Raw genomic sequence first — 72,089 nt, forward strand, 5'->3', positions numbered from 1 at the left:
CCAAATATATATTATATAATTTATATAAAATATCAAAAGGACACCAAATATGTCTTATATACTATACATAAAATATCAAAAAGTACAGTAAATATATTTCATATATTGTACATATAATATTAACAAAAAGTACACCAAATACATTTTGTATACTCTACATAATATATCAAAATGTACAGTAAATATATATGACATACTGTACATAAAATATCTAAAAGTACACCAAATATGTGTTATATATACTGTAAATAAACTATCAAAAACTACAGTAATTATATTTAATATACTGTACATAAAATATCAAAAATTACACCAAATGTATAGTATATACTGTAAATAAAATATCAAAAAGGACAGTAAATATATATGACACACCCTATGTAAAATATCAAAAACTACACCAAATATGTATTATATAATTTACATAAAATATCAAAAGGCCACCAAATATATCTTATATACTATACATAAAATATCAAAAAGTACAGTAAATATATTTCAAATATTGTACATATAATATTAACAAAAAGTACACCAAATACATTTTATGTACTCTACATAAAATATCAAAAAGTACAGTAAATATATATTACATACTGTACATAAAATATCAAAAAGTACACCATATATGTGTTATATGTACTGTAAATGAACTATCAAAAACTACAGTAATTATATTTAATATACTGTACATAAAATATCAAAAAGTACAGTAAATATGTTTCATATATTGTACATATAATATTAACTAAAAGTACACCAAATACATTTTATATACTGTACATAAAATATCAAAAAGTACAGTAAATATATATGACATACTGTACATAAAATATCAAAAAGTACACCAAATATGTGTTATAAATACTCTAAATAAACTATCAAAAACTACAGTAATTATATCTAATATACTGTACATAAAATATCAAAAATTACACAAAATGTACATTATATACTGTAAATAAAATATCAAAAAGGAAAGTAAATATATACTAAACACCCTATGTAAAATATCAAAAACTACACCAAATATATATTATATAATTTATATAAAATATCAAAAGGACACCAAATATGTCTTATATACTATACATAAAATATCAAAAAGTACAGTAAATATGTTTCATATATTGTACATATAATATTAACTAAAAGTACACCAAATACATTTTATATACTCTACATAATATATCAAAATGTACAGTAAATATATATGACATACTGTACATAAAATATCTAAAAGTACACCAAATATGTGTTATATATACTTTAAATAAACTATCAAAAACTACAGTAATTATACTTAATATACTGTACATAAAATATCAAAAATTACACCAAATGTATAGTATATACTGTAAATAAAATATCAAAAAGGACAGTAAATATATATGACACACCCTATGTAAAATATCAAAAACTACACCAAATATGTATTATATAATTTACATAAAATATCAAAAGGCCACCAAATATATCTTATATACTGTACATAAAATATCAAAAAGTACAGTAAATATATTTCATATATTGTACATAAAATATTAACAAAAAGTACACCAAATACATTTTATGTACTCTACATAAAATATCAAAAAGTACAGTAAATATATATTACATACTGTACATAAAATATCAAAAAGTACACCATATATGTGTTATATATACTGTAAATAAACTATCAAAAACTACAGTAATTATATTTAATATACTGTACATAAAATATCAAAAAGTACAGTAAATATGTTTCATATATTGTACATATAATATTAACTAAAAGTACACCAAATACATTTTATATACTGTACATAAAACATCAAAAAGTACAGTAAATATATATGACATACTGTACATAAAATATCAAAAAGTACACCAAATATGTGTTATATATACTGTAAATAAACTATCAAAAACTACAGTAATTATATTTAATATACTGTACATAAAATATCAAAAATTACACAAAATGTACATTATATACTGTAAATAAAATATCAAAAAGGACAGTAAATATATACTAAACACCCTATGTAAAATATCAAAAACTACACCAAATATATATTATATAATTTATATAAAATATCAAAAGGACACCAAATATGTCTTATATACTATACATAAAATATCAAAAAGTACAGAAAATATATTTCATATATTGTACATATAATATTAACAAAAAGTACACCAAATACATTTTATATACTCTACATAAAATATCAAAATGTACAGTAAATATATATGACATACTGTACATAAAATATCTAAAAGTACACCAAATATGTGTTATATATACTGTAAATAAACTATCAAAAACTACAGTAATTATATTTAATATACTGTACATAAAATATCAAAAATTACACCAAATGTATAGTATATACTGTAAATAAAATATCAAAAAGGACAGTAAATATATATGACACACCCTATGTAAAATATCAAAAACTACACCAAATATGTATTATATAATTTACATAAAATATCAAAAGGCCACCAAATATATCTTATATACTATACATAAAATATCAAAAAGTACAGTAAATATATTTCAAATATTGTACATATAATATTAACAAAAAGTACACAAAATACATTTTATGTACTGTACATAAAATATCAAAAAGTACAGTAAATATATATTACATACTGTACATAAAATATCAAAAAGTACACCATATATGTGTTATATGTACTGTAAATGAACTATCAAAAACTACAGTAATTATATTTAATATACTGTACATAAAATATCAAAAAGTACAGTAAATATGTTTCATATATTGTACATATAATATTAACTAAAAGTACACCAAATACATTTTATATACTGTACATAAAATATCAAAAAGTACAGTAAATATATATGACATACTGTACATAAAATATCAAAAAGTACACCAAATATGTGTTATAAATACTCTAAATAAACTATCAAAAACTACACTAATTATATCTAATATACTGTACATAAAATATCAAAAATTACACAAAATGTACATTATATACTGTAAATAAAATATCAAAAAGGACAGTAAATATATACTAAACACCCTATGTAAAATATCAAAAACTACACCAAATATATATTATATAATTTATATAAAATATCAAAAGGACACCAAATATGTCTTATATACTATACATAAAATATCAAAAAGTACAGTAAATATATTTCATATATTGTACATATAATATTAACAAAAAGTACACGAAATACATTTTATATACTCTTCATAAAATATCAAAATGTACAGTAAATATATATGACATACTGTACATAAAATATCTAAAAGTACACCAAATATGTGTTATATATACTGTAAATAAACTATCAAAAACTACAGTAATTATATTTAATATACTGTACAGAAAATACCAAAAATTACACCAAATGTATAGTATATACTGTAAATAAAATATCAAAAAGGACAGTAAATATATATGACACACCCTATGTAAAATATCAAAAACTACACCAAATATGTATTATATAATTTACATAAAATATCAAAAGGCCACCAAATATATCTTATATACTGTACATAAAATATCAAAAAGTACAGTAAATATATTTCATACATTGTACATAAAATATTAACAAAAAGTACACCAAATACATTTTATGTACTCTACATAAAATATCAAAAAGTACAGTAAATATATATTACATACTGTACATAAAATATCAAAAAGTACACCATATATGTGTTATATATACTGTAAATAAACTATCAAAAACTACAGTAATTATATTTAATATACTGTACATAAAATATCAAAAAGTACAGTAAATATGTTTCATATATTGTACATATAATATTAACTAAAAGTACACCAAATACATTTTATATACTGTACATAAAATATCAAAAAGTACAGTAAATATATATGACATACTGTACATAAAATATCAAAAAGTACACCAAATATGTGTTATATATACTGTAAATAAACTATCAAAAACTACAGTAATTATATTTAATATACTGTACATAAAATATCAAAAATTACACAAAATGTACATTATATACTGTAAATAAAATATCAAAAAGGACAGTAAATATATACTAAACACCCTATGTAAAATATCAAAAACTACACCAAATATATATTATATAATTTATATAAAATATCAAAAGGACACCAAATATGTCTTATATACTATACATAAAATATCAAAAAGTACAGTAAATATATTTCATATGTTGTACATATAATATTAACAAAAAGTACACCAAATACATTTTATATACTCTACATAAAATATCAAAATGTACAGTAAATATATATGACATACTGTACATAAAATATCTAAAAGTACACCAAATATGTGTTATATATACTGTAAATAAACTATCAAAAACCACAGTAATTATATTTAATATACTGTACATAAAATGTCAAAAATTACACCAAATGTATAGTATATACTGTAAATAAAATATCAAAAAGGACAGTAAATATATATGACACACCCTATGTAAAATATCAAAAACTACACCAAATATGTATTATATAATTTACATAAAATATCAAAAGGCCACCAAATATATCTTATATACTGTACATAAAATATCAAAAAGTACAGTAAATATATTTCATATATTTTACATATAATATTAACAAAAAGTACACCAAATACATTTTATGTGCTCTACATAAAATATCAAAAAGTACAGTAAATATATATTACATACTGTACATAAAATATCAAAAAGTACACCATATATGTGTTATATATACTGTAAATAAACTATCAAAAACTACAGTAATTATATTTAATATACTGTACATAAAATATCAAAAAGTACAGTAAATATGTTTCATATATTGTACATATAATATTAACTAAAAGTACACCAAATACATTTTATATACTGTACATAAAATATCAAAAAGTACAGTAAATATATATGACATACTGTACATAAAATATCAAAAAGTACACCAAATATGTGTTATATATACTGTAAATAAACTATCAAAAACTACAGTAATTATATCTAATATACTGTACATAAAATATCAAAAATTACACAAAATGTACATTATATACTGTAAATAAAATATCAAAAAGGACAGTAAATATATACTAAACACCCTATGTAAAATATCAAAAACTACACCAAATATATATTATATAATTTATATAAAATATCAAAAGGACACCAAATATGTCTTATATACTATACATAAAATATCAAAAAGTACAGTAAATATATTTCATATATTGTACATATAATATTAACAAAAAGTACACGAAATACATTTTATATACTCTTCATAAAATATCAAAATGTACAGTAAATATATATGACATACTGTACATAAAATATCTAAAAGTACACCAAATATGTGTTATATATACTGTAAATAAACTATCAAAAACTACAGTAATTATATTTAATATACTGTACAGAAAATACCAAAAATTACACCAAATGTATAGTATATACTGTAAATAAAATATCAAAAAGGACAGTAAATATATATGACACACCCTATGTAAAATATCAAAAACTACACCAAATATGTATTATATAATTTACATAAAATATCAAAAGGCCACCAAATATATCTTATATACTGTACATAAAATATCAAAAAGTACAGTAAATATATTTCATACATTGTACATAAAATATTAACAAAAAGTACACCAAATACATTTTATGTACTCTACATAAAATATCAAAAAGTACAGTAAATATATATTACATACTGTACATAAAATATCAAAAAGTACACCATATATGTGTTATATATACTGTAAATAAACTATCAAAAACTACAGTAATTATATTTAAAATACTGTACATAAAATATCAAAAAGTACAGTAAATATGTTTCATATATTGTACATATAATATTAACTAAAAGTACACCAAATACATTTTATATACTGTACATAAAATATCAAAAAGTACAGTAAATATATATGACATACTGTACATAAAATATCAAAAAGTACACCAAATATGTGTTATATATACTGTAAATAAACTATCAAAAACTACAGTAATTATATTTAATATACTGTACATAAAATATCAAAAATTACACAAAATGTACATTATATACTGTAAATAAAATATCAAAAAGGACAGTAAATATATACTAAACACCCTATGTAAAATATCAAAAACTACACCAAATATATATTATATAATTTATATAAAATATCAAAAGGACACCAAATATGTCTTATATACTATACATAAAATATCAAAAAGTACAGTAAATATATTTCATATGTTGTACATATAATATTAACAAAAAGTACACCAAATACATTTTATATACTCTACATAAAATATCAAAATGTACAGTAAATATATATGACATACTGTACATAAAATATCTAAAAGTACACCAAATATGTGTTATATATACTGTAAATAAACTATCAAAAACCACAGTAATTATATTTAATATACTGTACATAAAATGTCAAAAATTACACCAAATGTATAGTATATACTGTAAATAAAATATCAAAAAGGACAGTAAATATATATGACACACCCTATGTAAAATATCAAAAACTACACCAAATATGTATTATATAATTTACATAAAATATCAAAAGGCCACCAAATATATCTTATATACTGTACATAAAATATCAAAAAGTACAGTAAATATATTTCATATATTTTACATATAATATTAACAAAAAGTACACCAAATACATTTTATGTGCTCTACATAAAATATCAAAAAGTACAGTAAATATATATTACATACTGTACATAAAATATCAAAAAGTACACCATATATGTGTTATATATACTGTAAATAAACTATCAAAAACTACAGTAATTATATTTAATATACTGTACATAAAATATCAAAAAGTACAGTAAATATGTTTCATATATTGTACATATAATATTAACTAAAAGTACACCAAATACATTTTATATACTGTACATAAAATATCAAAAAGTACAGTAAATATATATGACATACTGTACATAAAATATCAAAAAGTACACCAAATATGTGTTATATATACTGTAAATAAACTATCAAAAACTACAGTAATTATATCTAATATACTGTACATAAAATATCAAAAATTACACAAAATGTACATTATATACTGTAAATAAAATATCAAAAAGGACAGTAAATATATACTAAACACCCTATGTAAAATATCAAAAACTACACCAAATATATATTATATAATTTATATAAAATATCAAAAGGACACCAAATATGTCTTATATACTATACATAAAATATCAAAAAGTACAGTAAATATATTTCATATATTGTACATATAATATTAACAAAAAGTACACCAAATACATTTTATATACTCTACATAATATATCAAAATGTACAGTAAATATATATGACATACTGTACATAAAATATCTAAAAGTACACCAAATATGTGTTATATATACTGTAAATAAACTATCAAAAACTACAGTAATTATATTTAATATACTGTACATAAAATATCAAAAATTACACCAAATGTATAGTATATACTGTAAATAAAATATCAAAAAGGACAGTAAATATATATGACACACCCTATGTAAAATATCAAAAACTACACCAAATATGTATTATATAATTTACATAAAATATCAAAAGGCCACCAAATATATCTTATATACTATACATAAAATATCAAAAAGTACAGTAAATATATTTCAAATATTGTACATATAATATTAACAAAAAGTACACCAAATACATTTTATGTACTCTACATAAAATATCAAAAAGTACAGTAAATATATATTACATACTGTACATAAAATATCAAAAAGTACACCATATATGTGTTATATGTACTGTAAATGAACTATCAAAAACTACAGTAATTATATTTAATATACTGTACATAAAATATCAAAAAGTACAGTAAATATGTTTCATATATTGTACATATAATATTAACTAAAAGTACACCAAATACATTTTATATACTGTACATAAAATATCAAAAAGTACAGTAAATATATATGACATACTGTACATAAAATATCAAAAAGTACACCAAATATGTGTTATAAATACTCTAAATAAACTATCAAAAACTACAGTAATTATATCTAATATACTGTACATAAAATATCAAAAATTACACAAAATGTACATTATATACTGTAAATAAAATATCAAAAAGGAAAGTAAATATATACTAAACACCCTATGTAAAATATCAAAAACTACACCAAATATATATTATATAATTTATATAAAATATCAAAAGGACACCAAATATGTCTTATATACTATACATAAAATATCAAAAAGTACAGTAAATATGTTTCATATATTGTACATATAATATTAACTAAAAGTACACCAAATACATTTTATATACTCTACATAATATATCAAAATGTACAGTAAATATATATGACATACTGTACATAAAATATCTAAAAGTACACCAAATATGTGTTATATATACTTTAAATAAACTATCAAAAACTACAGTAATTATACTTAATATACTGTACATAAAATATCAAAAATTACACCAAATGTATAGTATATACTGTAAATAAAATATCAAAAAGGACAGTAAATATATATGACACACCCTATGTAAAATATCAAAAACTACACCAAATATGTATTATATAATTTACATAAAATATCAAAAGGCCACCAAATATATCTTATATACTGTACATAAAATATCAAAAAGTACAGTAAATATATTTCATATATTGTACATAAAATATTAACAAAAAGTACACCAAATACATTTTATGTACTCTACATAAATTATCAAAAAGTACAGTAAATATATATTACATACTGTACATAAAATATCAAAAAGTACACCATATATGTGTTATATATACTGTAAATAAACTATCAAAAACTACAGTAATTATATTTAATATACTGTACATAAAATATCAAAAAGTACAGTAAATATGTTTCATATATTGTACATATAATATTAACTAAAAGTACACCAAATACATTTTATATACTGTACATAAAATATCAAAAAGTACAGTAAATATATATGACATACTGTACATAAAATATCAAAAAGTACACCAGATATGTGTTATATATACTGTAAATAAACTATCAAAAACTACAGTAATTATATCTAATATACTGTACATAAAATATCAAAAATTACACAAAATGTACATTATATACTGTAAATAAAATATCAAAAAGGACAGTAAATATATACTAAACACCCTATGTAAAATATCAAAAACTACACCAAATATATATTATATAATTTATATAAAATATCAAAAGGACACCAAATATGTCTTATATACTATACATAAAATATCAAAAAGTACAGTAAATATATTTCATATATTGTACATATAATATTAACAAAAAGTACACCAAATACATTTTATATACTCTACATAATATATCAAAATGTACAGTAAATATATATGACATACTGTACATAAAATATCTAAAAGTACACCAAATATGTGTTATATATACTGTAAATAAACTATCAAAAACTACAGTAATTATATTTAATATACTGTACATAAAATATCAAAAATTAAACCAAATGTACATTAAACACTGTGAATAAAATATCAAAAAGATAGTCAATATATACTACACACCCTATCTAAAATATCAAAAACTACACCAAATATATATTATATAATTTATATAAAATATCAAAAGGACACCAAATATATCTTATATACTGTACATAAAATATCAAAAAGTACAGTAAATATATTTCATATATTGTACATATAATATTAACTAAAAGTACACCCAATACATTTTATGTACTGTAAATAAAATATCAAAAAGTACAGTAAATATAGATTACATACTGTACATAAAATATCAAAAAGTACACCAAATAGGTGTTATATATACTGTAAATAAACTATCAAAAACTACAGTAATTATATTTAATATACTGTACATAAACTATCAAAAGTTACACCAAATGTATATTATATACTGTAAATAAAATATCAAAAAGACAGTAAATATATATGACACACCCTATGTAAAATATCAAAAACTACACCAAATATGTATTATATAATATACATAAAATATCAAAAGGACACCAAATATATCTTATATACTGTACATAAAATATCAAAAATTACAGTAAATATATTTCATATATTGTACATATAATGTTAACTAAAAGCACACCAAATACTTTTTATATACTGTACATAAAATATCAAAAAGTACAGTAAATATATATTACATACTGTACATAAAATATCAAAAAGTACACCAAATATGTGTTATATATACTGTAAATAAACGATCAAATACTACAGTAATTATATTTAATATACTGTACATAAAATATCAAAAATTACACCAAATGTATAGTATATACTGTAAATAAAATATCAAAAAGGACAGTAAATATATATGACACACCCTATGTAAAATATCAAAAACTACACCAAATATGTATTATATAATTTACATAAAATATCAAAAGGATACCAAATATATCTTATATACTGTACATAAAATATCAAAAATACAGTAAATATATTTCATATATTGTACATATAATATTAACTGAAAGTACACCAAATACCTTTTATATACTGTAAATAAAATATCAAAATGTACAGTAAATATATATTACATACTGTACATAAAATATCAAAAAGTACACCAAATATGTCTTATATATACTGTAAATAAACTATCAAAAACTACAGTAATTATATTTAATATACTGTACATAAAATATCAAAAATTACACGAAATGTACATTATATAGTGTAAATAAAATATCAAAAAGGACAGTAAATATATTCTACACACCCTATGTAAAATATCAAAAACTACACCAAATATATATTATATAATTTATATAAAATAACAAAAGGACACCAAATATATCTTATATACTGTACATAAAATATCAAAAAGTACAGTAAGTATATTTCATATATTGGACATATAATATTAACAAAAAGTACACCAAATACGTTTTATATACTCTACATAAAATATCAAAACTTACAGTAAATATATATTACATACTGTATATAAAATATCAAAAAGTACACCAAATATGTGTTATATAAACTGTAAATACACTATCAAAAACTACAGTAATTATATTTAATATACTGTACATAAAATATCAAAAATTACACCAAATGTACATCATGTACTGTAAATGAAATATCAGAAACGACAGTAAATATATATGACACACCCTATGTAAAATATCAAAAATTACACCAAATATATATTATATAATTTACATAAAATATCAAAAGGCCACCAAATATATCTTATATGCTGTACATAAAATATCAAAAACTACAGTAAATATGTTTCATATATGGTACATATAATATTAACTAAAAGTACACCAAATACATTTTATATACTGTACATAAAGTATCAAAAAGTACAGTAAATATATATTACATAATGTACATAAAATATCAAAAAGTACACCAAATATGTGTTATATATACTGTAAATAAACTATCAATATCTACAGTAATTATATTTAATATACTGTACATAAAATATCAAAAATTACACCAAATGTACAGTATATACTGTAAATATTATATCAAAAAGGACAGTAAATATATATGACACACCCTATGTAAAATATCAAAACTACACCAAATATATATTATATAATTTACATAAAATACCAAAGTCCACCAAATATATCTTATATACTGTACATAAAATATCAAAAAGTACAGTAAATATGTTTCATATATTGTACATATAATATTAACTAAAAGTACACCAAATTCATTTTATATACTGTACATAATATATCAAAAAGTACAGTAAATATATATTACGTACTGTATATAAAATATCAAAAAGTACACCAAATATGTGTTATATATACTGTGAATAAACTATCAAAATCTACAGTAATTATATTTAATATACTGTACATAAAATATCAAAAATTAAACCAAATGTATAGTATATACTGTAAAAAAAATATCAAAAAGGACAGTAAATATATATGACACACCCTATGTAAAATATCAAAAACTACACCGAATATGTATCATATAATTTACATAAAATATCAAAAGGACACCAAATATATCTTATATACTGTACATAAAATATCAAAAATACAGTAAATATATTTCGTATATTGTACATATAATATTAACTAAAAGTACACCAAATACATTTTATATACTGTAAATAAAATATCAAAAAGTACAGTAAATATATATTACATACTGTACATAAAATATCAAAAAGTACACCAAATATGTGTTATATATACTGTAAATAAACTATCAAAAACTACAGCAATTATATTTAATCTACTGTACATAAAATATCAAAAATTACACCAAATGTACATTATATACTGTAAATAATGTATCAAAAATGACAGTAAATATATAATACACACCCTATGTAAAATATCAAAAACTACACCAAATATATATTATATAATTTATATAAAATATCAAAAGGACACCAAATATATGTTATATACTGTATCAAAAATATCAAAAAGTACATTAAATATATTTCATATATTGTACATATACTATTAACAAAAAGTACACCAAATACATTTTATATGCTCTACATAAAATATCAAAAAGTACAGTAAATATATATTACATACTGTACATAAAATATCACAAGGTACACCAAATATGTGTTATATATACTGTAAATAAACTATCAAAAACTACAGTAATTATATTTAATATACTGTACATAAAATATCAAAAATTACACCAAATGTTCATTATATACTGTAAATAAAATATCAAAAAGGACAGTAAATATATATGACACACCCTATGTAAAATATCAAAAACTACACCAAATATATATTATATAATTTACATAAAATATCAAAAGGCCACCAAATATATCTTATATACTGTACATAAAATATCAAAAAGTACCGTAAATATGTTTCATATATTGTACATATAATATTAACTAAAAGTACACCAAATACATTTTATATACTGTACATAAAATATCAAAAAGTACAGTAAATATATATTACATACTGTACATAAAATATCAAAAAGTACACCAAATATGTGTTATATATACTGTAAATAAACTATCAAAATCTACAGTAATTATATTTAATATACTGTACATAAAATATCAAAAATTACACCAAATGTACATTATATAGTGTAAATAAAATATCAAAAAGGACAGTAAGTTTATATGACACACCCTATGTAAAATATCAAAAACTACACCAAATATATATTATATAATTTACATAAAATATCAAAAGGACACCAAATATATCTTATATACTGTACATAAAATATCAAAAATACAGTAAATATATTTCATATATTGTACATATAATATTAACAAAAAGTACACCAAATACATTTTATATACTCTACATAAAATATCAAAAGTACAGTAAATATATATTACATACTGTACATAAAATATCAAAAAGTACACCAAATATGTGTTACATATACTGTAAATAAACTATCAAAAACTACAGTAATTATATTTAATATACTGTACATAAAACATCAAAAATTTCACCAAATATACATTATATACTATAAATAAAATATCAAAAAGGACAGTAAATGTATATGACACACCCTATGTAAAATATCAAAAACTACACCAAATATATATTATATAATTTACATAAAATATCAAAAGGACACCAAATATATCTTATATACTGTACATAAAATATCAAAAAGTTCAGTAAATATATTTCATATATTGTACATATATTATTAACTAAAAGTACACCAAATACATTTCATATACTGTAAATAAAATATCAAAAATACAGTAAATATATATTACATACTGTACATAAAATATCAAAAGTACACCAAATATGTGTTATATATACTGTAAATAAACTATCAAAATCTACAGTAATTATATTTAATATACTGTACATAAAATATCAAAAATTACACCAAATGTATAGTATATACTGTAAATAAAATATCAAAAAGGAAAGTAAATATATATGACACACCCTATGTAAAATACAAAAACTACACCAAATATGTATTATATAATTTACATAAAATATCAAAAGGACACCAAATATATCTGATATACTGTACATAAAATATCAAAAATACAGTAAATATATTTCATATATTTTACATATAATATTAACAAAAAGTACACCAAATACATTTTATATACTCTACATAAAATATCAAAATGTACAGTAAATATATATTACATACTGTACATAAAATATCAAAAAGTACACCAAATATGTGTTATATATACTGTAAATAAACTATCAAAAACTGCAGTAATTGTATTTAATATACTGTACATAAAATATCAAAAATTACACCAAATGTACATTATATACTGTAAATAAAATATCAAAAAGGACAGTAAATATATATGACACACCCTATGTAAAATATCAAAAACTACACCAAATATATATTATATAATTTACAAAAAATATCAAAAGGACACCAAATATAACTTATATAGTGTACATAAAATATCGAAAAATACACTAAATATGTTTCCTATATTGTACATATAATATTAACAAAAAGTACACCAAATACATTTTATATACTCTACATAAAATATCAAAATATACAGTAAATATATATGACATACTGTACATAAAATATCTAAAAGTACACCAAATATGTGTTATATATACTGTAAATAAACTATCAAAAACTACAGTAATTATATTTAATATACTGTACATAAAATATCAAAAATTACACCAAATGTACATTATATACTGTAAATAAAATATCAAAAAGGACAGTAAATATATACGACACACCCTATGTAAAATATCAAAAACTACACCAAATATAAATTATATAATTTTCATAAAATATCAAAGGGACACCAAATATATCTTATATACTGTACATAAAATATCAAAAAGTACAGTAAATATGTTTCATATATTGTACATATAATATTAACTAAAAGTACACCAAATACGTTTTATATACTGTACATAAAATATCAAAAAGTACAGTAAATATATATTACATACTGTACATAAAATATCAAAAAGTACACCAAATATGTGTTATATATACTGTAAATAAACTATCAAAAACTACAGTAATTATATTTAATATACTGCACATAAAATATCAAAAATTACACCAAATGTACATTATAAACTGTAAATAAAATATCAAAAAGGACAGTAAATATATATGACACACCCTATGTAAAATATCAAAAACTACACCAAATATATATTATATAATTTATATAAAATATCAAAAGGCCACCAAATATATCTTATATACTGTACATAAAATATCAAAAAGTACAGTAAATATGCTTCATATATTGCACATATACTATTAACTAAAAGTACACCAAATACATTTTATATACTGTACATAAAATACCAAAAATTACAGTAAATATATATTGCATACTGTACATAAAATATCAAAAAGTACACCAAATATGTGTTATATATACTGTAAATAAACTATCAAAATCTACAGTAATTATATTTAATGTACTCTACATAAAATATCAAAAATTATACCAAATGTATAGTATATACTGTAAATAAAATATCAAAAAGACAGTAAATATATATGACACACCCTATGTAAAATATCAAAAACTACACCCAATATCTGTTATATAATTTACATAAAATATCAAAAGTACACCAAATATATCTTATATACTGTACATAAAATATCAAAAAGTACAGTAAATATGTTTCATATATTGTACATATAATATTAACTGAAAGTACACCAAATACATTTTATATACTGTACATAAAATATCAAAAAGTACAGTAAATATATATTACATACTGTACATAAAATATCAAAAAAGTACACCAAATATGTGTTATATATACTGTAAATAAACTATCAAAATCTACAGTAATTATATTTAATATACTGTACATAAAATATCAAAAATTACACCAAATGTATAGTATATACTGTAAATAAAATATCAAAAAGTACAGTAAATATATATGACACACCCTATGTAAAATATCAAAAACTACACCAAATATGTATTATATAATTTACATAAAATATCAAAAGGACACCAAATATATCTTATATACTGTACATAAAATATCAAAAATACAGTAAATATATTTCATATATTGTATTAATAATATTAACTAAAAGTACACCAAATACATTTTATATACTGTACATAAAATATCAAAAAGTACAGTAAATATATACTACATACTGTACATAAAATATCAAAATGTACACCAAATATGTGTTATATATACTGTAAATAAACTATCAAAATCTACAGTAATTATATTTAATATACTGTACATAAAATATCAAAAATTACACCAAATATATAGTATATACTGTAAATAAAATATCAAAAAGGACAGTAAATATATATGACACATCCTATGTAAAATATCAAAAACTACACCAAATATGTATTATATAATTTACATAAAATATCAAAAGGCCACCAAATATATCTTATATACTGTACATGAAATATCAAAAAGTACAGTATATATGTTTCATATATTGTACATTTAATATTAACTAAAAGTACACCAAATACATTTTATATACTGTACATAAAATATCAAAAACTACAGTAAATATATATTACATACTGTACATAAAATATCAAAAAGTACACCAAATATGTGTTATATATACTGTAAATAAGCTATCAAAATCTACAGTAATTATATTTAATATACTGTACATAAAATATCAAAAATTACACAAAATATATAGTATATACAGTAAATAAAATATCAAAAAGTACAGTAAATATATATGACACACCCTATGTAAAATATCAAAAACTACACCAAATATGTATTATATAATTTACATAAAATATCAAAAGGACACCAAATATATCTTATATACTGTACATAAAATATCAAAAATACAGTAAATATATTTCATATATTGTATTAATAATATTAACTAAAAGTACACCAAATACATTTTATATACTGTACATAAAATATCAAAAAGTACAGTAAATATATATTACATACTGTACATAAAATATCAAAATGTACACCAAATATGTGTTATATATACTGTAAATAAACTATCAAAATCTACAGTAATTATATTTAATATACTGTACATAAATTATCAAAAATTACACCAAATATATAGTATATACTGTAAATAAAATATCAAAAAGGACAGTAAATATATATGACACACCCTATGTAAAATATCAAAAACTACACCAAATATGTAGTATATAATTTACATAAAATATCAAAAGGCCACCAAATATATCTTATATACTGTACATAAAATATCAAAAAGTACAGTATATATGTTTCATATATTGTACATATAATATTAACTAAAAGTACACCAAATACATTTTATATACTGTACATAAAATATCAAAAACTACAGTAAATATATATTACATACTCTACATAAAATATCGAAAAGTACACCAAATATGTGTTATATATACTGTAAATAAGCTATCAAAATCTACAGTAATTATATTTAATATACTGTACATAAAATATCAAAAATTACATCAAATGTATAGTATATACTGTAAATAAAATATCAAAAAGGACAGTAAATATATATGACACACCCTATGTAAAATATCAAAAACTACACCAAATATGTATTATATAATTTTCATAAAATATCAAAAGGATACCAAATATATCTTATATACTGTACATAAAATATCAAAAATACAGTAAATATATTTCATATATTGTACATATAATATTAACAAAAAGTACACCAAATACATTTTATATACTGTAAATAAAATATCAAGAAGTACAGTAAATATATATTACATACTGTACATAAAATATCAAATAGTACACCAAATATGTGTTATATATACGGTAAATAAACTATCAAAAACTACAGTAATTATATTTAATATACTGTACATAAAATATCAAAAATTACAACAAATGTACCTTATATACAGTAAATAAAATAACAAAAAGGACAGTAAATATATACTACACACCCTATGTAAAATATCAAAAACTACACCAAATATATATTATATAATTTACATAAAATAGCAAAAAGCCCCAAAATATATCTTATATACTGTACATAAAATGTCAAAAAGTACAGTAAATATGTTTCCTATATTGTACATATAACATTACCTAAAAGTACACCAAATACATTTTATATACTGTTCATAAAATATCAAAAAGTACAGTAAATATATATTACATACTGTACATAAAATATCGAAAAGTACACCAAATATGTGTTATATATACTGTAAATAAACTATCAAAATCTACAGTAATTATATTTAATATACTGTACATAAAATATCAAAAATTACACCATATATATATTATATACTGTAAATAAAATATCAAAAAAGATAGTAAATATATATGACACACATTATGTAAAATAACAAAAACTACACCAAATATGTATTATATAATTTACATAAAATATCAAAAGGACACCAAATATATCTTATATACTGTACATAAAATATCAAAAATACAGTAAATATATTTCATATATTGTACATATAATATTAACAAAATGTACACCAAATACATTTTATGTACTCTACATAAAATATCAAAAAGTACAGTAAATATATATTACATACTGTACATAAAATATCAAAAAGTACACCGAATATGTGTTATATATACTGTAAATAAACTATCAAAATCTACAGTAATTATATTTAATATACTGTACATAAAATATCAAAAATTACACCAAATATATAGTATATACTGTAAATAAAATATCAAGAAGGACAGTAAATATATATGACACACCCTATGTAAAATATCAAAAACTACACCAAATATGTATTATATAATTTACATAAAATATCAAAAGGACACCAAATATATCTTATATACTGTACATAAAATATCAAAAAGTACAGTATATTTGTTTCATATATTGTACATATAATATTAACTAAAAGTACACCAAATACATTTTATATACTGTACATAAAATATCAAAAACTACAGTAAATATATATTACATACTGTACATAAAATATCGAAAAGTACACCAAATATGTGTTATATATACTGTAAATAAGCTATCAAAAACTACAGTAAGTATATTTAATATACTGTACATAAAATATCAAAAATTACAACAAATGAACATTATATATAGTAAATAAAATAACAAAAAGGACAGTAAATATATACTACACACCCTATGTAAAATATCAAAAACTACACCAAATATATATTATATAATTTACATAAAATAGCAACAAGCCCCAAAGTATATCTTATATACTGTACATAAAATGTCAAAAAGTACAGTAAATATGTTTCCTATATTGTACATATAACATTACCTAAAAGTACACCAAATACATTTTATATACTGTACATAAAATATCAAAAAGTACAGTAAATATATATTACATACTGTACATAAAATATCGAAAAGTACACCAAATATGTGTTATATATACTGTAAATAAACTATCAAAATCTACAGTAATTATATTTAATATACTGTACATAAAATATCAAAAATTACACCATATATATATTGTATACTGTAAATAAAATATCAAAAAAGACAGTAAATATATATGACACACACTATGTAAAATAACAAAAACTACACCAAATATGTATTATATAATTTACATAAAATATCAAAAGGACACCAAATATATCTTATATACTGTACATAAAATATCAAAAACACAGTAAATATATTTCATATATTGTATTAATAATATTAACTAAAAGTCCACCAAATACATTTCATATACGGTACATAAAATATCAAAAAGTACAGTAAATATATATTACATACTGTACATAAAATATCAAAAAGTACACCAAATATGTGTTATATATACTGTAAATAAACTATCAAAATCTACAGTAATTATATTTAATATACTGTACATAAAATATCAAAAATTACACCAAATATATATTATATACTGTAAATAAAATATCAAAAAGTACAGTAAATATATATGACACACCCTATGTAAAATATCAAAAACTACACCAAATATGTATTATATAATTTACATAAAATTTCAAAAGGACACCAAATATATCTTATATACTGTACATAAAATATCAAAACTACAGTAAATATATTTCATATATTGTACATATAATATTAACAAAACGTACACCAAATACATTTTATGTACTCTACATAAAATATCAAAAAGTACAGTAAATATATATTACATACTGTACATAAAATATCAAAAAGTACACCAAATATGTGTTATATATACTGTAAATAAACTATCAAAATCTACAGTAATTATATTTAATATACTGTACATAAAATATCAAAAATTACACCAAATATATAGTATATACTGTAAATAAAATATCAAGAAGGAGAGTAAATATATATGACACACCCTATGTAAAATATCAAAAACTACACCAAATATGTATTGTATAATTTACATAAAATATCAAAAGGCCACCAAATATATCTTATATACTGTACATAAAATATCAAAAAGTACAGTATATATGTTTCATATATTGTACATATAATATTAACTAAAAGTACACCAAATACATTTTATATACTGTACATAAAATATCAAAAACTACAGTAAATATATATTACATACTGTACATAAAATATCGAAAAGTACACCAAATATGTGTTATATATACTGTAAATAAGCTATCAAAATCTACAGTAATTATATTTAATATACTGTACATAAAATATCAAAAATTACACCAAATGTATAGTATATACTGTAAATAAAATATCAAAAAGGACAGTAAATATATATGACACACCCTATGTAAAATATCAAAAACTACACCAAATATGTATTATATAATTTACATAAAATATCAAAAGGACACCAAATATATCTTATATACTGTACATAAAATATCAAAAATACAGTAAATATATTTCATATATTGTATATATGATATTAACAAAAAGTACACCAAATACATTTTTTATACTGTAAATAAAATATCAAGAAGTACAGTAAATATATATTACATACTGTAAATAAAATATCAAAAAGTACACCAAATATGTGTTATATATACGGTAAATAAACTATCAAAAACTACAGTAATTATATTTAATATACTGTACATAAAATATCAAAAATTACAACAAATGTACATTATATACAGTAAATAAAATATCAAAAAGGACAGTAAATATATACTACACACCCTATGTAAAATATCAAAAACTACACCAAATATATATTATATAATTTACATAAAATAGCAAAAAGCCCCAAAATATATCTTATATACTGTACATAAAATGTCAAAAAGTACAGTAAATATCTTTCCTATATTGTACATATAACATTACCTAAAAGTACACCAAATACATTTCATATACTGTACATAAAATATCAAAAAGTACAGTAAATATATATTACATACTGTACATAAAATATCAAAAAGTACACCAAATATGTGTTATATATACTGTAAATAAACTATCAAAATCTACAGTAATTATATTTAATATACTGTACATAAAATATCAAAAATTACACCATATATATATTATATACTGTAAATAAAATATCAAAAAGGACAGTAAATATATATGACACTGTCATATTACACTATGTAAAATATCAAAAACTACACCAAATATGTATTATATAATTTACATAAAATATCAAAAGGACACCAAATATCTTATATACTGTACATAAAATATCAAAAATACAGTAAATATATTTCATATATTGTATTAATAATATTAACTAAAAGTACACCAAATACATTTTATATACTGTAAATAAAATATCAAAAAGTACAGTAAATATATATTACATACTGTACATAAAATATCAAAATGTACACCAAATATGTGTTATATATACTGTAAATAAACTATCAAAAACTACAGTAATTATATTTAATATACTGTACATAAAATATCAAATATTACACCAAATGTACATTATATACTGCAAATAAAATATCAAAAATTACAGTAAATACATATTACACACCCTATGTAAAATATCAAAAACTACACCAAAAATATATTATGTAATTTCTATAAAATATCAAAAGGACACCAAATATATCTTTTATACTGTACATAAAATATCTAAAAGTACAGTAAATATATTTCATATATTGTACATATAATATTAATAAAAAGTACACCAAATACATTTTATATACTCTAAATAAAATATCAAAAAGTGCAGTAAATATATATTACATACTGTACATAAAATATCAAAAAGTACACCAAATATGTGTTATATATACTGTAAATAAACTATCAAAAACTACAGTAATTATATTTAATATACTGTACATAAAATATCAAAAATTACACCAAATGTATAGTATATACTGTGAATAAAATATCAAAAAGGACAGTAAATATATATGACACACCCTATGTAAAATATCAAAAACTACACCAAATATGTATTATATAATTTACATAAAATATCAAAAGGACACCAAATATATCTTATATACTGTACATAAAATATCAAAAAGTACAGTAAACATTTTTCATATATTGTACATATAATATTAACAAAAAGTACACCAAATACATTTTATATACTCTACATAAAATATCAAAATATACAGTAAATATATATGACATACTGTACATAAAATATCTAAAAGTACACCAAATATGTGTTATATATACTGTAAATAAACTATCAAAAACTACAGTAATTATATTTAATATACTGTACATAAAATATCAAAAATTACACCAAATGTACATTATATACTGTAAATAAAATATCAAAAAGGACAGTAAATATATACGACACACCCTATGTAAAATATCAAAAACTACTCCAAATATAAATTATATAATTTACATAAAATATCAAAAGGACACCAAATATATCTTATATACTGTACATAAAATATCAAAAAGTACAGTAAATATGTTTCATATATTGTACATATAATATTAACTAAAAGTACACCAAATACGTTTTATATACTGTACATAAAATATCAAAAATTACAGTAAATATATATTACATACTGTACATAAAATATCAAAAAGTACACCAAATATGTGTTATATATACTGTGAATATACTATCAAAATCTACAGTAATTATATTTAATATACTGTACATAAAATATCAAAAATTTCACCAAATATATAGTATGTAGGGTAAATAAAATATCAAAAAGGACAGTAAATATATATGACACACCCTATGTAAAATATCAAAAACTACACCAAATATGTATTATATAATTTACATAAAATATCAAAAGGACACCAAATATATCTTATATACTGTACATAAAATATCAAAAATACAGTAAATATATTTCATATATTGTATTAATAATAATAACTAAAAGTACACCAAATACATTTTATATACTGTAAATAAAATATCAAAAAGTACAGTAACTATATATAACATACTGTACATAAAATATCAAAAAGTACACCAAATATGTGTTATATATACTGTAAATAAACTATCAAAAACTACAGTAATTATATTTAATATACTGTACATAAAATATCAAAAATTACACCAAATGTACATTATATACTGTAAATAAAATACCAAAAATTACAGTAAATATATACTACACACCCTATGTAAAATATCAAAAACTACACCAAAAATATATTATATAATTTATATAAAATATCAAAAGGACACCAAATATATATTACATACTGTACATAAAATATCAAAAAGTACACCAAATATGTGTTATATATACTGTAAATAAACTATCAAAATCTACAGTAATTATATTTAATATACTGTACATAAAATATCAAAAATTACACCAAATATATAGTATATACTGTAAATATAATATCAAGAAGGAGAGTAAATATATATGACACACCCTATGTAAAATATCAAAAACTACACCAAATATGTATTGTATAATTTACATAAAACATCAAAAGGCCACCAAATATATCTTATATACTGTACATAAAATATCAAAAATTACAGTATATATGTTTCATATATTGTACATATAATATTAACTAAAAGTACACCAAATACATTTTATATACTGTACATAAAATATCAAAAACTACAGTAAATATATATTACATACTGTACATAAAATATCGAAAAGTACACCAAATATGTGTTATATATACTGTAAATAAGCTATCAAAATCTACAGTAATTATATTTAATATACTGTACATAAAATATCAAAAATTACACCAAATGTATAGTATATACTGTAAATAAAATATCAAAAAGGACAGTAAATATATATGACACACCCTATGTAAAATATCAAAAACTACACCAAATACGTATTATATAATTTACATAAAATATCAAAAGGACACCAAATATATCTTATATACTGTACATAAAATATCAAAAATACAGTAAATATATTTCATATTTTGTATATATAATATTAACAAAAAGTACACCAAATACATTTTTTATACTGTAAATAAAATATCAAGAAGTACAGTAAATATATATTACATACTGTAAATAAAATATCAAAAAGTACACCAAATATGTGTTATATATACTGTAAATAAACTACCAAATCTACAGTAATTATATTTAATATACTCTACATAAAATATCAAAAATTGCACCAAATGTATATTATATACTGTAAATAAAATATCAAAAAGGAAAGTAAATATATATGACACACCCTATGTAAAATATCAAAAACTACGACAAATATATATTATATAAATTGCATAAAACATCAAAAGGCCACCAAATATATCTTATATACTGTACATAAAATATCAAAAAGTACAGTAAATATGTTTCATGTATTGTACATATAATATTAACTAAAAATACACCAAATACATTTTATATAGTGTAAATAAAATATCAAAAAGTACAGTAAATACATATTACATACTGTACATAAAATATCAAAAAGTACACCAAATAAGTGTTATATATACTGTAAATAAACTATCAAAAACTACAGTAATTATATTTAATATACTGTACATAATATATCAAAATTGGACCAAATGTATACTATATACTGTAAATAAAATATCAAAAAGACAGTAAATATATATGACACACCCTATGTAAAATATCAAAAACTACACCAAATATATATTATATAATTTACATAAAATAACAAAAGGCCACCAAATATATCTTATATACTCTACATAAAATATCAAAAAGTACAGTAAATGAATTTCATGTATTGTACATATAATGTTAACTAAAAGTACACGAAATACATTTGATAAATTGTAAATAAAATGTCACGAAGTACAGTAAATATATATTACATACTGTACATAAAATATCGAAAAGTATACCAAAAAAGTGTTATATATACTGTAAATAAACTATCAAAAACTACAGTAATTATATTTACTATACTGTACATAAAATATCATAAATTACACCAAATGTATATTATATACTGTAAATAAAATATCAAAAATGACAGTAAATATATATGACACACCCTATGTAAAATATCAAAAACTACACCAAATATATATTATGTAATTTACATAAAATATCAAAAGGCCACCAAATATATCTTATATACTGTACAGAAAATATCAAAAAGTACAGTAAATATGTTTAATATATTGTACATATAATATTAACTAAAAGTACACCAAATACATTTTATATACTGTAAATAAAATATCAAAAAGTACAGTAAATATGTATTACATACTGTACATAAAATATCAAAAACTACACCAAATATGAGTTATATATATTGTAAATAAACTACCAAATCTACAGTAATTATATTTAATGTACTCTACATTTAATATCAAAAATTACACCAAATGTATATTATATACTGTAAATAAAATATCAAAAAGGACAGTAAATATATATGACACACCCTATGTAAAATATCAAAAACTACACCAAATATATATTATGTAATTTACATAAAATATCAAAAGGCCTTCAAATATATCTTATATACTGTTCATAAAATATCAAAAAGTACAGTAAATATGTTTCATATATTGTACATATAATATTAACTAAAAGCACACCAAATACATTTTATATACTGTAAATAAAAAATGAAAAAGTACAGTAAATATATTACATACTGTACATAAAATATCAAAAAGTACACCAAATATGTGTTATATATACTGTAAATAAACTATCAAAAACTACAGTAATTATATTTAATATACTGTACATAAAATATCAAAAATTACACCAAATGTATATTATGTACTGTAATTAAAATATCAAAACGGACAGTAAATATATATGACAAACCCCATGTAAAATATCAAAAACTACACCGAATATATGTTATATAAATTACAAAAAATATCAAAAGGCCACCAAATATATCTTATATACTGTACATAAAATATCAAAAAGTACACTATATATATTTCATATATTGTACATATAATATTAACTAAAAGTACACCAAATACATTTTATATACTGTAAATAAAATATCAAAAAGTACAGTAAATATACATTACATACTGTACATAAAATATCAAAAACTACACCAAATATGTATTATATATACTGGAAATAAATTATCAAAATCTACAGTAATTATATTTAATATACTGTACATAAAATATCAAAAATTACACATAATGTATATTATATACTGTAAATAAAATATCAAAAAGGACAGTAAATATATATGACACACCTTATGTAAAATATCAAAAACTACACCAAATATATATTCTGTAATTTATATAAAATATCAAAAAGCCACCAAATATATCTTATATACTGTACATAAACTATCAAAAAGTACAGTAAATATGTTTCATATATTGTACATATAATATTAACTAAAAGTACACGAAATACATTTTATATACTGTAAATAAAATATCAAAAAGTACAGTAAATATATATAACATACTGAACATAAAATATCAAAAAGTACACCAAATAAGTGTTATATATACTGTAAATAAACTATCAAAAACTACAGTAATTATATTTAATATACTATACATAAAATATCAAAAATTACACCAAATGTATATTATCTACTGTAAATAAAATATCAAAAAGGACAGTAAATATATATGACACACCCTATGTAAAATATCAAAAACTACACGAAATATGTATTATGTAATTTACATAAAATATCAAAAGGCAACCAAATATATCTTATATACTGTACATAAAATATCAAAAAGTACAGTAAATATGTTTCATATATTGTACATATAATATTAACTAAAAGCACACCAAATACATTTTATATACTGTAAATAAAATATGAAAAAGTACAGTAAATATATTACATACTGTACATAAAATATCAAAAAGTACACCAAATATGTGTTATATATACTGTAAATAAACTATCAAAAACTACAGTAATTATATTTAATATACTGTACATAAAATATCAGAAATTACACCAAATGTATATTATGTACTGTAATTAAAATATCAAAACGGACAGTAAATATATATGACAAACCCCATGTAAAATATCAAAAACTACACCGAATATATGTTATATAAATTACAAAAAATATCAAAAGGCCACCAAATATATCTTATATACTGTACATAAAATATCAAAAAGTACACTATATATGTTTCATATATTGTACATATAATATTAACTAAAAGTACACCAAATACATTTTATATACTGTAAATAAAATATCAAAAAGTACAGTAAATATATATTACATACTGCACATAAAATATCAAAAAGTACACCAAATATGTGTTATATATACTGTAAATATACTATCAAAATCTACAGTAATTATATTTAATATACTGTACATAAAATATCAAAAATTACACCAAATATATAGTATATACTGTAAATAAAATATCAAAAAGGACAGTAAATATATATGACACACCCTATGTAAAATATCAAAAACTACACCAAATATGTATTATATAATTTACATAAAATATCAAAAGGACACCAAATATATCTTATATACTGTACATAAAATATCAAAAAGTACAGCAAATATGTTTCATATATTGTACATATAATATTAACTAAAAGTACACCAAATACATTTTATATACTGTACATAAAATATCAAAAAGTACAGTAAATATATATTACATACTGTACATAAAATAACAAAAAGTACACCAAATATGTGGTATATATACTATAAATAAACTATCAAAATCTACAGTAATTATATTTAATATACTGTACATAAAATATCAAAAATTACACCAAATGTATAGTATATACTGTAAATAAAATATCAAAAAGGACAGTAAATATATATGACACACCCTATGTAAAATATCAAAAACTACACCCAATATCTGTTATATAATTTACATAAAATATCAAAACTACACAAAATATATCTTATATACTGTACATAAAATATAAAAAGTACAGTAAATATGTTTCATATATTGTACATATAATATTAACTAAAAGTACACCAAATACATTTTATATACTGTACATAAAATATCAAAAAGTACAGTAAATATATATTACATACTGTACATAAAATATCAAAAAGTACACCAAATATGTGTTACATGTACTGTAAATAAACTATCAAAATCTACAGTAATTATGTTTAATATACTGTACATAAAATATCAAAAATTACACCAAATATATAGTATATACTGTAAATAAAATATCAAAAAGGACAGTAAATATATATGACACACCCTATGTATAATATCAAAAACTACACCAAATATGTATTATATAATTTACATAAACTATCAAAAGGCCACCAAATATATCTTATATACTGTACATAAAATATCAAAAAGTACAGTAAATATGTTTCATATATTGTACATATAATATTAACTAAAAGTACACCAAATACATTTCATATACTGTACATAAAATATCAAAAAGTACAGTAAATATATATTACATACTGTACATAAAATATAAAAAAGTACACCAAATATGTGTTATATATACTGTAAATAAACTATCAAAATCTACAGTAATTATATTTAGTATACTGTACATAAAATATCAAAAATTGCACCAAATGTATAGTATATAATGTAAATAAAATATCATAAAGGACAGTAAATATATATGACACACCCTATGTAAAATATCAAAAACTACACCAAATATATATTATATAATTTACATAAAATATCAAAAGGGAACCAAATATATCTTATATACTGTACATACAATATCAAAAATACAGTAAATATATTTCATATATTGTACATATTATATTAACTAAAAGTACACCAAATACATTTTATATACTGTAAATAAAATATCAAAAAGTACTGCAAATATGTATTACATACTGTACATAAAATATCAAAAAGTACACCAAATATGTGTTATATATACTGTAAATAAACTATCAAAAACTACAGTAATTATATTTAATATACTGTACATAAAATATCAAAAATTACACCAAATGTGTAGTATATAATGTAAATAAAATATCAAAAAGGACAGTAAATATATATGACACACCCTATGTAAAATATCAAAAACTACACCAAATATGTATTATATAATTTACATAAAATATCAAAAGGACACCAAATATATCTTATATACTGTACATAAAATATCAAAATACAGTAAATATATTTCATATATTGTACATATAATATTAACTAAAAGTACACCAAATACATTTTATATACTGTAAATAAAATATCAAAAATTACAGTAAATATATATTACATAATGTACATAAAATATCAAAAAGTACACCAAATATGTGTTACATATACTGTAAATAAACTCTCAAAAACTACAGTAATTATATTTAATATACTGTACATAAAATATCAAAAATTACAGCAAATGTACATTATATACTGTAAATAAAATATCAAAAAAGTACTGCAAATATATATTACATACTGTACATAAAATATCAAAAGGTACACCAAATATGTGTTATATATACTGTAAATAAACTATCAAAAACTACAGTAATTATATTTAATATACTGTACATAAAATATCAAAAATTACACCAAATGTATAGTATATAATGTAAATAAAATATCAAAAAGGACAGTAAATATATATGACACACCCTATGTAAAATATCAAAAACTACACCCAATATGTATTATATAATTTACATAAAATATCAAAAGGACACCAAATATATCTTATATACTGTACATAAAATATCAAAATACAGTAAATATATTTCATATATTGTACATATAATATTAACTAAAAGTACACCAAATACATTTTATATACTGTAAATAAAATATCAAAAATTACAGTAAATATATATTACATAATGTACATAAAATATCAAAAAGTACACCAAATATGTGTTACATATACCGTAAATAAACTATCAAAAACTACAGTAATTATATTTAATATACTGTACATAAAATATCAAAAATTACAGCAAATGTACATTATATACTGTAAATAAAATATCAAAAAGGATAGTAAATATATACTACACACCCTATGTAAAACATCAAAAACTACACCAAATATATATTATATAATTTATATAAAATATCAAAAGAACACCAAATATATCTTATATACTGTACATAAAATATCAAAAAGTACAGTAAATATATTTCATATATTGTACATATAATATTAACAAAAAGTACACCAAATACATTTTATATACTCTACATAAAATATCAAAAAGTACAGTACATATATATTACATACCGTACATAAAATATCAAAAAGTACACCATATATGTGTTATATATATTGTAAATAAACTATAAAAATTACAGTAATTATATTTAATATACTGTACATAAAATATCAAAAATTACACCAAATGTACATTATATACTGTAAATAAAATATCAAAAATTACAGTAAATATATATGACACACCCTATGTAAAATATCAAAAACTACAACAAATATATATTATATAATTTACATAAAATATCAAAAGGACACCAAATATATCTTATATACTGTACATAAAATATCAAAATGTACAGTAAATATATTTCATATATTGTACATATAATATTAACTAAAAGTACACCAAATACATTTTATATGCAGTAAATAAAATATCAAAAAGTACAGTAAATATATATGACATACTGTACATAAAATATCAAAAAGTACACCAAATATGTGTTACATATACTGTTAATAAACTATCAAAAACTACAGTAATTATATTTAATATACTGTACATAAAACATAAAAATTACACCAAATGTACATTATATACTGTAAATAAAATATCAAAAAGGACAGTAAATATATATGACACAACCTGTGTAAAATATCAAAAACTACACCAAATATATATTATATAATTTACATAAAATATCAAAAGGACACCAAATATATCTTATATATTGTACATAAAATATCAAAAAGTACAGTAAATATGTTTCATATATTGTACATATAATATTAACTAAAAGTACACCAAATACATTTTATATACTGTACATAAAATATCAAAATGTACAGTAAATATATATTACATACTGTACATGAAATATCAAAAAGTACTCCAAATATGTGTTATATATACTGTAAATAAACTATCAAAATCTACAGTAATTATATTTACTATACTGTACATAAAATATCAAAAATTACACCAAATGTATAGTATATACTGTTAATAAAATATCAAAAAGGACAATAAATATATATGACACACCCTATGTAAAATATCAAAAACTACACCAAATATGTATTATATAATTTACATAAAATATCAAAAGGACACCAAATATATCTTATATACTGTACATAAAATATCAAAATACAGTAAATATATTTCATATATTGTACATATAATATTAACTAAAAGTACACCAAATACATTTTATATACTGTAAATAAAATATCAAAAATTACAGTAAATATATATTACATAATGTACATAAAATATCAAAAAGTACACCAAATATGTGTTACATATACTGTAAATAAACTATCAAAAACTACAGTAATTATATTTAATATACTGTACATAAAATATCAAAAATTACAGCAAATGTACATTATATACTGTAAATAAAATATCAAAAAGGATAGTAAATATTTACTACACACCCTATGTAAAACATCAAAAACTACACCAAATATATATTATATAATTTATATAAAATATCAAAAGAACACCAAATATATCTTATATACTGTACATAAAATATCAAATAGTACAGTAAATATATTTCATATATTGTACATATAATGTTAACTAAAAGCACACCAAATACATTTTATATACTGTACATAAAATATCAAAAAGTACAGTAAATATATATTACATACTGTACATAAAATATCAAAAAGTACACCAAATAAGTGTTATATATACTGTAGATATACTATCAAATACTACAGTAACTATATTTAATATACTGTACATAAAATATCAAAAATTACACCAAATGTATATTATATACTCTAAATAAAATATCAAAAAGGACTGGAAATATATATGACACACCCTATGTAAAATATCAAAAACTACACCACATATATATTATATAATTTATATAAAATATCAAAAGGACACCAAATATATCTTATATACTGTACATAAAATATCAAAAAGTACAGTAAATGCATTTCATATATTGTACATGTAATATTAACTAAAAGTACACCAAATACATTTTATATACTGTAAATAAAATATGAAAAAGTACAGCAAATATATATGACATACTGTACATAAAATATCAAAAAGTACACCAAATATGTGTTATATATACTGTAAATAAACTATCAAAACCTACAGTATTTATATTTAATATACTGTACATAAAATAATAAAAATTACACCAAATGTATATTATATACCCTAATAATATATCAAAAAGGACAGTAAATATATATGACACACCCTATGTAAAATATCAAAAACTACACCAAATATATATTATATAATTTACATAAAATATCAAAAGGCCACCAAATATATCTTATATACTTTACATAAAATATGAAAAATACAGTAAATATATTTCATATATTGTACATATAATATTAACTAAAAGAACACCAAATACATTTTATATACTGTAAATAAAACATCAAAAAGTACTGTAAATATATATTACATACTGTACATAAAATATCAAAAAGTACACCAAAAATGTGTTATATATACTGTAAATAAACTATCAAAACCTACAGTAATTATATTTAATATACTGTACATAAAATATCAAAAATTACACCAAATGTACATTATATACTGTAAATAAAATATCAAAAAGTACACTAAATATATACTACACACACTACGTAAAATATCAAAAACTACACCAAATATATATTATATAATTTATATGAAATATCAAAAGAACATGAAATATATCTTATATACTGTACATAAAATATCAAAAAGTACAGTAAATATATTTCATATATTGTACATATAATATTAACTGAAATTACACCAAATACATTTTATATACTCTACATAAAATATCAAAAAGTACAGTAAATATATATTACATACTGTACATAAAATATCAAAAAGTACACCAAATATGTGTTATATATACTGTAAATAAACTATCAAAAACTACAGAAATTATATTTAATGTACTGTACATAAAATATCAAAAATTACACCAAATGTACATTATATACTGTAAATAAAATATCAAAAAGGACAGTAAATATATATGACACACCCTATGTAAAATACCAAAAACTACACAAAATATATATTATATAATTTACATAAAATATCTAAAGGCCACCAAATATATCTTATATACTCTACATAAAATATGAAAAAGTACAGTAAATATGTTTCATATATTGTACATATAATATTAACTAAAAGTACACCAAATACATTTTATATACTGTACATAAAATATCAGAAAGTACAGTAAATATATATTACATACTGTACATAAAATATCAAAAACTATACCAAATATTTGTTATATATACTGTAAATAAACTATCAAAATCTACAGTAATTATATTTAATATACTGTACATAAAATATCAAAAATTACACCAAATGTATAGTATATACTGTAAATAAAATATCAAAAAGACAGTAAATATATATGACACATCCTATGTAAAATATCAAAAACTACACCAAATATGTATTATATAATTTACATAAAATATCAAAAGGACACCAAATATATCTTATATACGGTACATAAAATATCAAAAGTACATTAAATATATTTCATATATTGTACATATAATATTAACTAAAAATACACCAAATACATTTTATATACTGTAAATAAAATATCAAAAAGTACAGTAAATATATATTACATACTGTACATAAAATATCAAAAATTACACCAAATATGTGTTATATATACTGTAAATAAACTACCAAAAACTACAGTAATTATATTTAATTTACTGTACATAAAATATCAAAAATTACACCAAATGTATAGTATATACTGTAAATAAAATATCAAAAAGGACAGTAAATATATATGACACACCCCATGTAAAATATCAAAAACTACACCAAATATGTATTATATAATTTACATAAAATATAAAAAGGACACCAAATATATCTTATATACTGTACATAAAATATCAAAAAGTACAGTAAATATATTTCATATATTGTATATATAATATTAACTAAGAGTACACCAAATACATTTTATACACTCTACATAAAATATCAAAAAGTACAGTAAATCTATATTACATACTGTACATAAAATATCAAAAAGTACACCATATATGTGTTATATATACTGTAAATAAAGTATCAAAATCTACAGTAATTATATTTAATATACTGTACATAAAATATCAAAAATTACACCAAATGTACATTATATAGTGTAAAAAAAATATCAAAAAGGACAGTAAATATATATGACACACCCTATGTAAAATATCAAAAACTACACCAAATATATATTATATAATTTACATAAAATATCAAAAGGACACCAAATATATCTTATATACTGTACATAAAATATCAAATGTACATTAAATGTATTTCATATATTGTACATATAATATTAACTAAAAATACACCAAATACATTTTATATACTGTAAATAAAATATCAAAAAGTACAGTAAATATATATTACATACTGTACATAAAATATCAAAAAGTACACCAAATATGTGTTATATATACTGTAAATAAACTATCAAAAACTACAGTAATTATATTTAATATACTGTACATAAAATATCAAAAATTACACCAAATGTATAGTATATACTGTAAATAAAATATCAAAAAGGACAGTAAATATATATGACACACCCTATGTAAAATATCAAAAACTACACCAAATATATATTATATAATTTACATAAAATATCAAAAGGCCACCAAATATATCTTATATACTGTACATAAAATATCAAAAATACAGTAAATATATTTCATATATTGTACTTATAATATTAACTAAAAGTACACCAAATACATTTTATATACTGTACATAAAATATCAAAAAGTACAGTAAATTTATATTACATACTGTACATGAAATATCAAAAAGTACTCCAAATATGTGTTATATATACTGTAAATAAACTGTCAAAATCTACAGTAATTATATTTACTATACTATACATAAAATATCAAAAATTACACCAAATGTATAGTATATACCGTAAATAAAATATCAAAAAGAACAGTAAATATATATGGCACACCCTATGTAAAATATCAAAAACTACACCAAATATGTATTATATAATTTACATAAAATATCAAAAGGACACCAAATATATCTTATATACTGTACATAAAATATCAAAAATACAGTAAATATATTTCATATATTGTACATATAATAGTAACTAAAAGTACACCAAATACATTTTATATACTGTAGATATAATATCAAAAAGTACAGTAATTATATATTACATACTGTAGATAAAATATCAAATAGTACACCAAATATGTGTTATATATACTGCAAATAAACTATCAAAAACTACAGTAATTATATTTAATATACTGTACATAAAATATCAAAAATTACACGAAATGTATAGTATATACTGTAAATAAAATATCAAAAAGGACAGTAAATATATACTACACACCCTATGTAAACTATCAAAAACTACACCAAATATATATTATATAATTTACATAAAATATCAAAAGGCCACCAAATATATCTTATATACTGTACATAAAATATCAAGAAGTACAGTAAATATGTTTCATATATTGTACATATAATATTAACTAAAAGTACACCAAATACATTTTATATACTGTAAATAAAATATCAAAAAGTACAGTAAATATATATTACATACTGCACATAAAATATCAAAAAGTACACCAAATATGTGTTATATATACTGTAAATATACTATCAAAATCTACAGTAATTATATTTAATATACTGTACATAAAATATCAAAAATTACACCAAATATATAGTATATACTGTAAATAAAATATCAAAAAGGACAGTAAATATATATGACACACCCTATGTAAAATATCAAAAACTACACCAAATATGTATTATATAATTTACATAAAATATCAAAAGGACACCAAATATATCTTATATACTGTACATAAAATATCAAAAATACAGTAAATATATTTCATATATTGTACTTATAATATTAACTAAAAGTACACCAAATACATTTTATATACTGTAAATAAAATATCAAAAAGTACAGTAAATATATATTACACAGTGTACATAAAATATCAAAAAGTACACCAAATATGTGTTATATATACTGTAAATAAACTATCAAAAACTACAGTAATTATATTTAATATACTGTACATATAATATCAAAAATTACACCAAATGTACATTATAAACTGTAAATAAAATATCAAAAAGGACAGTAAATATATATGACACACCCTATGTAAAATATCAAAAACTACACCAAATATATATTATATAATTTACATAAAATATCAAAAGGCCACCAAATATATCTTATATACTGTACATAAAATATCAAAAAGTACAGTAAATATGCTTCATATATTGCACATATAATATTAACTAAAAGTACACCAAATACATTTTATATACTGTACATAAAATATCAAAAATTACAGTAAATATATATTGCATACTGTACATAAAATATCAAAAAGTACACCAAATATGTGTTATATATACTGTAAATAAACTATCAAAATCTACAGTAATTTTATTTAATATACTCTACATAAAATATCAAAAATTACACCAAATGTATAGTATGTACTGTAAATAAAATATCAAAAAGACAGTAAATATATATGACACACCCTATGTAAAATATCAAAAACTACACCCAATATCTGTTATATAAGTTACATAAAATATCAAAAGTACACCAAATATATCTTATATACTGTACATAAAATATCAAAAAGTACAGTAAATATGTTTCATATATCGTACATATAATATTAACTAAAAGTACACCAAATACATTTTATATACTGTACATAAAATATCAAAAAGTACAGTAAATATATATTACATACTGTACATAAAATATCAAAAAGTACACCAAATATGTGTTATATATACTGCAAATAAACTATCAAAATCTACAGTAATTATATTTAATATACTGTACATAAAATATCAAAAATTACACCAAATGTATATTATATACTGTAAATAAAATATCAAAACGGACAGTAAATATATATGACAAACCCCATGTAAAATATCAAAAACTACACCGAATATATGTTATATAAATTACAAAAAATATCAAAAGGCCACCAAATATATCTTATATACTGTACATAAACTATCAAAAAGTACAGTAAATATGTTTCATATATTGTACATATAATATTAACTAAAAGTACACCAAATACATTTTATATACTCTACATAAAATATCAAAAAGTACAGTAAATCTATATTACATACTGTACATAAAATATCAAAAAGTACACCATATATGTGTTATATATACTGTAAATAAAGTATCAAAATCTACAGTAATTATATTTAATATACTGTACATAAAATATCAAAAATTACACCAAATGTACATTATATAGTGTAAATAAAATATCAAAAAGGACAGTAAATATATATGACACACCCTATGTAAAATATCAAAAACTACACCAAATATATATTATATAATTTACATAAAATATCAAAAGGACACCAAATATATCTTATATACTGTACATAAAATATCAAAAAGTACAGTAAATGTATTTCATATATTGTACATGTAATATTAACTAAAAGTACACCAAATACATTTTATATACTGTAAATAAAATATGAAAAAGTACAGCAAATATATATGACATACTGTACATAAAATATCAAAAAGTACACCAAATATGTGTTATACATACTGTAAATAAAGTATCAAAACCTACAGTATTTATATTTAATATACTGTACATAAAATATCAAAAATTACACCAAATGTATATTATATACCCTAATAATATATCAAAAAGGACAGTAAATATATATGACACAGCCTATGTAAAATATCAAAAACTACACCAAATATATATTATATAATTTACATAAAATATCAAAAGGCCACCAAATATATCTTATATACTTTACATAAAATATGAAAAATACAGTAAATATATTTCATATATTGTACATATAATATTAACTAAAAGAACACCAAATACATTTTATATACTGTAAATAAAACATCAAAAAGTACTGTAAATATATATTACATACTGTACATAAAATATCAAAAAGTACACCAAAAATGTGTTATATATACGGTAAATAAACTATCAAAACCTACAGTATTTATATTTAATATACTGTACATAAAATATCAAAAATTACACCAAATGTACATTATATACTGTAAATAAAATATCAAAAAGGACACTAAATATATACTACACACACTATGTAAAATATCAAAAACTACACCAAATATATATTATATAATTTATATGAAATATCAAAAGAACAGGAAATATAACTTATATACTGTACATAAAATATCAAAAAGTACAGTAAATATATTTCATATATTGTACATATAATATTAACTGAAATTACACCAAATACATTTTATATACTCTACATAAAATATCAAAAAGTACAGTAAATATATATTACATACTGTACATAAAATATCAAAAAGTACACCAAATATGTGTTATATATACTGTAAATAAACTACCAAAAACTACAGTAACTATATTTAATGTACTGTACATAAAATATCAAAAATTACACCAAATGTACATTATATACTGTAAATAAAATATCAAAAAGGACAGTAAATATATATGACACACCCTATGTAAAATATCAAAAACTACACAATATATATATTATATAATTTACATAAAATATCTAAAGGCCACCAAATATATCTTATATACTGTACATAAAATATGAAAAAGTACAGTAAATATGTTTCATATATTGTACATATAATATTAACTAAAAGTACACCAAATACATTTTATATACTGTACATAAAATATCAGAAAGTACAGTAAATATATATTACATACTGTACATAAAATATCAAAAACTATACCAAATATTTGTTATATATACTGTAAATAAACTATCAAAATCTACAGTAATTATATTTAATATACTGTACATAAAATATCAAAAATTACACCAAATGTATAGTATATACTGTAAATAAAATATCAAAAAGACAGTAAATATATATGACACATCCTATGTAAAATATCAAAAACTACACCAAATATGTATTATATAATTTACATAAAATATCAAAAGGACACCAAATATATCTTATATACGGTACATAAAATATCAAAAGTACATTAAATATATTTCATATATTGTACATATAATATTAACTAAAAATACACCAAATACATTTTATATACTGTAAATAAAATATCAAAAAGTACAGTAAATATATATTACATACTGTACATAAAATATCAAAAAGTACACCAAATATGTGTTATATATACTGTAAATAAACTATCAAAAACTACAGTAATTATATTTAATTTACTGTACATAAAATATCAAAAATTACACCAAATGTATAGTATATACTGTAAATAAAATATCAAAAAGGACAGTAAATATATATGACACACCCTATGTAAAATATCAAAAACTACACCAAATATGTATTATATAATTTACATAAAATATAAAAAGGACACCAAATATATCTTATATACTGTACATAAAATATCAAAAAGTACAGTAAATATATTTCATATATTGTATATATAATATTAACTAAGAGTACACCAAATACATTTTATATACTCTACATAAAATATCAAAAAGTACAGTAAATCTATATTACATACTGTACATAAAATATCAAAAAGTACACCATATATGTGTTATATATACTGTAAATAAAGTATCAAAATCTACAGTAATTATATTTAATATACTGTACATAAAATATCAAAAATTACACCAAATGTACATTATATACTGTAAAAAAAATATCAAAAAGGACAGTAAATATATATGACACACCCTATGTAAAATATCAAAAACTACACCAAATATATATTATATAATTTACATAAAATATCAAAAGGACACCAAATATATCTTATATACTGTACATAAAATATCAAAAAGTACAGTAAATATATTTCATATATTGTACATATAATATTAACAAAAAGTACACCAAATACATTTTATATACTCTACATAAAATATCAAAAAGTACAGTAAATATATATTACATACTGTATATAAAATATCAAAAAGTACACCAAATATGTGTTATATATACTGTAAATAAACTATCAAAAACTACAGTAATTATATTTAATATACTGTACATAAAATATCAAAAATTACACCAAATGTATAGTATATACTGTAAATAAAATATCAAAAAGGACAGTAAATATATATGACACACCCTATGTAAAATATCAAAAACTACACCAAATATATATTATATAATTTACATAAAATATCAAAAGGCCACCAAATATATCTTATATACTGTACATAAAATATCAAAAATACAGTAAATATATTTCATATATTGTACTTATAATATTAACTAAAAGTACACCAAATACATTTTATATACTGTACATAAAATATCAAAAAGTACAGTAAATATATATTACATACTGTACATGAAATATCAAAAAGTACTCCAAATATGTGTTATATATACTGTAAATAAACTATCAAAATCAACAGTAATTATATTTACTATACTATACATAAAATATCAAAAATTACACCAAATGTATAGTCTATACTGTAAATAAAATATCAAAAAGGACAGTAAATATATATGACACACCCTATGTAAAATATCAAAAACTACACCAAATATGTATTATATAATTTACATAAAATATCAAAAGGACACCAAATATATCTTATATACTGTACATAAAATATCAAAAATACAGTAAATATATTTCATATATTGTACATATAATAGTAACTAAAAGTACACCAAATACATTTTATATACTGTAGATATAATATCAAAAAGTACAGTAATTATATATTACATACTGTAGATAAAATATCAAATAGTACACCAAATATGTGTTATATATACTGCAAATAAACTATCAAAAACTACAGTAATTATATTTAATATACTGTACATAAAATATCAAAAATTACACGAAATGTATAGTATATACTGTAAATAAAATATCAAAAAGGACAGTAAATATATACTACACACCCTATGTAAACTATCAAAAACTACACCAAATATATATTATATAATTTACATAAAATATCAAAAGGCCACCAAATATATCTTATATACTGTACATAAAATATCAAAAAGTACAGTAAATATGTTTCATATATTGTACATATAATATTAACTAAAAGTACACCAAATACATTTTATATACTGTAAATAAAATATCAAAAAGTACAGTAAATATATATTACATACTGCACATAAAATATCAAAAAGTACACCAAATATGTGTTATATATACTGTAAATATACTATCAAAATCTACAGTAATTATATTTAATATACTGTACATAAAATATCAAAAATTACACCAAATATATAGTATATACTGTAAATAAAATATCAAAAAGGACAGTAAATATATATGACACACCCTATGTAAAATATCAAAAACTACACCAAATATGTATTATATAATTTACATAAAATATCAAAAGGACACCAAATATATGTTATATACTGTACATAAAATATCAAAAATACAGTAAATATATTTCATATATTGTACTTATAATATTAACTAAAAGTACACCAAATACATTTTATATACTGTAAATAAAATATCAAAAAGTACAGTAAATATATATTACACAGTGTACATAAAATATCAAAAAGTACACCAAATATGTGTTATATATACTGTAAATAAACTATCAAAAACTACAGTAATTATATTTAATATACTGTACATATAATATCAAAAATTACACCAAATATACATTATAAACTGTAAATAAAATATCAAAAAGGACAGTAAATATATATGACACACCCTATGTAAAATATCAAAAACTACACCAAATATATATTATATAATTTATATAAAATATCAAAAGGCCACCAAATATATCTTATATACTGTACATAAAATATCAAAAAGTACAGTAAATATGCTTCATATATTGCACATATAATATTAACTAAAAGTACACCAAATACATTTTATATACTGTACATAAAATATCAAAAATTACAGTAAATATATATTGCATACTGTACATAAAATATCAAAAAGTACACCAAATATGTGTTATATATACTGTAAATAAACTATCAAAATCTACAGTAATTTTATTTAATATACTCTACATAAAATATCAAAAATTACACCAAATGTATAGTATGTACTGTAAATAAAATATCAAAAAGACAGTAAATATATATGACACACCCTATGTAAAATATCAAAAACTACACCCAATATCTGTTATATAAGTTACATAAAATATCAAAAGTACACCAAATATATCTTATATACTGTACATAAAATATCAAAAAGTACAGTAAATATGTTTCATATATTGTACATATAATATTAACTAAAAGTACACCAAATACATTTTATATACTGTACATAAAATATCAAAAAGTACAGTAAATATATATTACATACTGTACATAAAATATCAAAAAGTACACCAAATATGTGTTATATATACTGTAAATAAACTATCAAAATCTACAGTAATTATATTTAATATACTGTACATAAAATATCAAAAATTACACCAAATATATAGTATATACTGTAAATAAAATATCAAAAAGGACAGTAAATATATATGACACACCCTATGTAAAATATCAAAAACTACACCAAATATGTATTATATAATTTACATAAAATATCAAAAGGCCACCAAATATATCCTATATACTGTACATAAAATATCAAAAAGTACAGTAAATATGTTTCATATATTGTACATATAATATTAACTAAAAGTACACCAAATACATTTTATATACTGTACATAAAATATCAACAATTACAGTAAATATATATTACATAATGTACATAAAATATCAAAAAGTACACCAAATATGTGTTACATATACTGTAAATAAACTATCAAAAGCTACAGTAATTATATTTAATATACTGTACATAAAATATCAAAAATTACACCAAATGTATAGTATATACTGTAAATAAAATATCAAAAAGGACAGTAAATATATATGACACACCCTATGTAAAATATCAAAAACTACACCCAATATCTGTTATATAATTTACATAAAATATCAAAAGTACACCAAATATATCTTATATACTGTACATAAAATATCAAAAAGTACAGTAAATATGTTTCATATATTGTACATATAATATTAACTAAAAGTACACCAAATACATTTTATATACTGTACATAAAATATCAAAAAGTACAGTAAATATATATTACATACTGTACATAAAATATCAAAAAGTACACCAAATATGTGTTATATATACTGTAAATAAACTATCAAAAACTACAGTAATTATATTTAATATACTGTACATAAAATATCAAAAATTACACGAAATGTACATTATATACTGTAAATAAAATATCAAAAAGGACAGTAAATATATATGACACACCCTATGTAAAATATCAAAAACTACACCAAATATGTATTATATAATTTACATAAAATATCAAAAGGACACCAAATATATCTTATATACTGTACATAAAATATCAAAATACAGTAAATATATTTCATATATTGTACATATAATATTAACTAAAAGTACACCAAATACATTTTATATACTGTAAATAAAATATCAAAAATTACAGTAAATATATATTGCATAATGTACATAAAATATCAAAAAGTACACCAAATATGTGTTACATATACTGTAAATAAACTATCAAAAACTACAGTAATTATATTTAATATACTGTACATAAAATATCAAAAATTACAGCAAATGTACATTATATACTGTAAATAAAATATCAAAAAGGATAGTAAATATATACTACACACCCTATGTAAAACATCAAAAACTACACCAAATATATATTATATAATTTATATAAAATATCAAAAGAACACCAAATATATCTTTTATACTGTACATAAAATATCAAAAATACAGTAAATATATTTCATATATTGTACATATAATATTAACAAAAAGTACACCAAATACATTTTATATACTCTACATAAAATATCAAAAAGTACAGTACATATATATTACATACCGTCCATAAAATATCAAAAAGTACACCATATATGTGTTATATATATTTTAAATAAACTATAAAAATTACAGTAATTATATTTAATATACTGTACATAAAATATCAAAAATTACACCAAATGTACATTATATACTGTAAATAAAATATCAAAAATTACAGTAAATATATATGACACACCCTATGTAAAATATCAAAAACTTCAACAAATATATATTATATAATTTACATAAAATATCAAAAGGACACCAAATATATCTTATATACTGTACATAAAATATCAAAATGTACAGTAAATATATTTCATATATTGTACATATAATATTAACTAAAAGTACACCAAATACATTTTATATGCAGTAAATAAAATATCAAAAAGTACAGTAAATATATATGACATACTGTACATAAAATATCAAAAAGTACACCAAATATGTGTTACATATACTGTTAATAAACTATCAAAAACTACAGTAATTATATTTAATATACTGTACATAAAACATAAAAATTACACCAAATGTACATTATATACTGTAAATAAAATATCAAAAAGGACAGTAAATATATATGACACAACCTATGTAAAATATCAAAAACTACACCAAATATGCATTATATAATTTACATAAAATATCAAAAGGACACCAAATATATCTTATATACTGTACATAAAATATCAAAAATACAGTAAATATATTTCATATATTGTACTTATAATATTAACTAAAAGTACACCAAATACATTTTATATACTGTAAATAAAATATCAAAAAGTACAGTAAATATATATTACACAGTGTACATAAAATATCAAAAAGTACACCAAATATGTGTTATATATACTGTAAATCAACTATCAAAAACTACAGTAATTATATTTAATATACTGTACATATAATATCAAAAATTACACCAAATGTACATTATAAACTGTAAATAAAATATCAAAAAGGACAGTAAATATATATGACACACCCTATGTAAAATATCAAAAACTACACCAAATATATATTATATAATTTATATAAAATATCAAAAGGCCACGAAATATATCTTATATACTGTACATAAAATATCAAAAAGTACAGTAAATATGCTTCATATATTGCACATATAATATTAACTAAAAGTACACCAAATACATTTTATATACTGTACATAAAATATCAAAAATTACAGTAAATATATATTGCATACTGTACATAAAATATCAAAAAGTACACCAAATATGTGTTATATATACTGTAAATAAACTATCAAAATCTACAGTAATTTTATTTAATATACTCTACATAAAATATCAAAAATTACACCAAATGTATAGTATGTACTGTAAATAAAATATCAAAAAGACAGTAAATATATATGACACACCCTATGTAAAATATCAAAAACTACACCCAATATCTGTTATATAAGTTACATAAAATATCAAAAGTACACCAAATATATCTTATATACTGTACATAAAATATCAAAAAGTACAGTAAATATGATTCATATATTGTACATATAATATTAACTAAAAGTACACCAAATACATTTTATATACTGTACATAAAATATCAAAAAGTACAGTAAATATATATTACATACTGTACATAAAATATCAAAAAGTACACCAAATATGTGTTACATATACTGTAAATAAACTATCAAAAACTACAGTAATTATATTTAATATACTGTACATAAAATATCAAAATTAGACCAAATATATATTATATACTGTAAATAAAATATCAAAAAGACAGTAAATATATATGACACACCCTATGTAAAATATCAAAAACTACACCAAATATGTATTGTATAATTTACATAAAATATCAAAAGGACACCAAATATATCTTATATACTGTACATAAAATATCAAAAATACAGTAAATATATTTCATATATTGTACATATACTAGTAAGTAAAAGTACAACAAATACATTTTATATACTGTAGATATAATATCAAAAAGTACAGTAATTATATGTTACATACTGTTCATAAAATATCAAATACTACACCAAATATGTGTTATATATACTGCAAATAAACTATCAAAAACTACAGTAATTATATTTAATATACTGTACATAAAATATCAAAAATTACACGAAATGTATAGTATATATTGTAAATAAAATATCAAAAAGGACACTAAATATATATGACACACCCTATGTAAAATATCAAAAACTACACCAAATATATATTATATAATTTACATAAAATATCAAAAGGCCAACAAATATATCTTATATACTGTACATAAAATATCAAAAATACAGTAAATATATTAAATATATTGTACATATAATATTAACTAAAAGTACACCAAATACATTTTATATACTGTATATAAAATATCAAAAAGTACTGTAAATATATATTACATACTGTACATAAAATATCAAAAAGTACACCAAATATGTGTTACATATACTGTAAATAAACTATCAAAAACTACAGTAATTATATTTAATATACTGTACATAAAATATCAAAAATTACACCAAATATATAGTATATACTGTAAATAAAATATCAAAAAGGACAGTAAATATATATGACACACCCTATGTAAAATATCAAAAACTACACCAAATATGTATTATATAATTTACATAAAATATCAAAAGGACACCAAATAGATCTTATATACTGTACATAAAATATCAAAATACAGTAAATATATTTCATATATTGTACATATAATATTAACTAAAAGTACACCAAATACATTTTATATACTGTAAATAAAATATCAAAAAGTACAGTAAATATATCTTACATAATGTACATAAAATATCAAAAAGTACACCAAATATGGGTTACATATACTGTAAATAAACTATCAAAAACTACAGTAAGTATATTTAATATACTGTACATAAAATATCAAAAATTACAGCAAATGTACATTATATACTGTAAATAAAATATCAAAAAGGATAGTAAATATATACTACACACCCTATGTAAAACATCAAAAACTACACCAAATATATATTATATAATTTATATAAAATATCAAAAGAACACCAAGGATATCTTATATACTGTACATAAAATATCAAAAAGTACAGTAAATATATTTCATATATTGTACATATAATATTAACAAAAAGTACACCAAATACATTTTATATACTCTACATAAAATATCAAAAAGTACAGTAAATATATATTACATACTGTACAAAAAATATCAAAAAGTACACCAAATATGTGTTATATATACTGTAAATAAACTATCAAAAACTACAGTAATTATATTTAATATACTGTACATAAAATATCAAAAATTACACCAAATGTATAGTATATACTGTAAATAAAATATCAAAAAGGACAGTAAATATATATGACACACCCTATGTAAAATATCAAAAACTACACCAAATATGTATTATATAATTTACATAAAATATCAAAAGGACACAAAATATATCTTATATACTGTACATAAAATATCAAAAAGTACAGTAAATATATTTCATATATTGTACATATAATATTAACAAAAAGTACACCAAATTCATTTTATATACTGTAAATAAAATATCAAAAAGTGCAGTAAATATATATTACATACTGTACATAAAATATCAAAAAGTACACCAAATATGTGTTATATGTACTGTAAATAAACTATCAAAAACTACAGTAATTATATTTAATATACTGTGCATAAAATATCAAAAATTACACCAAATGTATATTATCTACTGTAAATAAAATATCAAAAAGGACAGTAAATATATATGACACACCCTATGTAAAATTTCAAAAACTACACCAAATATGTATTATATAATTTACATAAAATATCAAAACGACACAAAATATATCTTATATACTGTACATAAAATATCAAAAATACACTAAATATATTTCATATAATGTACATATAATATTAACAAAAAGTACACCAAATACATTTTATATACTGTAAATAATATATCAAGAAGTACAGTAAATATATATTACATACTGTACATAAAATATCTAAAAGTACACCAAATATGTGTTATATATACTGTAAATAAACTATCAAAAACTACAGTAATTATATTTAATATACTGTACATAAAATATCAAAAATTACACGAAATGTACATTATATACTGTAAATAAAATATCAAAAAGGACAGTAAATATATATGACACACCCTATGTAAAATATCAAAAACTACACCAAATATATATTATATAATTTACATAAAATATCAAAAGGCCACCAAATATATCTTAAATACTGAACATAAAATATCAAAAAGTACAGTAAATATGTTTCATATATTGTACATATAATATTAACTAAAAGTACACCAAATACATTTTATATACTGTAAATAAAATATCAAAAATTACAGTATATATATATTACATAATGTACATAAAATATCAAAAAGTACACCAAATATGTGTTACATATACTGTAAATAAACTGTCAAAAACTACAGTAATTATATTTAATATACTGTACATAAAATATCAAAAATTACAGCAAATGTTCATTATATACTGTAAATAAAACATCAAAAAGGATAGTAAATATATACTACACACCCTATGTAAAACATCAAAAACTACACCAAATATATATTATATAATTTATATAAAATATCAAAAGAACACCAAATATATCTTATATACTGTACATAAAATATCAAAAAGTACAGTAAATATATTTCATATATTGTACATATAATATTAACAAAAAGTACACCAAATACATTTTATATACTCTACATAAAATATCAAAAAGTACAGTAAATATATATTACATACTGTACATAAAATATCAAAAAGTACACCAAATATGTGTTATATATACTGTAAATAAACTATCAAAAACTACAGTAATTATTTTTAATATACTGTACATAAAATATCAAAAATTACACCAAATGTATAGTATATACTGTAAATAGAATATCAAAAAGGAAAGTAAATATATATGACACACCCTATGTAAAATATCAAAAACTACACCAAATATGTATTATATAATTTACATAAAATATCAAAAGGACACAAAATATATCTTATATACTGTACATAAAATATCAAAAAGTACAGTAAATATATTTCATATATTGTACATATAATATTAACAAAAAGTACACCAAATTCATTTTATATACTGTAAATAAAATATCAAAAAGTGCTGTAAATATATATTACATACTGTACATAAAATATCAAAAAGTACACCAAATATGTGTTATATGTACTGTAAATAAACTATCAAAAACTACAGTAATTATATTTAATATACTGTGCATAAAATATCAAAAATTACACCAAATGTATATTATCTACTGTAAATAAAATATCAAAAAGGACAGTAAATATATATGACACACCCTATGTAAAATATCAAAAACTACACCAAATATGTATTATATAATTTACATAAAATATCAAAACGACACAAAATATATCTTATATATTGTACATAAAATATCAAAAAGTACACTAAATATATTTCATATATTGTACATATAATATTAACAAAAAGTACACCAAATACATTTTATATACTGTAAATAATATATCAAGAAGTACAGTAAATATATATTACATACTGTACATAAAATATCTAAAAGTACACCAAATATGTGTTATATATACTGTAAATAAACTATCAAAAACTACAGTAATTATATTTAATATACTGTACATAAAATATCAAAAATTACACGAAATGTACATTATATACTGTAAATAAAATACCAAAAAGGACAGTAAATATATATGACACACCCTATGTAAAATATCAAAAACTACACCAAATATATATTATATAATTTACATAAAATATCAAAAGGCCACCAAATATATCTTATATACTGTACATAAAATATCAAAAAGTACAGTAAATGTGTTTCATATACTGTACATATAATATTAACTAAAAGTACACCAAATACATTTTATATACTGTTAATAAAATATCAAAAAGTACAGTAAATATATATTACATAATGTACATAAAATATCAAAAAGTACACCAAATATGTGTTACATATACTGTAAATAAACTGTCAAAAACTACAGTAATTATATTTAATATACTGTACATAAAATATCAAAAATTACAGCAAATGTACATTATATACTGTAAATAAAATATCAAAAAGGATAGTAAATATATACTACACACCCTATGTAAAACATCAAAAACTACACCAAATATATATTATATAATTTATATAAAATATCAAATGAACACCAAATATATCTTATATACTGTACATAAAATATCAAAAAGTACAGTAAATATATTTCATATATTGTACATATAATATTAACAAAAAGTACACCAAATACATTTTATATACTCTACATAAAATATCAAAAAGTGCAGTAAATATATATTACATACTGTACATAAAATATCAAAAAGTACACCAAATATGTGTTATATATACTGTAAATAAACTATCAAAAACTACAGTAATTATATTTAATATACTGTACATAAAATATCAAAAATTACACCAAATGTATAGTATATACTGTAAATAAAATATCAAAAAGGACAGTAAATATATATGACACACCCTATGTAAAATATTGAAAACTACACCAAATATGTATTATATAATTTACATAAAATATCAAAAGGACACAAAACATATCTTATATACTGTACATAAAATATCAAAAAGTACAGTAAATATATTTCATATATTGTACATATAATATTAACAAAAAGTACACCAAATTCATTTTATATACTGTAAATAAAATATCAAAAAGTGCAGTAAATATATATTACATACTGTACATAAAATATCAAAAAGTACACCAAATATGTGTTATATGTACTGTAAATAAACTATCAAAAACTACAGTAATTATTTTTAACATACTGTGCATAAAATATCAAAAATTACACCAAATGTATATTATCTACTGTAAATAAAATATCAAAAAGGACAGTAAATATATATGACACACCCTATATAAAATATCAAAAACTACACCAAATATGTATTATATAATTTACATAAAATATCAAAACGACACAAAATATATCTTATATACTGTAGATAAAATATCAAAAAGTACACTAAATATATTTCATGTATCGTACATATAATATCAACAAAAAGTACACCAAATACATTTTATATACTGTAAATAATATATCAAGAAGTACAGTAAATATATATTACATACTGTACATAAAATATCTAAAAGTACACCAAATATGTGTTATATATACTGTAAATAAACTATCAAAAACTACAGTAATTATATTTAATATACTGTACATAAAATATCAAAAATTACACGAAATGTACATTATATACTGTAAATAAAATATCAAAAAGGACAGTAAATATATATGACACACCCTATGTAAAATATGAAAAACTACACCAAATATATATTATATAATTTACATAAAATATCAAAAGGCCACCAAATATATCTTATATACTGTACATAAAATATCAAAAAGTACAGTAAATATGTTTCATATAATGTACATATAATATTAACTAAAAGTACACCAAATACATTTTATATACTGTACATAAAATATCAAAAAGTACACCAAATATGTGTTACATAATGTACATAAAATATCAAAAAGTACACCAAATATGTGTTACATATACTGTAAATAAACTATCAAAAACTACAGTAATTATATTTAATATACTGTACATAAAATATCAAAAATTACAGCAAATGTACATTATATACTGTAAATAAAATATCAAAAAGGATAGTAAATATATACTACACACCCTATGTAAAACATCAAAAACTACACCAAATATATATTATATAATTTATATAAAATATCAAAAGAACACCAAATATATCTTATATATTGTACATAAAATATCAAAAAGTACAGTAAATATATTTCATATATTGTACATATAATATTAACAAAAAGTACGCCAAATACATTTTATATACTCTACATAAAATATCAAAAATTCAGTAAATATATATTACATACTGTCCATAAAATATCAAAAAGTACACCAAATATGTGTTATATATATTGTAAATAAACTATCAAAAACTACAGTAATTATATTTAATATACTGTACATAAAATATCAAAAATTACACCAAATGTACATTATATACTGTAAATAAAATATCAAAAATTACAGTAAATATATATGACACACCCTATGTAAAATATCAAAAACTACAACAAATATATATTATATAATTTACATAAAATATCAAAAGGACACCAAATATATCTTATATACTGTACATAAAATATCAAATGTACAGTAAATATATTTCATATATTGTATATATAATATTAACAAAAAGTACACCAGATACATTTTATATACTCTACATAAAATATCAAAAAGTACAGTAAATATATATTACAGACTGTCCATAAAATATCAAAAAGTACACCAAATATGTGTTGCATATACTGTAAATAAACTATCAAAAACTACAGTAATTATATTTAATATACTGTACATAAAACATAAAACTTACACCAAATGTACATTATATACTGTAAATAAAATATCAAAAAGGACAGTAAATATATATGACACACACTATGAAAAATATCAAAAACTACACCAAATATATATTATATAATTTACATAAAATATCACAAGGACACCACATATATCTTATATACTGTACATAAAATATCAAAAAGTACAGTAAATATATTTCATATATTGTACATATAATATTAACAAAAAGTACACCAAATATATTTTATATACTCTATATAAAATGTCAAAAAGTACAGTAAATATATATTACATACTATACATAAAATATCAAAAAGTACACAGAAAATGTGTTATATATACTGTAAATAAACTATCAAAATCTACAGTAATTATATATAATATACTGTACATAAAATATCAAAAATTACACCAAATGTATAGTATATACTGTAAATAAAATATCAAAAAGGACAGTAAATATATATGACTCACCCTATGTAAAATATCAAAAACTACACCAAATATGTATTATATAATTTACATAAAATATCAAAAGGACACCAAATATATCTTATATACTGTACATAAAATATCAAAAAGTACACTAAATATGTTTCATATATTGTACATATAATATTAACTAAAAGTACACCAAATACATTTTATATACTGTACATAAAATATCAAAAAGTACAGTAAATATATATTACATACAGTACATGAAATATCAAAAAGTACTCCAAATATGTGTTATATATACTGTAAATAAACTATCAAAATCTACAGTAATTATATTTACTATACTGTACATAAAATATCAAAAATTACACCAAATGTATAGTATATACTGTAAATAAAATATCAAAAAGGACAGTAAATATATATGACACACCCTATGTAAAATATCAAAAACTACACCAAATATGTATTGTATAATTTACATAAAATATCAAAAGGACACCAAATATATCTTATATACTGTACATAAAATATCAAAAATACAGTAAATATATTTCATATATTGTACATATAATAGTAACTAAAAGTACACCAAATACATTTTATATACTGTAGATATAATATCAAAAAGTACAGTAATTATATATTACATACTGTACATAAAATATCAAATAGTACACCAAATATGTGTTATATATACTGCAAATAAACTATCAAAAACTACAGTAATTATATTTAATATACTGTACATAAAATATCAAAAATTACACCAAATGTATAGTATATACTGTAAATAAAATATCAAAAAGGACAGTAAATATATACTACACACCCTATGTAAAATATCAAAAACTACACCAAATATGTATTGTATAATTTACATAAAATATCAAAAGGACACCAAATATATCTTATATACTGTACATAAAATATCAAAAAGTACAGTAAATATATTTCATATATTGTACATATAATATTAACCAAAAGTACACCAAATACATTTTATATACTGTAAATAAAATATCAAAAAGTACAGTAAATATATATTACATACTGTACATAAAATATCAAAAAGTACACCAAATATGTGTTATATATACTGTAAATAAACTATCAAAATCTACAGTAATTATATTTAATATACTGTACATAAAATATCAAAAATTACACCAAATGTACATTTTATACTCTAAAAAAATATCAAAAAGGACAGTAAATATATATGACACACCCTATGTAAAATATCAAAAACTACACCAAATATATATTATATAATTTACATAAAATATCAAAAGGCCACCAAATATATCTTATATACTGTACATAAAATATCAAAAAGTACAGTAAATATGTTTCATATATTGTACATATAATATTAACTAAAAGTACACCAAATACATTTTATATACTGTACATAAAATATCAAAAAGTACAGTAAATATATATTACATACTGTACATAAAATATCAAAAGTACACCAAATATGTGTTATATATACTGTAAATATACTATCAAAATCTACAGTAATCATATTTAATATACTGTACATAAAATATCAAAAATTACACCAAAGGTATAGTATATACTGTAAAGAAAATATCAAAAAGACAGTAAATATATATGACACACCCTATGTAAAATATCAAAAACTACACCAAATATGTATTATATAATTTACATAAAATATCAAAAGGACACCAAATATACCTTATATACTGTACATAAAATATCAAAAAGTACGGTAAATATATTTCATATTTTGCACATATAATATTAGCAAAAAGTACACCAAATACATTTTATATACTCTACACAAAATATCAAAATATACAGTAAATATATATGACATACTGTACATAAAATATCAAAAAGTACACCCAATATGTGTTATATCTACTGTAAATAAACTATCAAAAACTACAGTAATCATATTTAATATACTGTACATAAAATATCAAAAATTACACAAAATGTACATTATATACTGTAAATAAAATATCAAAAAGGACAGTAAATATATATGACACACCCTATGTAAAATATCAAAAACTACACCAAATATAAATTATATAATATACATAAAATATCAAAAGGACAACAAATATATCTTATATACTGTACATAAAATATCAAAAAGTACAGTAAATATGTTTCATATATTGTACATATAATATTAACTAAAAGTACACCAAATACGTTTTCTATACTGTACATAAAATATCAAAAATTACAGTAAATTTATATTACATACTGTACATAAAATAACAAAAAGTACACCAAATATGTGTTATATATACTGTAAATGTACTATCAAAATCTACAGAAATTATATTTAATATACTGTACATACAATATCAAAAATTACACCAAATATATAGTATATACTGTAAATAAAATATCAAAAACGACAGTAAATATATATGACACACCCTATGTAAAATATCAAAAACTACACCAAATATGTATTATATAATTTATATAAAATATCAAAAGGACACCAAATATATCTTATATACTGTACATAAAATATCAAAAATACAGTAAATATATTTCATATATTGTATATATAATATTAACTAAAAGTACACCAAATACATTTTATATACTGTAAATGAAATATCTAAAAGTACAGTAAATATATATTACACAGTGTACATAAAATATCAAAAAGTACACCAAATATGTGTTATATATACTGTAAATAAACTATCAAAATCTACAGTAATTATATATAATATACTGTACATAAAATATCAAAAATTACACAAAATGTACATTTTACACTGTAAATAAAATATCAAAAAGGACAGTAAATACATATGACACACCCTATGTAAAATATCAAAAACTACACCAAATATATATTATATAATTTACATAAAATATCAGAAGGCCACCAAATACATCTTATATACTGTACATAAAATATCGAAAAGTACAGTAAATATGTTTCATATATTGTACATATAATATTAACTAAAAGTACACCAAATATATTTTATATACTGTAAATAAAATATCAAAAAGTACAGTAAATATATATTACCTACTGTACATAAAATATCAAAAACAACACCAAATATGTGTTATATATACTGTAAATAAACTACCAAATCTACAGTAATTATATTTAATATACTCTACATAAAATATCAAAAATTGCACCAAATGTATATTATATACTGTAAATAAAATATCAAAAAGGAAAGTAAATATATATGACACACCCTATGTAAAATATCAAAAACTACGCCAAATATATATTATATAAATTGCATAAAACATCAAAAGGCCACCAAATATATCTTATATACTGTACATAAAATATCAAAAAGTACAGTAAATATGTTTCATGTATTGTACATATAATATTAACTAAAAATACACCAAATACATTTTATATAGTGTAAATAAAATATCAAAAAGTACAGTAAATACATATTACATACTGTACATAAAATATCAAAAAGTACACCAAATAAGTATTATATATACTGTAAATAAACTATCAAAAACTACAGTAATTATATTTAATATACTGTACATAATATATCAAAATTAGACCAAATGTATACTATATACTGTAAATAAAATATCAAAAAGACAGTAAATATATATGACACACCCTATGTAAAATATCAAAAACTACACCAAATATATGTTATATAATTTACATAAAATAACAAAAGGCCACCAAATATATCTTATATACTCTACATAAAATATCAAAAAGTACAGTAAATGAATTTCATGTATTGTACATATAATGTTAACTAAAAGTACACGAAATACATTTGATAAAGTGTAAATAAAATGTCACGAAGTACAGTAAATATATATTACATACTGTACATAAAATATCGAAAAGTATACCAAATAAGTGTTATATATACTGTAAATAAACTATGAAAAACTACAGTAATTATATTTACTATACTGTACATAAAATATCATAAATTACACCAAATGTATGTTATATACTGTAAATAAAATATCAAAAATGACAGTAAATATATATGACACACCCTATGTAAAATATCAAAAACTACACCAAATATATATTATGTAATTTACATAAAATATCAAAAGGCCACCAAATATATCTTATATACTGTACAGAAAATACCAAAAAGTACAGTAAATATGTTTAATATATTGTACATATAATATTAACTAAAAGTACACCAAATACATTTTATATACTGTAAATAAAATATCAAAAAGTACAGTAAATATGTATTACATACTGTACATAAAATATCAAAAACTACACCAAATATGTGTTATATATATAGTAAATAAACTACCAAATCTACAGTAATTATATTTAATGTACTCTACATTTAATATCAAAAATTACACCAAATGTATATTATATACTGTAAATAAAATATCAAAAAGGACAGTAAATATATATGACACACCCTATGTAAAATATCAAAAACTACACCAAATATATATTATGTAATTTACATGAAATATCAAAAGGCCTTCAAATATATCTTATATACTGTACATAAAATATCAAAAAGTACAGTAAATATGTTTTATATATTGTACATATAATATTAACTAAAAGCACACCGAATACATTTTATATACTGTAAATAAAATATGAAAAAGTACAGTAAATATATTACATACTGTACATAAAATATCAAAAAGTACACCAAATATGTGTTATATATACTGTAAATAAACTATCAAAAACTACAGTAATTATATTTAATATACTGTACATAAAATATCAAAAATTACACCAAATGTATATTATGTACTGTAATTAAAATATCAAAACGGACAGTAAATATATATGACAAACCCCATGTAAAATATCAAAAACTACACCGAATATATGTTATATAAATTACAAAAAATATCAAAAGGCCACCAAATATATCTTATATACTGTACATAAAATATCAAAAAGTACACTATATATGTTTCATATATTGTACATATAATATTAACTAAAAGTACACCAAATACATTTTATATACTGTAAATAAAATATCAAAAATTACAGTAAATATACATTACATACTGTACATAAAATATCAAAAACTACACCAAATATGTATTATATATACTGGAAATAAATTATCAAAATCTACAGTAATTATATTTAATATACTGTACATAAAATATCAAAAATTACACCAAATGTATATTATATACTGTAAATAAAATATCAAAAAGGACAGTAAATATATATGACACACCTTATGTAAAATATCAAAAACTACACCAAATATATATTCTGTAATTTACATAAAATATCAAAAAGCCACCAAATATATCTTATATACTGTACATAAACTATCAAAAAGTACAGTAAATATGTTTCATATATTGTACATATAATATTAACTAAAAGTACACGAAATACATTTTATATACTGTAAATAAAATATCAAAATGTACAGTAAATATATATTACATACTGAACATAAAATATCAAAAAGTACACCAAATAAGTGTTATATATACTGTAAATAAACTATCAAAAACTACAGTAATTATATTTAATATACTATACATAAAATATCAAAAATTACACCAAATGTATATTATCTACTGTAAATAAAATATCAAAAAGGACAGTAAATATATATGACACACCCTATGTAAAATATCAAAAACTACACGAAATATGTATTATGTAATTTACATAAAATATAATAAGGCAACCAAATATATCTTATATACTGTACAGAAAATACCAAAAAGTACAGTAAATATGTTTAATATATTGTACATATAATATTAACTAAAAGTACACCAAATACATTTTATATACTGTAAATAAAATATCAAAAAGTACAGTAAACATGTATGACATACTGTACATAAAATATCAAAAACTACACCAAATATGTGTTATATATATTGTAAATAAGCTACCAAATCTACAGTAATTATATTTAATATACTCTACATAAAATATCAAAAATTTCACCAAATGTATATTATATACTGTAAATAAAATATCAAAAAGGACAGTAAATATATATGACACACCCTATGTAAAATATCAAAAACTACACCAAATATATATTATGCAATTTACATAAAATATCAAAAGGCCATCAAATATATCTTATATGCTGTACATAAAATATCAAAAAGTACAGTAAATATGTTTCATATATTGTACATATAATATTAACTAAAAGTACACCAAATACATTTTATATACGGTAAATAAAATATGAAAAAGTACAGTAAATATATTACATACTGTACATAAAATATCAAAAAGTACACCAAATATGTGTTATATATACTGTAAATAAACTATCAAAAACTACAGTAATTATATTTAATATACTGTACATAAAATATCAAAAATTACACCAAATGTATATTATATACTGTAAATAAAATATCAAAACGGACAGTAAATATATATGACAAACCCCATGTAAAATATCAAAAACTACACCGAATATATGTTATATAAATTACAAAAAATATCAAAAGGCCACCAAATATATCTTATATACTGTACATAAACTATCAAAAAGTACAGTAAATATGTTTCATATATTGTACATATAATATTAACTAAAAGTACACCAAATACTTTTTATATACTGTAAATAAAATATCAAAAATACAGTAAATATATATTACATACTGTACATAAAATATCAAAAAGTACACCAAATAAGTGTTATATATACTGTAAGTAAACTATCAAAAACTACAGTAATTATATTTAATATACTATACATAAAATATCAAAAATTACACCAAATGTATATTATCTACTGTAAATAAAATATCAAAAAGGACAGTAAATATATATGACACACCCTATGTAAAATATCAAAAACTACACGAAATATATATTATGTAATTTACATAAAATATCAAAAGGCCACCAAATATATCTTATATACTGTACATAAAATATCAAACAGTACAGTAAATATGTTTCATATATTGTACATATAATATTAACTAAAAGTACACCAAATACATTTTATATACTCTACATAAAATATCAAAAAGTACAGTAAATATATATCACATACTGTACATAAAATATCAAAAAGTACACCATATATGTGTTATATATACTGTAAATAAAGTATCAAAATCTACAGTAATTATATTTAATATACTGTACATAAAATATCAAAAATTACACCAAATGTACATTATATAGTGTAAATAAAATATCAAAAAGGACAGTAAATATATATGACACACCCTATGTAAAATATCAAAAACTACACCAAATATATATTATATAATTTACATAAAATATCAAAAGGACACCAAATATATCTTATATACTGTACATAAAATATCAAAATTACAGTAAATATATTTCATATATTGTACATATAATATTAACAAAAAGTACACCAAATACATTTTATATACTGTACATAAAATATCAAAAAGTACAGTAAATATATATTACATACTGTACATAAAATATCAAAAAGTACACCAAATATGTGTTATATATACTGTAAACTATCAAAAACTACAGTAATTATATTTAATATACGGTACATAAAATATCAAAAATTACACCAAATGTATACTATATACTGTAAATAAAATATCAAAAAGGACAGTAAATATATATGACACACCCTATGTAAAATATGAAAAACTACACCAAATATATATTATATAATTTACATAAAATATCAAAAGGCCACCAAATATATCTTATATACTGTACATAAAATATCAAAAATACAGTAAATATATTTCATATATTGTACATATAATATTAACTAAAAGTACACCAAATACATTTTATATACTGTAAATAAAATATCAAAAATTACAGTAAATATATATTACATAATGTACATAAAATATCAAAAAGTACACCAAATATGTGTTACATATACTGTAAATAAACTATCAAAAACTACAGTAATTATATTTAATATACTGTACATAAAATATCAAAAATTACAGCAAATGTACATTATATACTGTAAATAAAATATCAAAAAGGATAGTAAATATATACTACACACCCTATGTAAAACATCAAAAACTACACCAAATATATATTATATAATTTATATAAAATATCAAAAGAACACCAAATATATCTTATATACTGTACATAAAATATCAAAATGTACAGTAAATATATTTCATATATTGTACATATAATATTAACAAAAAGTACGCCAAATACATTTTATATACTCTACATAAAATATCAAACATTCAGTAAATATATATTACATACTGTCCATAAAATATCAAAAAGTACACCAAATATGTGTTATATATATTGTAAATAAACTATCAAAAACTACAGTAATTATATTTAATATACTGTACATAAAATATCAAAAATTACACCAAATGTACATTACATACTGTAAATAAAATATCAAAAATTACAGTAAATATATATGACACACCCTATGTAAAATATCAAAAACTACAACAAATATATATTATATAATTTACATAAAATATCAAAAGGACACCAAATATATCTTATATACTGTACATAAAATATCAAATGTACAGTAAATATATTTCATATATTGTACATATAATATTAACAAAAAGTACACCAGATACATTTTATATACTCTACATAAAATATCAAAAAGTACAGTAAATATATATTACAGACTGTCCATAAAATATCAAAAAGTACACCAAATATGTGTTACATATACTGTAAATAAACTATCAAAAACTACAGTAATTATATTTAATATACTGTACATAAAACATAAAAATTACACCAAATGTACATTATATACTGTAAATAAAATATCAAAAAGGACAGTAAATATATATGACACACCCTATGAAAAATATCAAAAACTACACCAAATATATATTATATAATTTACATAAAATATCACAAGGACACCAAATATATCTTATATACTGTACATAAAATATCAAAAAGTACAGTAAATATATTTCATATATTGTACATATAATATTAACAAAAAGTACACCAAATATATTTTATATACTCTATATAAAATGTCAAAAACTACAGTAAATATATATTACATACTATACATAAAATATCAAAAAGTACACAAAAAATGTGTTATATATACTGTAAATAAACTATCAAAATCTACAGTAATTATATATAATATACTGTACATAAAATATCAAAAATTACACCAAATGTATAGTATATACTGTAAATAAAATATCAAAAAGGACAGTAAATATATATGACACACACTATGTAAAATATCAAAAACTACACCAAATATGTATTGTATAATTTACACAAAATATCAAAAGGACACCAAATATATCTTATATACTGTACATAAAATATCAAAAATACAGTAAATATATTTCATATATTGTACATATAATAGTAACTAAAAGTACACCAAATACATTTTATATACTGTAGATATAATATCAAAAAGTACAGTAATTATATATCACATACTGTACATAAAATATCAAATAGTACACCAAATATGTGTTATATATACTGCAAATAAACTATCAAAAACTACAGTAATTATATTTAATATACTGTACATAAATTATCAAAAATTACACGAAATGTATAGTATATACTGTAAATAAAATATCAAAAAGGACAGTAAATATATACTACGCACCCTATGTAAAATATCAAAAACTACACCAAATATATATTATATAATTTATATAAAATATCAAAAGGCCACCAAATATATCTTATATACTGTACATAAAATATCAAAAAGTACAGTAAATATATTTCATATATTGTATATATAATATTAACTAAAAGTACACCAAATACATTTTATATACTGTAAATAAAATATCTAAAAGTACAGTAAATATATATTACACAGTGTACATAAAATATCAAAAAGTACACCAAATATGTGTTATATATACTGTAAATAAACTATCAAAATCTACAGTAATTATATTTAATATACTGTACATAAAATATCAAAAATTACACAAAATGTACATTTTATACTGTAAATAAAATATCAAAAAGGACAGTAAATACATATGACACACCCTATGTAAAATATCAAAAACTACACCAAATATATATTATATAATTTACATAAAATATCAGAAGGCCACCAAATACATCTTATATACTGTACATAAAATATCGAAAAGTACAGTAAATATGTTTCATATATTGTACATATAATATTAACTAAAAGTACACCAAATACATTTTATATACTGTAAATAAAATATCAAAAAGTACAGTAAATATATATTACATACTGTACATAAAATATCAAAAAGTACACCAAATATGTGTTATATATACTGTAAATATACTATCAAAATCTACAATAATTATATTTAATATACTGTACATAAAATATCAAAAATTACACCAAAGGTATAGTATATACTGTAAATAAAATATCAAAAAGGACAGTAAATATATATGACACACCCTACGTAAAATATCAAAAACTACACCAAATATGTATTATATAATTTACATAAAATATCAAAAGGACACCAAATATATCTTATATACTGTACATAAAATATCAAAAAGTACAGTAAATATATTTCATATATTGTACATATAATATTAACAAAAAGTACACCAAATACATATTATATACTATACATAAAATATCAAAATATACAGTAAATATATATGACATACTGTACATAAAATATTTAAAAGTACACCAAATATGTGTTATATATACTGTAAATAAACTATCAAAAACTACAGTAATTATATTTAATATACTGTACATAAAATATCAAAAATTACACCAAATGTACATTATATACTGTAAATAAAATATCAAAAAGGACAGTAAATATATACGACACACCCTATGTAAAATATCAAAAACTACAACAAATATAAATTATATAATTTACATAAAATATCAAAAGGACACCAAATATATCTTATATACTGTACATAAAATATCAAAAAGTACAGTAAATATGTTTCATATATTGTACATATGATATTAACTAAAAGTACACCAAATACGTTTTATATACTGTACATAAAATATCAAAAAGTACACCAAATATGTGTTATATATACTGTAAATAAACTATCAAAATCTACAGTAATTATATTTAATATACTGTACATAAAATATCAAAAATTACACCAAATATATAGTATATACTGTAAATAAAATATCAAAAATGACAGTAAATATATATGACACACCCTATGTAAAATATCAAAAACTACACCAAATATGTATTATATAATTTACATAAAATAACAAAAGGCCACCAAATATATCTTATATACTGTACATAAAATATCAAAAAGTACAGTAAATATGTTTCATATATTGTACATATAATATTAACTAAAAGTACACCAAATACATTTTATATACTGTATATAAAATATCAAAAAGTACAGTAAATATATATTACATACTGTACATAAAATATCAAAAAGTACACCAAATATGTGTTATATATACTGTAAATAAACTATCAAAATCTACAGTAATTATATTTAATATACTGTACATGAAATATCAAAAATTACACCAAATGTATAGTATATACTGTAAATAAAATATCAAAAAGGACAGTAAATATATATGACACACCCTATGTAAAATATCAAAAACTACACCAAATATATATTATATAATTTACATAAAATATCAAAAGGCCACCAAATATATCTTATATACTGTACATAAAATATCAAAAATACAGTAAATATGTTTCATATATTGTACATGTAATATTAACTAAAAGTACACCAAATACATTTTATATACTGTATATAAAATATCAAAAAGTACTGTAAATATATATTACATACTGTACATAAAATATCAAAAAGTACACCAAATATGTGTTATATATACTGCAAATAAACTATCAAAAACTACAGTAATTATATTTAATATACTGTACATAAAATATCAAAATTTACACGAAATGTACATTATATACTGTAAATAAAATATCAAAAAGGACAGTAAATATATATGACACACCCTATGTAAAATATCAAAAACTACACCAAATATGTATTATATAATTTACATAAAATATCACAAGGACACCAAATATACCTTATATACAGTACATAAAATATCAAAAAGTACAGTAAATATATTTCATATATTGTACATATAATATTAACAAAAAGTACACCAAATATATTTTATATACTGTATATAAAATGTTAAAAAGTACAGTAAATATATATTACATACTATACATAAAATATCAAAAAGTACACCAAAAATGTGTTATATATACTGTAAATAAACTATAAAAATCTACAGTAATTATATATAATATACTGTACATAAAATATCAAAAATTACACCAAATGTATAGTATATACTGTAAATAAAATATCAAAAAGGACAGTAAGTATATATGACTCACCCTATGTAAAATATCAAAAAATACACCAAATATGTATTATATAATTTACATAAAATATCAAAGGACACCAAATATATCTTATATACTGTACATAAAATATCAAAAAGTACAGTGAATATGTTTCATATATTGTACATATAATATTAACTAAAAGTACACCAAATACATTTTATATACTGTACATAAAATATCAAAAAGTACAGTAAATATATATTACATACTGTACATGAAATATCAAAAAGTACTCCAAATATGTGTTATATATACTGTAAATAAACTATCAAAATCTACAGTAATTATATTTACTATACTGTATATAAAATATCAAAAATTACACCAAATGTATAGTATATACTGTAAATAAAATATCAAAAAGGACAGTAAATATATATGACACACCCTATGTAAAATATCAAAAACTACACCAAATATGTATTGTATAATTTACATAAAATATCAAAAGGACACCAAATATATCTTATATACTGTACATAAAATATCAAAAATACAGTAAATATATTTCATATATTGTACATATAATAGTAACTAAAAGTACACCAAATACATTTTATATACTGTAGATATAATATCAAAAAGTACAGTAATTATATGTTACCTACTGTTCATAAAATATCAAATAGTACACCAAATATGTGTTATATATACTGCAAATAAACTATCAAAAACTACAGTAATTATATTTAATATACTGTACATAAAATATCAAAAATTACACGAAATGTATAGTATATACTGTAAATAAAATATCAAAAAGGACAGTAAATATATATGACACACCCTATGTAAAATATCAAAAACTACACCAAATATATATTATATAAATTACAAAAAATAACAAAAGGCCACCAAATATATCTTATATACTGTACATAAAATATCAAAAAGTACAGTAAATATGTTTCATATATTGTACATATAATATTAACTAAAAGTACACCAAATACGTTTTCTATACTGTAAATAAAATATCAAAAAGTACTGTAAATATATATTACATACTGTACGTAAAATATAAAAAACTACAGCAAATATGTGTTATATATACTGGAAATAAATTATCAAAATCTACAGTAATTATATTTAATATACTGTACATAAAATATCAAAAATTACACCAAATGTATATTATATACTGTAAATAAAATGTCAAAAAGGACAGTAAATATATATGACACACCTTATGTAAAATATCAAAAACTACACCAAATATATATTCTGTAATTTACATAAAATATCAAAAAGCCACCAAATATATCTTATATACTGTACATAAACTATCAAAAAGTACAGTAAATATGTTTCATATATTGTACATATAATATTAACTAAAAGTACACCAAATACATTTTATATAATGTAAATAAAATATCAAAATGTACAGTAAATATATATTACATACTGTACATAAAATATCAAAAAGTACACCAAATAAGTGTTATATATACTGTAAATAAACTATCAAAAACTACACTAATTATATTTAATATACTGTACATAAAATATCAAAAATTAAACCAAATGTATATTATATACTGTAAATAAAATATCAAAAAGGACAGTAAATATATATGACACACCCTATGTAAAATATCAAAAACTACACCAAATATATATTATGTAATTTACATAAAATATCAAAAGGCCACCAAATATATCTTATATACTGTACATGAACTATCAAAAAGTACAGTAAATATGTTTCATGTATTGTACATATAATATTAACTAAAAGTATACCAAATACATTTTATATACTGTAAATAAAATATGAAAAAGTACAGTAAATATATTACATACTGTACATAAAATATCAAAAAGTACACCAAATATGTGTTATATATACTGTAAATAAACTATCAAAAACTACAGTAATTATATTTAATATACTGTACATAAAACATCAAAAATTTCACCAGAAGTATATTATATACTGTAAATAAAATATCAAAACGGACAGTAAATATATATGACACACCCTATGTAAAATACCAAAAACTACACCAAATATATATTATATAAATTACAAAAAATATCAAAAGGCCACCCAATATATCTTATATACTGTACATAAACTATCAAAAAGTACAGTAAATATGTTTCATATATTGTACATATAATATTAACTAAAAGTACACCAAATACATTTTATATAGTGTAAATAAAATATCAAAAAGTACAGTAAATATATATCACATACTGTACATAAAATATCAAAAAGTACACCAAATAAATGTTATATATACTGTAAATAAACTATCAAAAACTACAGTAGTTATATTCAATATACTGTACATAAAATATCAAAAATTAAACCCAATGTATATTATATACTGTAAATAAAATATCAAACAGGACAGTAAATATATATGACACACCCTATGTAAAATTTCAAAAACTACACCAAATATATATTATATAAATTACATAAAATATCAAAAGGCCACCAAATATATCTTATATACTGTACATAAAATACCAAAATTACAGTAAATATGTTTCATATATTGTACATATAATATTAACTAAAAGTACACCAAATACATTTTATATACTGTAAATAAAATATCAAAAAGTACAGTAAATATTTATTACATACTGTACATAAAATATCAAAAAGTACACCAAATAAGTGTTATATATACTGGAAATAAACTATCAAAAACTACAGTAATTATATTTAATATACTGTACATAAAATATCAAAAATTACACAAATGTATATTATATACTGTAAATAAAATATCAAAAAGGACAGTAAATATATATGACACACCCTATGTAAAATATCAAAAACTACACCAAATATATACTATGTAATTGACATAAAATATCAAAAGGCCACCAAATATATCTTATATACTGTACATAAAATATCAAAAAGTACAGTATATATGTTTCATATATTGTACATATAATACTAACTAAAAGTACACCAAATACATTTTATATACTGTAAATAAAATATCAAAAAGTACAGTAAATATATTACATACTGTACATAAAATATCAAAAAGTACACCAAATAAGTGTTATATATACTGTAAATAAACTGTAAAAATCTACATTAATTATATTTAATATACTGTACATAAAATATCAAAAATTACACCAAATGTATATTATAAATTGTAAATAAAATATCAAAAGGACAGTAAATATATATGACACACCCTATGTAAAATATCAAAAACTACACCAAATATATATTATATAAATTACATAAAATATCAAAAGGCCACCAAATATATCTTATATACTGTACATAAAATATCAAAAAGTACAGTAAATATGTTTCATATATTGTACATATAATATTAACTAAAAGTACACCAAATACATTTTATATACTGTAAATAAAATATCAAAAATTACAGTAAATATGTATTAGATACTGTACATAATATATCAAAAACTACACCAAATATGTCTTATATATAGTGTAAATAAACTATCAAAATCTACAGTAATTATATTTAATATACTATACATAAAATATCAAAAATTACACCAAATGTATATTATATACTGTAAATAAAATATCAAAAAGGACAGTAAATATATATGACACACCCTATGTAAAATATCAAAAATTACACCAAATATATATTATGTAATTTACATAAAATAACAAAAGGCCACCAAATATATCTTATATACTCTACATAAAATATCAAAAAGTACAGTAAGTATATTTCATGTAATATACATATAATGTTAACTAAAAGTACACGAAATACATTTGATATAGTGTAAATAATATATCACGAAGTACAGTAAATATATAGTACATACTGTACATAAAAAATATCAAAAAGTACACCAAATAAGTATTATATATACTGTAAATAAACTATCAAAAACTACAGTAATTATATTTACTATACTGTACATAAAATATCAAAAATTACACCAAATGTATATTATATACTGTAAATAAAATATCAAAAAGGACAGTAAATATACATGACACACCCTATGTAAAATATCAAAAACTACACCAAATATATATTATGTAATTTACATAAAATATCATAAGGACACCAAATATATCTTATATACTGTACATAAAATACCAAAATACAGTAAATATATTTCATATATTGTACATATAATATTAACTAAAAGTACACCAAATACATTTTATATACTGTAAATAAAATATCAAAAATACAGTAAATATATATTACACAGTGTACATAAAATATCAAAAAGTACACCAAATATGTGTTATATATACTTTAAATAAACTATCAAAAACTACAGTAATTATATTTAATATACTGTACATAAAATATCAAATATTGCACCAAATGTACATTATATACTGTAAATAAAATATCAAAAATTACAGTAAATACATATTACACACCCTATGTAAAATATCAAAAACTACACCAAAAATATATTATATAATTTATACAAAATATCAAAAGGACACCAAATATATCTTATATACTGTACATAAAATATCAAAAAGTACAGTAAATATGCTTCATATATTGCACATATAATATTAACTAAAAGTACACCAAATACATTTTATATACTGTACAAAAAATATCAAAAATTACAGTAAATATATATTGCATACTGTACATAAAATATCAAATAGTACACCAAATATGTGTTATATATACTGTAAATAAACTATCAAAATCTACAGTAATTATATTTAATATACTCTACATAAAATATCAAAAATTACACCAAATGTATAGTATATACTGTAAATAAAATATCAAAAAGACAGTAAATATATATGACACACCCTATGTAAAATATCAAAAACTACACCAAATATGTATTATATAATTTACATAAAATATCAAAAGGACACCAAAGATATCTTATATACTGTACATAAAATATCAAAAATACAGTAAATATATTTCATATATTGTACATATAATATTAACAAAAAGTACACCAAATACATTTTATGTACTCTACATAAAATATCAAAAAGCACAGTAAATATATATTACATACTGTACATAAAATATCAAAATGTACACCATATATGTGTTATATATACTGTAAATAAACTATCAAAAACTACAGTAATTATATTTAATATACTGTACATAAAATATCAAAAAGTACAGTAAATATGTTTCAAATATTGTACATATAATACTAACTAAAAGTACACCAAATACATTTTATATACTGTACATAAAATATCAAAAAGTACAGTAAATATATATGACATACTGTACATAAAATATCAAAAAGTACACCAAATATGTGTTATATATACTGTAAATAAACTATCAAAAACTACAGTAATTATATTTAATACACTGTACATAAAATATCAAAAATGACACAAAATGTACATTATATACTGTAAATAAAATATCAAAAAGGACAGTAAATATACACTAAACACCCTATGTAAAATATCAAAAACTACACCAAATATATATTATATAATTTATATAAAATATCAAAAGGACACCATATATGTCTTATATACTATACATAAAATATCAAAAAGTACAGTAAATATATTTCATATATTGTACATATAATATTAACAAAAAGTACACCAAATACATTTTATATACTCTACATAAAATATCAATATATACAGTAAATATATATGACATACTGTACATAAAATATCAAAAAGTACAGTAAATATATATTACATACTGTACATAAAATATCAAAAATACAGTAAATATATTTCATATATTTTACATATAATATTAACAAAAAGTACACCAAATACATTTTATATACTCTACATAAAATATCAAAATGTACAGTAAATATATATGACATACTGTACATAAAATATCTAAAAGTACACCAAATATGTGTTATACATACTGTAAATAAACTATCAAAAACTACAGTAATTATATTTAATATACTGTACATAAAATATCAAAAATTACACCAAATGTACATTATATACTGTAAATAAAATATCAAAAAGGACAGTAAATATATATGACACACCCTATGTAAAATATCAAAAACTACACCAAATATATATTATATAATTTATATAAAATATCAAAAGGACACCAAATATATCTTATATAGTGTACATAAAATATCGAAAAGTACAGTAAATATGTTTCATATATTGTACATATAATATTAACAAAAAGTACACCAAATACATTTTATATACTCTACATAAAATA

This window comes from Pan troglodytes, chromosome 14 (assembly GCF_028858775.2).
Source record: "Pan troglodytes isolate AG18354 chromosome 14, NHGRI_mPanTro3-v2.0_pri, whole genome shotgun sequence".
NCBI classification, from domain to species: domain Eukaryota; kingdom Metazoa; phylum Chordata; class Mammalia; order Primates; family Hominidae; genus Pan; species Pan troglodytes.